Source organism: Sorex araneus, chromosome 4, assembly GCF_027595985.1.
Source record: "Sorex araneus isolate mSorAra2 chromosome 4, mSorAra2.pri, whole genome shotgun sequence".
NCBI lineage: Eukaryota > Metazoa > Chordata > Mammalia > Eulipotyphla > Soricidae > Sorex > Sorex araneus.
The window spans coordinates 6,093,848-6,162,708 of record NC_073305.1 but is presented as its reverse complement, the minus strand read 5'-3'; the positions used below and the strand labels follow the sequence as shown (position 1 = coordinate 6,162,708).

The window sequence follows — 68,861 nt, the reverse complement described above, 5'->3', positions numbered from 1 at the left end:
CCAGGCTGTCCAGGCTGTCCAGGTCTGTCCAGGTCTGTCCAGGTCTGTCCAGGCTGTCCAGGTCTGTCCAGGCTTGTCCACGCTGTCTAGGTCTGTCCATGCTGTCCAGGCTGTCCAGGCTGTCCAGGTCTGTCCACACTGTCCAGGCTGTCCAGGCTGTCCAGGTCTGTCCAGGCTGTCCAGGCTGTCCACGCTGTCCAGGTCTGTCCACACTGTCCAGGCTGTCCAGGTCTGTCCAGGCTGTCCAGGCTGTCCACGCTGCCCAGGTCTGTCCACGCTGCGGCCGGGCGAGAGTTCTCCCCTCCTCCTCCGCGTGATCCCACCCTGTGCCGTCGCAGCTGTGCTGTCCACTGTCCGCGTTTGTCACAGTCGGCCTCGCCCTCCCCACACCAGCTCCCCCTTCTCTCCCCGGAAACAACCCCAACCCACCGCCTCCAGGCAGCCTCCCCTGACTTCCCCAGAGCAGGGGGCTCTGCCAACTTCCCTCCTTGCAAACAGGAGGCGTCTCCGCAAAGTGGCCCTTCGGGGGTGTCTTCCGACCCACTGGTGCTGCTGGGGGGAGAATGGAGCCTCAGGCTTTTTCCATTCAGTGTGTCACCCCCCCCCCCCCAAGACATCCATGGCGATCACTGCACACAAACCCTGCATTGGCCTGTCCGTGCCAACCCCACCTTCCCATCCATGCAGTTACCCATCACTCGTTCATTCACTGTCTACCTGTCCATCCATCCATCATCCATCCACCCATCCACACAGCTGCTTATCCACCTACTCATCTGGTCATCTGTTCACCCATCCATCACCACCCATCAATCCAGCTGTCCACCCATCAGTCAATCAGTCAATCACTCACCCACCCGTCTCTCCAACCACCATATATCTACTGATCCATCATCCGTCCACCCATATGTCAGTATCCATCATCCATCCATCATCCATCCATACATCCATCATCTATCATCCATCATTTATTCACATACCCATCCATCAATCCACCCATCATCTACTCATCATTAATCCACATATCCATCCACCCACCCATCCATCCATCCATCCATCCATCCATCCATCCATCCATCCATCCATCATCTATCCATCCTATCATCCATCCGTGTATCCATCCATCATCCATCATCCATCTGTCATCCATTCTTCATTAATCCACATATCCATCCACCCATCAATCCATCCATCCATCCATCCATCCATCTATCCATCCATCTATACATCCATCGTCCATCCACTCACCCACCCACCCATCCATCCATCCATCCACCATCCATCTACCAACCCATCATCCATCCGTGTATTTATCCATCCATCCATCCATCCATCCATCCATCCATCCATCCATCCATCCGTCATCCATCCACTCACGGCCCACCCATCCTCCATCCATGATGCACCGCTTCCCTCCCGCGTGCTTGTTAAACACGTGGGGCGGTTGCCCTGGGGACTCCCAGCAGCCAACAATGATGGCAGAGCAGGATGCTCGGCCCGCTGGGAGGGGGTTAAAGGCAGCGGAGGAGGGACCCATGGTCCAGTCCTGACCCGGCCACTTCCCAGGCGTAGAGTGTGGGCAGGCCACGCCCCTCCCTGTGCCTCAGTTTCCGCATCTCTGGGGTGGGGCTGTGTGAGAGCCTGCCCCCTGGCCCTGCCGCAGGGCCTGCTCCGTGCCGAGACGGGACCATTCCCTGCCGAGTCCCTCAGTGTCCTCCCTGCGGGGCCCTGCGGGGCCCAGGGGAGGGGCCCTTTCTGGGGGCCCTTCCCCGCCCGGCCCTGGCGCCTCCCGCACAGAGAGCAGAGCCGGAGCGGCCCGAGCCCCCAGCCCAGGTCCTCTCGGGCCGGGGCCACACTCGGGCCCGGCTCCTCGCCCCTGCCCCGCCCTTCCCGCAGCCCGCGGCCCCCAGCAGCTGCTCAGGGCTGGGCTCTGGGGGTGGCCCGGGAGCCCCCCTGGGCCCGACCTGACCCCGTGTCCTGCTCCTGCTCCCAGCAGGGATGGGGCACCTCAGCTTGAGGCTTCTGTCGGGGATTTGCACTGACCTGCTCTCTCCTCCCTCCTTCCTCTCTCTCCCTCTCTCTCCCTCCCTCTCTCTCCCTCTCTCCCTGTCTCTCTCTCCTTCTCTCCTCTCTCCCTCCTCTCTCCCTCTCTCTCTCCCTCTCTCCCTCTCTCTCTCCCTCTCTCCCTGTCTCTCTCCCTCTCTCCTCTCTCCCTCCCTCTCTCCTCTCTCCCTCCTCTCTCTCCCTCTCTCCCTGTCTCTCTCTCCCTCTCTCTCTCCCTCTCTCCCTGTCTCTCTCCCTCTCTCCTCTCTCCCTCCTCTCTCTCCCTCTCTCCCTGTCTCTCTCCCTCTCTCCTCTCTCCCTCCTCTCTCTCCCTCTCTCCCTGTCTCTCTCTCCCTCTCTCCCTGTCTCTCTCTCCCTCTCTCCTCTCTCCCTCCTCTCTCCCTCTCTCCTCTCTCCCTCCTCTCTCCCTCTCTCTCTCTCTCCCTCTCTCCCTGTCTCTTTCTCCCTCTCTCCCTGTCTCTCTCTCCTCTCTCTCCCTCTCTTCCTTGCTCTCTCTCCCTCTCTCCCTTGCTCTCGCCCATCTCTCTCCCTCTCTCTCCCTCTCTTTCCCTCTCTCTCCCTCTCTCCCTCTCTCTTTCTCTCTCCCTTCCCCTCTCTCTCACTCTCTCTCCCATCTCTCTCCCTCTCTCTCCGTGTCTCTCTCTCTCTCTTCCTCTCTCTGCCTCTCTCCCTTCCTCTCTCTCTTCCTCTCTACCTCTCTCTCTTCCTCTCTCTTTCTCCCCCTCTCTCCCTTCCTCTCTCTCGCTCTCTCCCATCTCTATCCTCTCTCTTTCCCTCTCTCTTTCTCCCCCCTCCTCTCTCTCTTTCCTTTTCTCTTTCTCCCCCCTCTATCCTTCTCTCTCCCCCTCTCTCTTCCTCTCCCTCTCTTTCTCCCCCTCTCTCCCTTCCTCTCTCTCCCTCTCTCTCTTCCTCTCTCTCTCCCCCTCTCTCTCTTCCTCTCCCTCTCTCTTTCTCCCCCTCTCTCCCTTCCTCTCTCTCCCTCTCTCTCTTCCTCTCTCTCTCCCTCTCTCTCTTCCTCTCTCTTTCCCTCTCTCTCCCCCCTCTCCTTCTCTCTCTCTCTCTCCTTCTCTCTCTCTCTCTCTCTCTCTCTCTCTCTCTCTCTCTCCCTCTCTCTCCCCCTTTCTCTCCTCCTCTCGACTGAACACGATTATATATATATATTAAGTCAAGCCCGGAACACCTTGTGTTCAGGCGGGACGGGCTTCTGTTCAGCCGGGAAAACAGTCTCTGGAAATTCAATTTCCTCCGCTCTCGGGAGAGGCCCGGAACGCGCCCGGGGCTCAGAGGACAGCGCGGGCTGGCACGGGGGGGGGGGGGGCGGGGGGCCCGTCTCGGTCGCCCCACATCCGCCCGCAAGCCCCAGACAGAGACCTAGGGCGGGGGCTGGGCACCCCTGCCGTGACCCCCCGGAGCACTGTGGGGCTCTCGGTAGAGTCGAGGAGTCGGAGGTGATGCGTGCCGGTGGGGTGAGTGTGGCAGGTCGGGGGTCCCTGCTGCTCCCCCCACGACTCGGGAGCCCCCCAGTGTGACCCTGCGAGGGCCCTGCCCGAGAGACCCCGTTAGGAATGCGGGAGCACCGTGCCCCTGGCCAGTCTGGACACCCCCAGTTCCCACCCCTGGGAACGCGCGTGCCAGGTGGGGCCGGGCCCCCCTGGTCTCCCTGTGCCCCCCGGAGCTGGACGCGGGGGCTGAGCGAGGAGCCCGACACAGTGTCGGCCCCTGACGCGGGAGCTGCTCACTGGGCCTCACTGCCCCTCTGGGGGGTCTGTGGGCAGGGAGTCGGCTCAGACTCCTGCAGCTCCGGGCTGGCCGGGCTGCTGTCAGGGGGGCCTCACCGGGGGGGGGTCTCACCGCCCCCCTTCCCTGTGGCCCCCGTGACCACGCCCAGCCACTGTCCCTCCAAAGCAGCCTGTCATTTCCCCTGCCAGTGCTGGCCGGTTCGGTCACAGCTGACACCGCGGGGTAGGGGGGCAGGGCTGACCTGGGCAGCTGCCGCCCCCTGACGGCCCCCCAGGGCTGAGCAGAGCTGGGGGTCCTTCCTGACGTGGTCTCTCGGCCTGGTTTGGCTTTTTCATGGCCTTGGGCGGCGCCTGTGGCAAAGTATAATACGCGGAGCCACAGCCCGGTGGGGAGGGCAAGGCCAGCCCCCCGTACGGCCCCCCACCCCACCACAGCCCGGTGGGGAGGGCAAGGCCAGCCCCCCGTACGGCCCCCCACCCCACCACAGCCCAGTGGGGAAGGCAAGGACAGCGGCTCCCCCTCGTACAGCCCCCACCCCACCACAGCCCAGTGGGGAAGGCAAGGACAGCGGCCCCCCCGCCTCGTGCGGCCCCCCAGGCCCACCAGGAGTGGTCACTGGGTGCGGAGCCGGGAGCTGGCCCCGAGCACGGCAGTGTGGCCCCAGCACAGAGACACAGCTGGGGGCGGGGAGGGCCCCAGGGGTCAGCGCCGCAGCCACCCTGAGCAGGCCCGAGGGGTGGCCGGGGCTGTGGCCCTTGGCCTACTGCCCTCCTGGTGACCTCACGGACATCACCGGCCCAATGCTTGCGGGCCAGGCCGGTGGCCGGTCCCGGCTGGTCGCTCTGGGGCGTCCCTGCCTTCCTCAGGGCGTGTCCAGGGCCCAGGACAGACTCGTGCCTCGGTGCAGAAACGTGCAGGCAGAGCAGCCCAGACACAGGGGAAACCCAGGACGGCCTCCTGGCGGAGGGGGCACCTCAGAGGTGCAGGGAGCAGTTTGAGAGGCTGAGGGTGAGGGAGGAGAATGTTCTGGATGGAGGCGAGAGTGCAGGGACGACCTCTGGCCGGGACTCCAGTGTGGGGGCGGGCGGGCGTGCACGTGTCCTGAGGTTGGGGACAGCCGCCCCTCCTCCCTCTGCCCCTGGGGGCCACTGCAGGAGTCCTTGGGGGCCCGGGCTGCGGGGTCCGCAGGGAGGGGGAGGGGCAGCCCCCTGGGGCCCTGCCGAGGTCTCACTAACCATCTCTCAGGGCCCTCGGCCCCGTCCCTCCCCGCCTGCCCTGTCGGGCCCTCGGGGCACTCAGCCTGGAGCCCTCCTGGGCGGTCTGACTCAGTGACCCGCAGGCTGACCCCTGGAGGCGCCAATTGGCTCTGCAGACAAGGGGATTGCATTAGCCTGGGCCGAAGGGCCCGGCCCAGCCGGACTGCAGCCTGTCGCCCGGTGCCGGGCCCTGGGGAAGGACCCTCTCCCCTGCCCTCTCCCCCTCCCCTCCCCCACCCCTCCCCCTCCCCTCTCCCCCTCCCTCTCCCCCTCCCCCTCCCCTCTCCCCCTTCCTCCCCCCTCCTCCTCCCTCAGGGCTCCCCCTCCCTCCCCCCCTCCCCTGTCCCCTACTCCCCTCCCCCTTCCCCCCTCCTCCTCCCTCGGGGCTCCCTCTCGCCCTCCCCTCCACAGGAGAAACAAGCTCACTTTTGAGGAAAGCTGCCCAGAAGCCTGTCCCCGTCCATGGACTGATAAAGTCCCTGTAGGGAAACAGACCCACATGCCCATATCAGTGTATTCATTCATTCATTCATTCATTCATTCATTCATTCCGGGTGCGGGAGGCACCGGCTATGCACAGCCGCACACAGGCCCCGCAGGCAGCGTCTGGCCGTGGCCGCTGCCCCGTGGGCAGTGATGGGGCGGCGGGAGCCGAGCGTGGACGTGAGCGGCCTGAAGGGGCAGCGGGCAGTTGGGTCAGGCCGGCTGGCCAGGAGTGGACGTTCCAGCAGGTGGAGGCTCGGCCCGGGCCCGGGTGAGGATTTCAGGGCCGGGGCAGCTCGTCCTGGGCGGTCGCTCTCGGGAGGCCTGTCCCTGGAGCCCGCGTCCCTCCCACAGCAGCACGGCCACGCCCAGGCCTTGCTTCAGGTCTGACTCCGACGCGCGGGCTGTGTGACCCTGGGTGAGGTGCCGGCCCTCTCTGAGCCCTCACCTGGGGGCCCGGCGTGGGCTGCTGTGAGTTCTGGTGGGAAACACCGAGGAACGCTTCTCCTGTCGCCCGTGTTGGGGGCGAGGCCGTAGCACCGACCCCTAACACGCAGGAAGACTGGCCACTTGCTCGAGGGGCCCGGAGCCTGTCGTCTGCCATCCCCGCGGCCGGGCTCTGCGTCTGTCCGCCCGTTATCTGAGATGCGTGTGCGTGTGTCTGTCGCCGTATGTGCTCACCATACACCTGTCACGTCTTGGTCCAAATGTGCACGAAAGTTTTAGCCATTCACAGTGTTTGGGCACCGTCTGTGGGAGCGTCTGTGGGGGTGTCTGAGGGGGCGTCTGTGGGAGCGTCTGTGGGAGCGTCTGTGGGAGCGTCTGTGGGGGTGTCTGTGGGGGTGTCTGTGGGAGCATCTGTGGGAGCATCTGTGGGGGCGTCTGTGGGAGCATCTGTGGGAGCATCTGTGGGGGTGTCTGTGGGGGTGTCTATGGGGGCGCCTGTGTCAGCGTCTGGGGGCGTCTGTAGAGGCATCTGTGGAAGCGTCTGTGTTGGCATCTGTGCTGGCGTCTGTGGGGCATCTGTGGGGGTGTCTGTGGGGGTATCTGTGTCAGCGTCTGTGGGGGTGTCTGTGGGGCATCTGTGTTGGCGTCTGTGGGGCATCTGTGGGGGTGTCTGTGTTGGCGTCTGCAGGGACAGTGGCTTCAAGATTGGCATCAGCACTGCACGCAGAGGTCATGAGGAGGGGAAAGGAGGGTTTCGGGACTCGAGCTGCAGTGCTCCGGTCTAGGGGAGCCCAAGGTGCCAGTGTACCCGGGGCTCTCGCGATTTCAATCCCATCAGAAGGTGCTGGAGGAGGGGGAGGGGCCTGCCCGGGCTGGGTGGGGGGTGCAGGGGCGCAGAGGGGAGAGAGGGGGGATGTTGTCCCAAAGGGAGCGAGATCCCAGCTGAGTAAGGGCACCCGGGAGGCCTGAGCTGCCTCGTGCTCCACCTGGAACTGGGCGACTGGTGGGCGCGCCCTCGGGGAAGCGGTTCCCCCTGACCAGCCTGAGCCCAGGGCACCCTCCAGGGTCAGTGCCGGCTGCGGCCTCTACGGGGAGGGGTGGGCTGGGGCCCTCCCCCTCCCCCTCTCGTAGGCACCTGCGGGGTTGCTGGGGCCCCACAGAGCCCCCCCACTGCCCTGTCCCCAGGAGACGGGCAGGAAGTGACCGGTCAGCTCCCGCCATGGGCACATGAATGTGGCCCCATGGGCCCGGACGGCCCAGGGCTCAGGCGCCCGCAGAGCTGACCGGCCAAGCTGTGTCCGCCCCCGCCCATGGGGCGTGATGCCACTTCTCCAGGGGCCCACCCCGAACTGCAGGGAGCGCCGGGCGGGGGGTCTCTCCTCCCCCTCCCCGCCTGCCCCGGCCATCCCGTCCACCAGCCCTTGTGGAGATGGGGCTGAGCTCCCGTCTCACCTCACCCCTGCCCGCAGGGCCAGGCGCTGACCCCGCCCTGCAGGGTCCCCTGGGACAGCCGGAACCAGCCCCCCCAGTCAGAGGGGCCAGAACAGCCCCCGTGGGCTCTGGGTCTCCCTGACACACCCGGCCCCCTGACCCCCACCAATCTAGAGGTCCCCCGCCACACCCCTACTCGCCCCATCGCTGACCTTTGGGTTCCCCCCACCACACCCCTACTCGCCCCATCGCTGAGCTGCGGGTCCCTCCCGCCACGCCCTGACCCCCCCGACTGTCACGGAGCTGCTTGCCCTGAGCGGGACGCGGCAGCCCTAGGTCCGACCAGCTCCTGACCCTGCACCCCCGGGGGCTTCCTCGGCTGTCTCGGGTCCCACAGCCCCACAGGCCTGGGGGTCTCGGCTCTGGCGCCCCTGCCCTGTGTCCTGCAGGGGGCGGGGGTCTTGGGCTCGGCTCCCGGGGGCTCTGCTGGGTTGGGGGTCCACCGAGGGGGTGGCTGGGGCTGGGGCAGCTCCCCTGGCTGGGGATCTGGGAGGAAAGAGGGGCCCCAGGGCCATGGCTGCGCCCCTACATGCCCAAGTCTCAGGGCTGAGGGCGAGACTGGCACCTCTGCAGGGAAGCCCACAGTCCTCCCAAGGGCACCCCTGCACTGCCGAGTCCCTCCTCCCACTGCTCCTCCCGCAGTGCTCCCCGGCACTGCCCTGTCCCTCCCCCACACTGCTCATCTCACAGTGCTCCCCTGCACTGTCACGTCCCTCCTCCCCATTGCTCCTGCAACAATGCTCCTCTGAACTCCCATTTCTATCCTTCTCAGTACTCCTCCTGCAGTGCTCCCTGCACTAGATGGCCACTCTCCACATTGCCCTTCCCTCCCCTTGTCCTCTCCCTCCCAGTGTGCCTGGCGGGCACTGGGAGCCGCCCAGGATCTTGGGCAGCGACTGGCCGGCCCGGAGCCCTCAGGCCCCGTCCCTCAGCGTGGGACCCTCCGCTGAGCCCGTCCCAGGTGCGTTTCTGCCCAGGGGTCTCCGCGGGCGCCCTTGGAGGCCAGCGCAGAGCTGGGCCTTGGCGGCAGCAGCCTCACGTTCGCGGGGGCCATGGTCCTCCCGGCTGCTCGGGGGTCGAGAGGAGGTTAACTGTGAGAGGAGGGGCGGGGTGTGAGACCCCCAGAGCCCGCCAGCCCCCCTGCCCATCCCAGCCAGCGGGGTGCCAGCGCGCGGCTCTCTGTTGCCCCCTGGTGGTCAGAGGGAGATGGCGCGTCTGTGTGGGCCGTTTGCAGGGGAAGCCTAGCAGGGGGCGTTTGGGGGGGGGCAGGGCGGGCAGGGCGGGCAGGGCTGGTGGGCCACGTGCTCGGGATGACCCCTCGTGGCCCCGGCACCCGGAGATCGTGCTTGTCCAGTGTCGCTCACCAGGGTCCCCAGGCCCAAAGATTGAGTCCCCTCCCCATCCCCCCTTGCGGGAATCCAGCTGAAGGACCGGCCCCTCCCTTGCCTCCCCCTTCTCTGCCTCCACTCCCGGCTCCCTGCCCCTGAGCTGCCTCCTTGGGGTCCCAGACCTGCGGGAGTCCTCGGGGCCAGAGAGCCTGACCGACATGGCTTCTGAGGCCCGGGCTCTTGGCTGCGGGGCTGCTCCCCTGTCCGTGCTCGCTGGGGTGCCTGGGCGGGGCCCTAGCCCCCTCGGGGCAGTGAGGCCGCCTGGGAGCAGAGAACAGCAGCCAGGAGAGGGCGCTGTGCCAGGCTCGGCGGCAAGGCAGAGGGCCTTGGTGGAGATGGCCGTCGACCGAGTCTCCTCCTGGGCCAGGGCAGCGTCAGGTACGGCTGGATCCAGGCCTGCAGGGCTCCCACCCCTGCCCGCCTCCCGGCCCTCTTGCTGCCCCACCCTGCTTGGCTCTGCTCGGGGCAGCTGCCCGACGGCTCAGGAGAGAGGGTGCAGCGGGCGCGTGCCGCCCAGGCTCCCTGGGTGCCGGGTCCCCAGGAGGCAGGATCACGTCAACCCAGGTCTGACCCCCCCAGCCCAGCCCCGCTCCCCGGGGGGCGGCCGGAAGCGGGCGGCGCTGGGTCAGCTCAGTCAGCTCTGGGATGTTCTGTGCACTCTGCCACACGTGGCGCCCGAGTGGGCAGAGCTTCCCTGAGCCTGCCCCGCCTCGGCCTGCTCCTGCGGGTCTGCCCGGGGCCGGTGGGCTGCGAAGAGACGAACCGGGGCTGACCTCGGTGTTTAGGGGAGACCTGTGGTCCGGGATATGGAGAAAGTGTGTGCGCGTGTGTGCATGTATGTGTGGGTACAGATTTGAGTGTGTACACATGTGTGAGTTTGAGTGTCTGCCTGCAGGGGTGTGAATGCATGTGTGTGTGCATGTGTGTGAGTGTATGTGTGTGAGCGTGTGCACGTGTGTGAGTGCATGTGTGCCTGCAGGGGTGTGAGTGCATGTGTGTACATGTGTGTGAGTGCATGTGTGTGAGCGTGTGCATGTGTGAGTGCATGTGTGTGTGCATGTTTGTAAGTGCATGTGTGTGAGCGTGTGCACGTGTGTGAGTGCATGTGTGTCTGCAGGGGTGTGAGTGTATGTGTGTGAGTGTGTGCACGTGTGTGAGTGCATGTGTGTGTGCATGTGTGTGAGTGCATGTGTATGCATGTGTGTGAGTGCATGTGTGTGAGCGTGTGCATGTATGTGAGTGCATGTGTGTGAGCGTGTGCACGTGTGTGAGTGCATGTGTTCCTGCAGGGGTGTGCCTGCCCTCCCAGGGACCCTTCTAGAACAACAGCTCGGCCCTGGGCTGGCGTGTGGCACCCCGTCCTGTTCCTGGAACTTTCTGCGGGGACGGAGCATGGCTTTGGGGTGAATCCGCCCGGCTTCCACTTCTGCCCCTGCCGCTGCGTGGCCCTGAGCGGTCAGCCCCTCGGAGCCCCGTCCCCGATGAGAGGAGGGGGCACTGCTGATCCCACAGGGAGGGTGTGGCCGGAGGTGATGCGGGAATGAGAGGGGGGTGGGTGGGGCACCTGGGGGGGCCGGGCAGAGGGGGCTCCCGGGACGGGTGTCTGTCTCTCAGCCCTGGGCGGGCACCGCGGGCAGCTGTGCGCCCAGCCGGGTGCGGTGGCGGTGAGAGGCGGGGCCCTGTGAGCCGGGCAGTGAGCCTGCCCCCCACCCCGGCCAGCGCCTCCAGAACCCAGGGTGGACGTGCGTGGGTCATGTGGTCCGTGGCCTCTGCCCCAGCAGCGGGGCTGGACTCGGGGGCGTGGCCGGTGCACAGTGGCGCCTGGCACCGGGCCGAGAGCGTTTCTGGCGGCTGCAGCTCCGGGGAACTGAGGTCCCGGGTTCCGCCGTGAGAATCCCAAGAGAATCCTGGGCACGTTGTTCGGACTCTGGAATCCCGACTCTCAGCCTTAGCTTTCTCCGACACTGAGCTCCTCCCTCCGTGCCCCGGGCACTTCCTGCTCTACGTGCCAGGCACAGCGGGCTCAGCCCGAGGGCGAAACACCCCCTAAAAGCAGGTCCTGCCAGGAGAACCCAGAACCTTCCAGAAGCTGATGCTTCCTGCTGTGCTGGACTCTACCCACTAGGGGGCAGCAAAGCTCCACACTTGCAACTTGGGCACGGTTCTGGCCTGGTGAGTCCAGGATTCAAGGTAGAATCAGAACCCGCGGGAGCTTGGGGAAGGGGCCCGTGGTGGACAGCGGGGGGACAGAGGGACCTGAGGAGGCTGCACTCCAGATGCCTCAGCGGGCTGCCGGGGCTGGTGAGCCTAGTGGCCAGTGTGTGCAGCTTGGCCCTGTCGAGTTTGGAGCTGGGAGCACCAGCCGCGGGTGTTTCTGGCCGCCCTGAGGTCAGTCCTGAGGCTGGGCCTGTTCTCCGGCAGTGGCAGGGGCCGGTGTGGGCTGGAGCGCGGGGTCTCTGGCAGGGTGGGCTCGAGTCGCCCCCATCCTGCTCAGGCTCCAGAGATCTGGGCCCAGAGACAGCCGGACCTTCCTGGGGTAACTCAGCCGCCCGCATCTCTCCCAGATCCAGTCAACGCTGCTCTTCGTCGGTGGTCGTGACGGCGAAGGCGGTGGAGATGGTGTGGGTGGTGGTCGCGATGGCAGAGACGGTGATGGTGAAGATGATGGTGGTACGAGTGACAGGGATGACAGGGGAGTGAACTCTCAGGCGTCTGAGGGTCCATGAATGACGGGGGAGGCCTGGAGATCAGCGGAGACGCCCCACATTGAAAACACACCAACAGACTGGACTGAAACCAGCCTCCCATCATACAGGAAAGTTCCTTAGAGATGAATTACGGACCTGGTGATATCTGAAAGTCCTTGCGATAAACTGAGGCATGATATTTATTCATGATTCAAGAGTCATGATAGGGGCCTCAGAGATGTCTTTAGCCTTTTGATCCACTGACGAACAAAACAAAAACATAAACCAATGGGATCACTACAAACTGAAAAACTTCTGTATTTTTTTTTCTTTTTGGGTCACACCCAGCGATACACAGGGGTTACTCCTGGCTCTGCACTCAGGAGTTACTCCTGGCAGTGCTCGGGGGACCATGGGATGCTATCGCTGTGCTATCGCTCCAGCCCCACTGTATTTTGTTTAATGTAGGAGTGCTGCTATTTATTCAGCCATTGATTGAATTGGGCATGAACTCCACATTACTTTTTAAAATTAATTTTTAAAAATTGAATATCCATGAGATAGGCCATTACAAGCTGTTCATAATTGGGTTTCAGTCATACAATGATCCAGTACCCATCCCTCCACCCCCACCATTTCCCACCACCAATGTCCCCCATTTCCCCACCCCCATCCCCCAACACCCCACCCCCACCCCAGCCTCCCTCTATGGAGGCACTTTCCTTCTCGCTCTCTCTCTCCTTTCCCTTCTGTGCACTATGGTTTGCAATACGGGTGCTAAGAGGTGTCATGGTGTTTGTCCAGGGCAGTCGGTATTTTTATCAAGACAGTAAGGCTGGAGTCGCTTTTCAACTGCGTGGCCGCTTTGGGGTGTGGATGTGACTGCTGAGGCTTCCGGAGTACAGGGAGGTGGGGGGAGGTAGCCCATCCCGACCCCGAGAAAGGCTGGAGATTTCAGTCACAAAACCTCATACCTGAATTTGCAGCAGAATATATCTTGGTGAGGTCCGTCCTGAGACAGTGGAGTCAGGCCGGGGGTATGGTGGCAGCCGGTGGTTCTCCTTGCCCCCTTCCTACTTACCCTGGTCTGTTCAGCCATGCACGGGTCTGAGACTGACTTCGGCTTTTGATCTCTCCCGAGATTTATCTATCGCTCTCTGGAATCAGGCCAGTAAACGAGCTTGTATAGCTGAGCCGGAGGTGGCTTGTGGGCGTGGCTCCCACATACCTCACTTTCGGCCATTTGAATTCTTGGTAAACTTGGGCCCAAGTTGTAAGTTGTTGGGGTCCAGCCAAAGGCAACAGCAGCAATTTGGGGGTGTCAGGAAGTCTGAAGGCTGTCGATGCCCTCGCCCCGCAGGTACAGGTTGACGGCACCATACCCCTGGGGCTTCTGTATTATGAAAGAAAATGAAAGCTAAAATAGGAAGCCGGCCCGCTGAGTGGGCACAAGTATTTGCCGGTCCTGCATTTGACAAAGGACAAGGCCTGCAAAGATCTACCCAAGATATTTTTTATCTTTTATTTATTTATTTATTTATTTATTTATTTATTTATTTATTTATTTATGCTTTTTTTGGGTCATACCCGGCGATGCACAGGGGTCACTCCTGGCTCATGCACTCAGGAATGGTCCCTGAGCACTGCAGGAGTAATCTACCCTGAGTGCTGCGTGCAAGGCAAGTGCCCTCCCTGCTGTGCATCGCCGGGTCATGACCCCCCAAAAAAAGCATAAATAAAATAAATCTCTCAAACTCAACAATCACAAAACACAAAGAATCCCATCCAACATGACTAACGACAACTACTCTCTGGGTAGATCCCTCCTGCATGGCCTTGGCACTTCCTGTCACTAATGCAGGACCTGGCAAATACTCTGTGCACTCAGCGGGCCGGCTTCCTCTTTTAGCCTTTCAATCTTCTTTCACTCCTACAGAAGCTCTCCAGGGTATGATGACGGGAAACGGCCAGTCCTGCGGGGCTGTGGGCGAGAGTGTCCTCCCCGCTGGGGCGAGAAGGGCATTTGGTCCAGCTTCTGTGGAAAAGCGTAGAGATCTCTTAAGGAATTTAAAAATGAAACTTCCATATAACGCAAGGATTCCATTTCTCGGCCTCTGACCTTGGAGCACAGAAACATCCGCTGGAAGAGATGCCAGCACACACATGTCCCCGCAGCGCCAGGGCCTGGGGACATCTACGCGCCGGTGACAGACGGGCGGATGGAGACGCTCGACAGACGGACAGATGGAGACGCTCCACCAGGGGGAAGGAGAAAAGCTTTCCTGCCTCGACAGCTCAGAACTAGAGCGTGTCCTGTGGGGTGAAACTAGCCGGGGGTGGCAGACACTGGGTGGACAGGCTGGTGCCTCTCCTGGGGGTAAGCCAAGGCGAGGGCTGGGGAGCGTGCAGTGAAGACGGCCCTCACGGGTCCCGGAACGGAGGCCTGGAGTGGCCCCTGTGAAAGAGCCAAAGCAAAGGAAGCCTTCCCGCTGCAGGCCAGACCTGTGTTAGTGACCACAGCCTGGGCCGCCCACTCCCACTGTCCCCCGCCCTCCCGTGGCCTGACCACCTGACCCCATCTCCATGCCCTTCTGCCCCTGAGCTCAGCGGCCCCGTCCTGTCTGTCCGTGCTGGGCTGATGGGCTCAGCGCCACCTCCGTCCTCAGGGCTCCCCCGGCTACAGGTCCCTGGGCCCCTCTCGCTCCGGGGACAGACCCTCCCCCGGAAAGGGGCCGTGACGGGGGAGAGGCTCTTGGCAGAGGGAATGAAGGTCACACAAGGTCAGCTGAGTGGACCTCGGCATGTGCTGAAGGTGTCCCAGAGAGACGTGGCCGTGATCCCGGACGCTCGGGGAGGTGGCGGCCGGCACAGGGCGGGGGGGGGGCTGCCCCTTCCCTCTCGGTGTCGGGAGCACTGTGCCCCGCCCGCAGCTGGGTTTATCCTGCGGGAACAGCAGAAATTCCGAATCTGTGGATAAGGCCAGCCCGTCTGGGGTCTCTGGTCTCCGGATCCCGACGGCCTGGCCTGGCGATCCCTTCCTTAGACGGCCGAGACGATGCTCTGTGGCGCCCACAGCCCGCGCCTGGCCTCCCCGCCCGTCTCGAGGGTTCTCGGGCCTCGAGGAACGCCCGCTGGGCTGCTGTGCAAACATCTGCCCCCGTCCCTGCGTTTGATTCTCTTGGGCGGGTGCCCAGCAGAGGGCGGCTGGGGCGGGCGGCGATTTCACGCCTCCCCCCCCGGGGACACGGCCAAGACGTACCCAGGCCTTCTCGGCAGGGCTGCCTGGCCTCAGCCGCCCGGCAAAAGCATGAGGGCTCCCGTGTCTCGGCGACCTCCACGGCACGTGGCCTTCCTCTCTAGTTCACGCTGGTCCGACCAGAGGCCTAACGGGCAGCAAGGGGCTCTGTCTGCTTCCGGGGGCCCGGCCGGCCACTGCCCCCTCGGACACCACTGCAGAGGTGGCGTCTGAGGCCCCAAGAAGCACGGCCTTGGGTATGGGGGCTCGGTGGTTGCCACTTGGAAGGGGCGCCCAGCAGCGGGGTCGGGGGCAGGACCAGCAGCTTCCATAGAAACCCGCCCTCCTTCCGGCCGGGGAACGGGCACTGGGTTCTGGGGGCTGATTTCCGGGCACCGTGTGGGGCTGGGCAGGGGTGAGTGCAGAGGCAGACGCCCTCCCTTCTTTGTGGTCTCCCCGGTGTCTCTGGCTGGACGCTGGACACATGTACAGGGTGGGTAGAAATAGCTGCTGGTGAAGCCGAGACCAACAGCCCAGTGCGTGGGGGTTGACGAGGAACAGGTGGGAAAGTTTGGGGAATTATACTGATAATTATATAATATCTGTAATCATAACTGCTGTTGGAAACGCATTTGGCCAAAGGCACGCCCAGCCCTGGGCTGCCCTGGCCGGGCTCAGGTAACACACAGACTCAGAGCTGAGCAAAGACAAGAGTGTGTCTGTGTCTCTCGCTCTGAGCCCGGCCAGGGCAGCCCGGGCTGGGAGCTGCATGGCCTCGTGTCGGGTCCCGGCCAGAGCCTGGGCACCGGGACACGGGGACAGGCCAGTCCCCGGGAACACCAAGCGTGACGGGAGCCTTGGGACTTACAGCACCGCACCCCCTTTCCGTGGAGGGGCTGGGAGTGGGACCCGCCACCTTCTCTCGCCTTCAGACCAAGCCCCCGCCAGCCCCGCCTCCCAGTCACAGGCTTTGAGAGAGCAGGGGTGAGGGGTGGAGAGCTCTGTGGGGCAGAAGCTCCTGCACTGTCACCCCAGGACACTCTCCTGGGGCCTCTTCCTCAGGGCGCTTGTCCATGGCCTCTCCCTCCCGCTCCCTCTTCCTCTCTCTGGTTTTGGGCTGACACCCAGCAGTGCTCAGGGCTTACTCCTGGCTCTGTGCTCAAGGATCCATCACTCCCGGCAGGCTTAGGGGACCGTGTGGGGTGCTGGGGACCTAGCTCAGGCTGGCCGCGTGCAAGGTTGAGCCCCCCCCCCCCCCACGCTGTACTGACCTCCGGACCTCCTTGAGAACAAACCGAGGAGGCCGTCTCCCCAAGTCTTTTGAGCCGTTCTAGACCAGCCAGGGCCCCGGTTCGTCTGTTGGGTGGGCCGGAGGCACAGCGGACAGCTGGGACGTGTCACTAGTGTGTAAAGTGGGGCCAGTCCCGCAGGTTGAGGGTCCCTGGCCAGTGGCCAGGCACAGGCTGGGGGTCTGTGTCGGTCTGGCATGAAGTGGGGTATGGACCATGCAGCTTCCTGCCCCTGCCCCCCGCCCGAGGCCCCTGGCCTCCCCTGGTGCTCCCGAGGTGTGTGTTTGGGGGGGGTGGGGGGCTGCGGGGGCCGGGGGAGCGGGAGGGTGAATTCGGCCACTCACAAATCGCACAAGGCTTTTTCCCAGCCGAGAACACGCCAGTGAGTGGCCGGGAGCTGGCGCCAAGGCACACACACAGCAGTGAGAACATGCCCGGCACCCCCCCCCCCGACTGCCAACACCGCAGCCTGGGACACAGACACCCCCCCCCCCAGTCCTCAGCGTGCCCCAGTAGGGCGGAGACCCCGGCCCTGGGTGCCACTGGGCGTGGCTGGGAATGACGATTAGCGGCAGGCAGAGGCCTTCGGAGCTGCGGCATGGACTCCGACCCAGCAGGGGCCAGGAGGCCCGAGGCCGCCCACTTGCGGGTGGCCAGGGGGCCTCTTGGGCGGGAGGGGCAGCGGGTGGCTGCTGGACCGCAGGCATGTTTGGAGGCACCCTGCAGGGTCACGCCCGACCGTTCCTCTGGTGGACGGTAAGTGCTTAGGGTGGAACCACGAGTCGACCCTGACTCACTGCCAAGCCCGCACAGTGCTCAGGGGCAGTGCGGGGGGGCCTGAGTCCACGTCCAGGGAACCACTGGGGTGGACCTCAGGGCAGCCTGCTCAGGGCCCATCCCCTCCCAGGAGCTTGAGACAGCACTTGTCGAGAAATCAGGGGGCCTTCCTGGAGGAGAGGGATCAGAGGAGGGGGGTGCCGGGAAGAGGAGTCCATGCCGAGTGCTCAGTGTTTGCTGCTCGTGTCCAAGCCGTCACCGGCACCTCCCGCGGACGGGACCACACAGCGCGGGCAGCACTGGCCAGGGGCTCGGGCTGGAGCGCTGTCTCCCGCCCAGCCCTGGCACTGGCGGGCCCCGGCGTCCGTCTGGGAGGCGCCCGGCTGCCCTGCGCCCGCGCCCCTTATCAGCGGGGGTGGGCCGGGCGCCCCTGCCAGCTTGCACAGGCCTTTCCCTTGTAGGGCCAAGCCCGGTGCGTCGAGGCAACAATATTTCACGATTTATGCGTCTGATGAGGGAGCAGAGCAGGGGCCAGCGCCCGCCTGGCCTGGAGCGTCGGGGTCAGGGGCGACGGGCTGCTCATCCCACCGGCTATTTTAGAACTTCCCGGAGCCGGGGGCACGCACCACACGTCTCCACACGCCTGTCCTGGCATCTCTCAGCGGATTAGAGAGGAGCCGGTCAGGCTCCCGGCGCTGTAGGAAGCAGCCCTCGCCCGCGGTCTGGGCACAAAGGCACCCGGGGGGGGCGGGGGGGTGACCCTGCCAGATATGCCTGGTGCTCTGCCTCGGCTCCTGGGCCGGCCGGTTCCTGCCCCTCGCCCCGCCCGGTCCCCGACGGGACCCCCAGACCCCAGACCAGCTCCTCGCTGGGCCGCAGGACCTGAGCCCTCCCATGTTCTCCCGTGGCTCCTTCTCGGCTCTGCCCTGTCCCTGCCAGCTAGTCCGCTGCCCCTCCAGTGCCACCTCTCGGGCCCCCCGCAGTGGCGCATCTGCTCCCCGGGACCTGGGTGTGTCCTGCTCATGACCGTCTCCCACCTACTCGGGGTGCTCCCGTCCAGTCCCGTAACTCCAGGGACCAGCATTATGTCTCCAATCCTTTTTTTTTTTTCCTTTTTGGGTCACACCCAGCGATGCTCAGGGGTTACTCCCGGCTCTGCACTCAGGAATTACTCCTGGCGGTGCTCAGGGGGGCATATGGGATGCTGGGAATCGAACCCGGGTTGGCTGCGTGCAAGGCAAACGCCCTACCCGCTGTGCTATCGCTCCAGCCCCATGTTTCCAATTCTTGGTCCCCTGTGTGTGTGTGTGTGTGTGTGTGTGTGTGTGTGTGTGAGAGAGAGAGAGAGAGAGAGAGAGAGAGAGAGAGAGAAAGAGACAGACAGAGACAGAGACAGAGAGAGACAGACAGAGGGAGAGACAGAGAGACAGAGACAGAGAGAGACAGACAGAGGGAGAGACAGAGAGACAGAGACAGAGAGAGACATAGAGAGAGAGAGCGCCAAGAGATGAGCGGGAGAGACAGGAGGAGACAGGGCAGCGTGAGACTAGAGCGGGAGCTTAGTGAGCCTGGAACAGGCGCGTGGGGAGAATGGAATAAGCGGTAACTGGTCACCAACCAGCCTGGCCCTCGTTTCCGCCTTCATCCGCCCATGGCATTGGCCATCCCTGGTGGGGACGCGGCGTGAGGCCACCCAATGCAGGTGGTGACAGAGAGCCGCCAGGATTTCCCTAGTCGCACGGTGAATCCACACAGCACCCGACCCTTCACCAGTGCACAGCACCCGCCAGCAGTGTCCCAGTCTCCCTCTGCCTCTCTCCTCACCTGCCCCCACCTCTGCCCAGCCTGCCGCTATGGCAAGCATCTCCCCCCGTCTTTCTCTCCCCCCACCATCTCTCCCCTCCCCTCCCCACCCCACCCCACTGCATCATGGCCTGCAGTGCAGGCACTGAGAGGTCATCATGTCCATCCCTTTATCTGCCTCCAGCACTCGGTTCCTGTCCAGTGTGACCATTCCCCACGATCACTGTCTCGCTGGCCCCTTCTCTATCCCAGCTGCCCTACCCTCACCCACCCCCCTGCCCCCCTGTGACAAGCCTCCAACGATGGACCAGTCCTCCTGGCCCTTGTTTTTACTGTCGGTGGGTATTAGTCTCATTATGCTCTTTTCTATCCCGCAGATGAGTGCAAAAGTTCCATGTCTCTCTCTCTCCGTATTCCATTGTGAAGATGTACTTTTTTTTTTTTTTTACCGGTCATCTGTTCTCGGGCACTTGGGTTGTTCCCACATTGGTCCCGAGCTTTGGTCAGGAGTGACCACACCATGGTGGCCAGTTTCTCCTGAAGATGCTTCTCCTTGAACTTCTGCTTAGAGTCAGATTTTAGAATGCAACATATTTTTATTTAAACACCATGAACTACAAACTTGTTCATGATACATTTGTCACAGGCTTTTGATGTTCCAGCACGACCTCACCCCCTGAGTGACCCCGCCCTCCACCCTGTCCCCATTTTCCCAACCACCCCCCAGCCTGCCCCATTAGCAGGCGCAAACAATCTGTTTCCTAGTGCAAGTATATATATGCATATACTTTTGTGTATATGCATGTATTTGTATATTTGCATATATGCACATATATACATATACATCTACCTCAAACCACAGGATAGTAAATGCACGCATACATTATGGGTCTTTGCCATGGTATATTTTTCCAAAGAATGAAATTTTTTTTAACATGACCAGAGTAGTTATAAATTATCAGCAGCAGGAAGTTAAAAATTATATAGTACCTTTATAAATTCATCTCCTGTATCTCCAGTTTTCTCATTATCTCTAGTATTGCCATTTATGGAATGCTTCTCATTAGGCTCAGAATTCAGTCTAGGATCATATATCAAGTCATAATATTTTCTGCTTCCTTTTTTCTGAATCTTTTCTATTATACAAGATCATTCTCCCCCCGCCCATTTTTACTCGTAGACACCTTCTCTGCTTTTGTTTAATAGAAATGCCCTCATTCGGGTTTGTATGGTATTTTCTTTGTGGTTTAATTTATGTTGTGCACTTCTGCTGAATAGTACGTATGTATGTAGGAATGCAAATATCATTTTTTATGGGTCTGAGCTTAGAGCGCAGTGGGTAGGGTGTTTTGCAAGCGGCCAACCCGGGTTCGATTCCTCCGTCCCTCTCGGAGAGCCCGGCAAGCTACCGAGAGAATCCCGCCCGCACGGCAGAGCCTGGCAAGTTCCCTGTGGCATATTCGAGATGCCAAAAACGGTAACAAGAAGTCTCACAGTGAAGACATTACTGGTGCCCGCTCGAGCGAATCGGTGAGCAACAGGACGACAGTGCTAAGGACAGGGCTTGTTACAACCAAATGGCAGAAGGAATGACCAAAAATACTTCAGTAAAAGAAAATTTGTGAAAATTGTTAACCATCAACCACGGGGTTATCCCTTCTTTGAGGATTTACTGAGCCGTGTGTGGCTAACGGAGCCTCTGCGCTGTGTGTTTTGTTTGTGAGTTTAGTGGCGTCTGTGCCTCTTTCCCACCTAATTTGGCGCACTCCTCCCAGGCCGTCGGTGTTCTGTCCCGGGAAGGGAGTTTCGCTCGCACACTGACCAGACCGGACGCGAGGACGCAAGTGCGAGGCCCCTTTATCGCTAGCTCGAGCTAGGGTCCGAGTCTCATCCAGCACACTGGAGTCTTGATAAGGCCCCGACTCTGAATTCTGAGCAGCTTACATAGGGTTTGGGTGCACAACAGCATTTTTCTTAGGAACTGACAAAAAATGTTTCCAATTCTGGCCCCTGTCTGGTCCCATGACTGCTGGGACCCACATTATGTTTCCAATTCTGGTCCCTGTGCGTCCAGTGACTCCACTCCCTCGGCCCTCTCTGCTCGGCTGGGCGCCACCACCCAGGCCCTACTCTGATTGGCTGTTGCCACGGGGTGGTTTGTCTGCCCAGGGTGACGTTGTTCTCTGAGAAGTCGGGACTTTCTGATGGGGGAAACTGAGCCTTAGACCTACTGAGTTTTTTTTTTTTTTCTTTTTGGGTCACACCCGGCGATGCTCAGGGGTCACTCCCGGCTCTGCACTCAGGAATTACCCCTGCGGTGCTCAGGGGACCATATGGAGTGCTGGGAATTGAACCCGGGGCGGCCACATGCAAGGCAAACGCCTTCCCCGCTGTGCTATTGCTCCAGCCCCAAGGCCTACTGAGTTTTGGTCTTAAAGTAGATCCTTTATGGCTCCGTTTTGGCCTCACATCAGGATTGTGGGATTCCCCGTGACCGTGTAGTCCAGAGACCTGAGGGTCTGTGGACCATGACTGCAGATGCTCAGTGGAGCCCTGGAGACAGGCAGGGGGTGTGGTGTGGCGACAGCAGTGTGTGTGTGTGTGTGTGTGTGTGTGTGTGTAGGTGTGTGTGTGTGTGGTGTGTGTGTGTGTGTGTGTATGTGTGTGTGTGTGTGTGTGTGTGTGTGTGTGGGTGTGTGTGTGGGTGTGTGTGGGTGTGTATGTGTGTGTGTGGGTGTGGGAGTGTGTGTGTGTGTGTGTAGGGGTGTGTGTGTGTGTAGGTGTGTGTGTGTGTGGGGGGGGGGAGTGTGTGTGTGGGTGTGTGTGGCTGCTGGGGCTTCAGCAGGGCGGGGCCTTGGCCCACCCCTCTCGAGGGTGCCCCAGAGCCTTCAGCCAGGCGGGCATGGAGGGGGCGGGGAAGCCTGCGTGTCCGTGAATCCCAGCTGCCCAGCTTGCATCTCCTTGGGCCTTGGTCCGTGAGTCTGCAGAGCAGGTGGGTGAGTTGGAGCTTGGGAGGGGGCCTGGTACATTCTTTTTTTTTTTTGCTTTTTGGGTCACACCCAGTGATACTCAGGGGTTACTCCTGGCGGTGCTCAGGGGGCCCTATGGGATGCTGGGAATCTAACCCGGCGCTGTGCTATCCCTCCAGTCCCCTGGTACATTCTTCACGATGGGAAAAACCAACAGCTAGCTTGGAGTTGGGCTTGCCTGTGCTGCCCGGAGAGGCCCAGAGTCCGGCCTGCCGTCCGGGTCCTTCCTCTTGCTCCAGAAGCAGTGCCCACACTGCACTGTGGCCGGACGCTGTGTCCACCCCCCCCCACCCAGGAGCAGGAGCGTCAGGTCGAGCAGCCCGGGCACCGGGGCAGAGTGAACGCACACGGGGCTGCGGGAAGGGAGTCACACACAGCTTCCTTCTGGGTCGGAGGTGGTAGGGGCGGCTGCACCCCCACTGAGCCCCCTCGCTCCCCCCGCCATCACTCTCCTGTGGGAAGCCAGAACCCCAGAGCCCAGCGGCCACCTCCCAGTCCCTCTGTCCCTGCCCTGCGGATGGGACCCGCGTGCGAGTGAGCTGGGAGCTGTGACGGCTTCAGAAATGTGGATTTGCCCAGAGTCGGACAGACGCATCTCGGACAGACGCACGGCTCAGGGCGACGGTGACCCAGATCCGCACGGTTTGGGATGTGTCCTGGCATATAAGGGGCCCCCAGGGGTGAAGGGTGACATTGCTTCGGGTGACTACAAGCCTGGAGGCCAGCTCACGGCCAGATGAAGTGGCGAGTGACCCAGCACTGTTGGACTCTACCCATGCGGTCATCCTTGACGAGTCTTGGCCGCCTTGCTTGGTCCACGTGTCTCGATGGAACCAGGGCCTTCAATGTTCCCAGTCTAGAACAGAGCCCCCCGCCCCAGCCCCTCATCACCAAGAAGTGATTGATCCCAAAAAGAGTTAGGGGAAGCACAAGATGAGCCAGGAACTCTGGAACGTTCCAGAATGTCCAGGTGTGTCGAAGAATAACCAGAAGTGTGCAAGGGACAGAGCAGTCAGCTAGCTAGAACTTTTCTTTGGCCACCACTGGGACAATTTGGGCACCAAATAATGGTACTTAAAGATTATAAATATTTTTCGTAAGATACACATGCATAACTTAGTATCTTAACTTTAATGGCTTTCTAAATCCATAGCTTAATCCATTGACATAAATCAATGAATGAAGGAATAGAGAGAATGCTAGATATAAACATCGAAGGACTGATTAAATCACAAGATCAGCACTTGGCAACGCTCACGGTAATGATTCAGTCAAGAAACCTCAGTGGGCGAGTGGGTGGAATTTTGATGAGGGGAAGAATAGTAACAGCCTCAAAGTACCTCATTAAGTACAAAGGGGAAAAGTAACAATGGAAGAAAACTTGGCACGGATTAGCTGAACCAAGTGTTCAAAATAAATGTCAACACTCACATAACAAATAAAAATCTGGAAACATTTGATCAGATGCAAAATAAAAAAAGAAAAAGAAACGAAAACAATGATCCTTGGGGCCGGAGCGATAGCACAGTGGGTAGGGTGTTTGCCTTGCACGTGGCCGACCCGGGTTCAATCCCCGGCATCCCATATGGTCCCCCAAGCACCGCCAAGGAGTAATTCCTGAGTGCAAGGCCAGGAGTAACCCCTGAGCATCGCTGGGTGTGACCCAAAAAAAGCAAAACAAAAACAAAAAAACAATGATCCTTGCCTGGTCTTTTCTTTCTGAAAAATCCAAAGCCCATATCATGGGATCATAATCACGGATAGAGTCAGCTGGGGGGAGGGGGGGGCGCCCCCTTTGCAACACGCCTGGTAGTGCTCAGGGGTCTCTCCTGGATGTGCATGGGCTCAAACCCAGGCTTCTACGTGCGGAGCCTGTCCCCAGCCTTTGAGCTAGATTTCCCGATCTTTCATCTAAGATGCAGAGCCCTCAATGTCCTGTTTCTGTTTGGGGGTCACGCCCTGTGGTGCTCAGGGCTTACTCCTGGCTCTGTGCACAGGGATCACTGCTGGTGGGGCTTGTCGGGGGGGTGCCGCACGGGATGCCAGGGATGAGATCTGGATCAGGCACAAGGCACGCACCTCACCTGCAGTACCGCCTCTCTGCCTGGAGGCCGGAAGTATTCCATAGAGATGGAAAAAGCCTCGCCGTGTGCGGGACTCGTAGCCAAGTGGAAGGCGGACCCCCAGGTCTCTTGTCAGAAGCGAGGTTACTGGGTCAGGCGCTAGAACTCGAATTTCAACTAGGAGCAGAGGCGGGGAGTCACTCCTGAGATTGTGTGGTTTGTGTATTTTGGGGGGGGGGGGCAGACCCAGCCGTACTTGGGAGTCACTCCCGGCTCGGTGCTCACGTGATAGTCGCTGCCCAGGGGACCACAGAGAGCTGAGGCCCGAGCCCCGACCCCTCACGAGTTAGGCAAGTGCTCTGCCCCCGGGCCACCTGCCTGGGGAAGTCCCCGAGTCCCACCGTGGCTTTGCATCGGCAGGAGAAAGTCGCGTTTGGAGGGTGAGGTGCTGGGGGGGGGGTGTGTCTTCAGCAAACGCCCGGCTGCCCAGACGCCTCGAGAAGAAACGCGCTGTTCCCTCTGGTCACTGTGACGCTGGGTCAGCAGGGACCGACAAAGGAAACAGAAGCAGAGTCCTTTGCTCCCTGTTTCCCCCCTGGAAGCCCCCCCAGCCCCCCCGGAGCTCCGTGAATGACCCGCTGCAGAGGATGCCGGGGAAGTGGGTTGATGGGCTGTCGGGAAGCAGAGGGTGGAGACCAGACCCTGGTCCCTGGGGCACGCTGCGAGTTGGTCCGAGCCTGCGAGGAGCAGGGGTCCTTGCTAGCCACCACCGACCCCCAGCTTCCTCCCCTGCTCCTAAGATGAAGCCCTCAAGGCGGATGTTGTGTGTGTGTCTCAGTGCCTAGTCGACTGCCCTAGTGACTGTGACTGTCCTCAGAGCCATGGCAGAGCTTTTGGCCCAGATCCCAGTCAATAGGTGTCCAGACTCAGTGGCTGCCCTGCCGCAGGGCCTTTGCACAAGCCTCCTCACTCTGCTCTGGGGCTTTTGCATGTGCTTCCTGGCCCCATCTTTGCTGCTGCTCTTTTCCACTTTGTCCCCCAGAACCCGGTCACTCTTTTCCTCTCCCTTTATGCCTCTCCTCTCCCGGAATCCCTTGTCTGCATCATAAATCCCCTTCTTGGTTTTGGGAAAGTCCCCCCATTCCCAGCACCTTCACTCAGCCCCAGTCCCGTGGCCCGTCCCTGGGCCCAGCTAGAATGGGGGACATGAGTGAGTGGGTGCAGGCACAAAGGGCCGTGGGTGCTGCACCAGAGAAATCCTGGGGAGGGAAGAGGCCTGGGGTGTCAGATCTGGCAGGATCTCGGGCGGGGGTGGGGCAAAGGGCTTGCTCTGGGCATTTCCAAAGGGCCCAAGACACGAGAGTGGACGCCAGGGAGAGCGCGAGGCCGGAGGGTCGGGTGAGCTGTGCGGGGGTCTCGAGGTCTGAGGGTGGACTTGGGCTCCGAGGCCAGGGGAGCCGTGGCGGGTGTTTGGGGGCGGCAGGACTCAGGTCTGTGCCATCCCGGGACCCCCAGGAGCAGAGAGACCCTCTTGTCAGGAGCCGGGAGGAGCCAGTCCTGGGGGCCGCTCAGAGCCAGCTGGCGGCACTTCTGTTTGGACTCACGGAATGTTCACTCGTGGGCCGGAGAGATAGTGCAGTGGTTAGGGTGCGAATCGACTGGCCACCTGCCCCAGCTTCTGTCCCTGGTGCCTTGCGGGCCCCCAGCCCCGGCCAGGCAGGGCAGGGCTCAGAACAGAGTGGCCGAGGCCTGGGTGGTGGCTCAGAATTACTGGGGGGACCCTGGGGCCTCTTGAGGGCAAAAAAAAAAAAGCCATTTTTTTTTCACCCAAACTTCCCATTTCTCCCCATCTGCTTCCGGGTCACCAGGCCCCGGGGGCACCTGTGGGTGGAGGCTGGAAGGTCCCCTGTGGCTGCCCCCGTGTTTCCCTGGCGGGTCAGCTGTCGCCTGGAGGGGTGGGCTCAGCTGAGTGGGCTCAAAGGCTTCAGTGTGGGGGTCAGGGCGTGTGTTTTAGGGGGACCTGGGCCGGGGGAGCCTGCGGCCCCTCAGGCTGGCCCTCCCAGGAGTCTGATGAGACGCGGCAGCTGGGGGGGAGGGGGTCCGGCCGGTCCCAGCCAGGCCCTGGGCTCCACCCACCGGCCCCCGCTCCTGGGGCCTGGCCCCCCCTTTCAGAGGACTCCCCAGAACATTCCAGCGCCCGTCTCCCGGGACGGGAGGAGGGACTCTGGCTGCTGGGAACCGGCAGGGCGGGGCACAGGGACAGGAGACCAGGGGCCGGGACTCCCGGTGGCCTTTATTGCTGCCTCATGGGCACAGACGCTTCCTTCGGACATTCTGGTCTCACCCCGGAGGCTGGGGCGGGGGTCCGGGTCGGTGGGGGTGGGCGCGCCACCCAGGCACAGGGGACGGCAGGGCCACCCGGGGGCACTCGAACCCGGATGCAGAAACTTGGCCTTGAGTCCCGAAGCCTCCGCTGCTGCCGCCGCCGGCCGTGGGCTGGCGTCCCGCGGCCCCTGACCCTCGAGGCGGCTGGCGGGGCCGCGCGGGTCCCTCAGGAGCGCGGGGACTTGCTGCAGGTGGGACACAGGAGCCGCCCGTGGGAGACTATGTAGGCCCGGCCGCCCAGGGGCTGCTCGCACGCCTCGCACAGGAAGTGCTCCCGGTGCCAGGCCAGGTCCTCCACGCGCTGGAAATCCTCCGAGAAGATGATCTGGGGGCAGAGGAGGCGCGTGAGGCCCGGGAGAGGCCCGGGCCTCGGTTTCCCCGAGTCGCCCCCGCCCCCGCCCCCTTACCTCGTCGCAGCCCGAGCAGCGCGGCCGCAGGCTCTGGCAGTAGTGCCGGCCGCACCAGGGCGCCCCGTCCTTCCAGAAGTAGATGAGGTCCACCAGCGGCTCGGAGCACTGCACGCACACGAAGCAGGCGGGGTGCCACTGCTTGCCGTAGCCCGCCCGGTCCGCGTACACCACGGGGCTGTCGGCGGGTGCCGCCCCCTTGCACAGCTCGCAGATCTGGGGAGGGGCCGACACAGAGGCTCAGACCGGAGACCCCCGAAGCCTTGTCCGACCCCGCCTGCATAAGGTGGGGGGAGGCCGAGAGCCGGGCCGGCTGATGGTGTGCTGAGCACTGGAGGAAGAGCATGCAAGCCGGGTCCTTCGTGAGGACTGTGCGGTCATGGGGAAGTGGCTACTGACCAGTCCTCCTCACTGTGTTAAGTCCGTGGAGATGTCGCAAGAGCCAACGGCCGCGGGGGGTAAGGAACGCCAGCGTTTATTAGTGAACGTAGAGCCGTGCGGGGCGGGGGCAGGGCCGTCGTCCAGGGGTCAGGGCACTGGCTTTGCGTGGGGCCAACCAAGGTTTGATCCCCGGCGCCCCATACTGTCCTCCAGCCCCCCGGGAGTGAGCCCCGAGCACCGCTGGGCGTGGACCCCCAACCCAGTTAAATCACGAGATAAATACGAGTAGAGCTGCTTCCCCCAACACACTCTATGGCAGAGGATGGGGGCTCTGGGGTGCACCCTCCACTCCTTTTTGTGCCCCCAACCCACCACCCACCTTTGCTCGCCTAGTTTGCTTGCAGGGGAGCCGGCCCTGCAGAGCTGAGGAGGCAGGAGGAGGGGCGTTGAGCAGCCCTGCGGGACCCCCAGGTGCCGCCCACCCGGCCCTTCTCTCCTGGAGGGGCAACTCGGAGCCTGTCAGCCCAGCCCAGGCGGGCACGGGGCAAACATGCAACAATGTATTTATAAACAGCGCAAACATGCAACAATGTATTTATAAACAGTCTCCCTTGCCCTCTTATGGCCAGGAGGCGCGTCTGGGGGAGGGGGCTCCTGACCTCCGTCCTTCCCTTCCCTTTGGCCCCTTCCCTCCTGTCCACCCTGCCCGGCCCCGGGGCCGCCGAGGCCAGGAGTGGACCTCGCCCTGCTGTGGCCAGTGGGTGCCCAGCCACTCCAGCAAACGCAGGGCCATGGGGCAGCACGGAAAAGTATTTATGGAACCCGAAGCGGGGTAAAGGGAATTTTCTACGGAAAGAAAAAAGAAAAACAACCTCCTCATGTAGTTAACCGGCTCGGCCTTGGAGAGAGGCAGTAACCATGGCGACCGGGGCCAGTGCGGGCTGTCTGTCCTCACACTGGCTCGGTCTCTGCCTCTCCTCTCCTCCTCCAGCTCAGAGGGGCTCCCCGGCGGGGGCTGGGGGGGGTTCTTGCATCTCCATTGGTGCTGAAACTGCCACCTGGGGGCACACGTGCCAGATGAGGCCCGGTGCCCACGGAGGTGCCACCAGCTGCCTCAGGGAGGGGGGGGCACGGCTCCAAGTTTCCACGCAACAGGCGGCTCCAGCCCTCCGTGGCCTGGGAGGACGGGCCCCACGCTGTGGTCTGGGGCCTCCCCCCTCCTGCCCCCTGCAGGCCCTTATGAGCTGGGAAGCGGGTGGGTGATGGGGTCCGCACAGGCGAGTCCCCTCCCTCCCTTCCCCTCCAGGTCTGGGGTGCGGGGTCGGGGGACTCCTGGGCAGGAGAGAGAGACTCTGCCTCTGCCTCTCCGTGCACAGGAGGCGGGGAGTGGGGAGAGGCCTGTTTGGTCCCCGGCACTTGGCCACCTTCCCGGACCAATGCTGGGCACTGCGGGGCCTCCTCCAGCAGGGGGCGCTGTGCACAGACTCCTGCCTAGGGCCCTGAGAAGGGGCGTCCCTGCAAGGGCGCTGAGTCCTGAGCATCTTCATCTGCCCCCAGGGCCTCCTGACGCTGCCCTCACCCCCACCCCATCTAGGTACCTCAGGGGATGGCCAAGTGCTCCCAGACCAGTGCTCGGGGCTCACCAGGGAGCCCAGCACAGGCTTCCTTCCTGGCTGCAGCCCCAGGGCACCCCCGTGTCGCTCGGGGCGGGACCCTGGGGCTCAGGGGTCCGGAGGCTGCGTCAGGCCTGGGGCTCCTCGCTGTCCACCCCAAGTAGAGGCCAGAGCCAGGCCGGCCGCGGACACCCCAGGATAGCTCTGAGCCCTGCACGCAGGACGGGTAGGATCCGGGGATCCCCCTGAAGCGACTCGCACAGAAGCCTCTGACCACCCGGGCTGTGCCCCTCTGTGAGGCTCAGCCTTGTTCCCACATTCATTCATTCATTCATTCATTCATTCATTCATTCATTCACTCATTCACCAGCCTCAAAAGTCTTGGCCTCCTCCATTTGTCTGTATCACCAGAAGGACAAGCAAGAGAGTGACCCCACCGACTGGGCACCTGCGTGGACTCGGGGCAGGGGGTATCACGGGGGTGCTCTTCCCCGGCACCCGCTTTCTGGGCCCCTCCCCGAGCTCCCCCACGAGCCACCGCCGCCGCCTTTGACCCACTTCCGGCGGTCCAGCTATGCGGGCTGAGTCGGGACACAGCTCTGCACCCCGTCCGCGTCCCCGGGGGACCGGCCCTGCTGCCTGGTCACTCGGCTCCCGGCGGCTGCCTCCCCGGCTCGGCATGACTGGCATCCGGAGCCGGGGCAGGGGGGCGGGGAGACGGGCCCCTGGGCCCTTTCACCCGGTCACCGTCCAGCCAGGCCGGGGAGCCAGAAGCCCCACGGCCCAGCCCTGAAGCGGACGGGGACACCCCAAGGGGCCGTGGGGACGGGGGCAGGGCCAGGCCGCGTGGACGGAGGACCACGGCAGTGCTCAGAGGGGGCTGTGCTGGGGACACCCACTATGCCAGGAGCCGAGGGGTGGGACGACCGTCTCAGAGTGTCCCCTGGAAGCAGCGGCTGGTGGGACGGGGTGGGGCAGCGCAGGGCACCCCCGTGGCCCCGGCTCCCGCTGGCCCCTTCCTTCCCGTGCAGCCAAGGGGCGGCCAGCGCCCGTTTTCTCTCTGCGTTTCCCCCAGCAGTGCCGGGAGCCCCCCAGCACGTCACCCACGGGCCCCGGGAGGAACCTCAGAGCTGGGTCACCCCAGAGCCTCCAGGACCGAGTCCTGAGTGTCACCCTCGGGTGGGGCCGAGCCTTGCCTGTTTGGCTACCTCAGGCTATCGGGGCCTGAGGGCTATCGGATGGGGGGGGTGTGGACGCCCCAGGACGCTGCCCCCTGACCACACAGCACGCCGGCTTCCTGGGCCTCGGGGCTGGTTCCCACATGCTCAGTCTGTGGCCCACAGGCCTGCCCTCGAGGCCGCACGCGAGTCCCTGTCCCCGGGCCCAGTCTGTGACCCTGCACCGGGCAGGGGCCTTCAGGGGAAGTAGCTGGTGCTTCTCTAAGGAACAGTGTCGGGTGGGAGGAAATGACGGCCACCTGGGGCAACGTCAGGGAGGCGGGGGCAGGTGTGCGTGGGGCCGTGTGTGCGGGAATGAGGCAGGGGTGCACGCGGGCACACAGCAGAGGGCAGGAGGGGTGCAGTCGGCTGCATGCGGGAGCGAGCGCAGGTGTGCAGGGAGACACACAGGGGGCCGTGCAGGGGCCCGGGGGGAGGGAAGGGGTGTGTGTGTGTGTGTGTGTGTGTGTGTGTGTGTGTGTGTGTGTGTGTGTGTGTGTGAGTCAGGGATGCCCACAGGTGTCTGTGCAGCTGAGGTATGGGTGCAGGTGTGCCTGCAGGTGTGTGTCTAGTGGAGGGACGCCCACAGGTGTGTGTCTAGCGGAGGGACACCCACAGGTGTGTGTCTAGCAGAGGCACGCCCGCAGGTGTCTGTGCAGCTGTGGTATGGACGCAGGTGTGCCTGCAGGTGTGTGTCTAGCGGAGGCACACCCACAGGCATCTGTGGTAAGGACGCAGGTGCCTGCAGCGTGTCTCAGCAAAGGGGGTACTCAGCCTCCCCAGGGGCCGTGCGGCCGTGCGGTGACTTACATACTCCACTTCCTTGGCCGGGTCCCCGATGCTGCCGTTGGTGGTGGGGGCCTCGGCCTCGGTGGCCTCCGGCTTGCCACCCTGCGCCTTCCCGTCGTCCTTGGGCAGGCCGCCCTGGCCGGGCAGGGCCACCTCGCCCACGCCGAGGGCCTCGCTCTTGTACTGCTGGACGAATTCTTCCATCAGCTTCCGCTCGCCCTCGGCGAGTCCCAGGCAGCGCGCGGGGCTCTGGTCGTAGACGGGCAGCTGGTGCAGGAGCTGGCGGCGGCGGTAACAGGCCCCCTCGGTGCCTGTCACTGGCTGCCTCTCCTTCGGGATGAGCTCCATGTACTGCAGGCCCTGGAGGGGGCGGGCGCCGTGATCCCGGGGCCCGAGAGGCCCCAGAGAGCCCCTCACCTCACCCCTGCGGCTTCGCAGAACCCACAATCCTCAAGGCGGGGGGGGGGACCTCTGGCTGGACCCCGAGTCAGCCGGTCGCCCCAGCTGCAGCCCCCGCGGGCTGGAGGATGAGGGTCCCTTCGTTTCCGTCCAGGGGACCGTCTGTGCTCGGATTCTCCTTGTAAGAAAATGTCCCTGTAGCTCTGACCTAGTGGGTCTTTTGTGTTTGCTCTTTGGGTCCCGCCCGCCACTGGTGCTCAGGGCTGACTCCTGGCCCTGCACTCGGGAATCACTCCTGGAGGTGCCGGGGGACCCTACGGGGTGTCGGGGATTGAACTCAGGGTGGCGGTGTGCACGGCAGACGCCCTCCCCGCGGTGCTGTCGCTCCAGCCCCCTAGTTGGTCTTACAGTTGTGTAATGTCTCCATGGGCCTCGGGTGTTTCCCGGTTTATTAACGTGAGTCATGAAAGGCTTCATGGGACCAGCCGGGCAGGGTCATCCCCTCAGCTACTGGCCCACCAGCAGGACCCTCGCCCGGAGGGGGGGGGCCTGGGGGACACAGTGGCTCTGTCTGCCTGTGGCAGCTGAGTGGCGATCCCCAAGGCATGGTCCTGAGTCCTCTTGGAGGTGCCTGGTTGGAAGAGGGGGGTTGGGGGGGACCAGTGGGAGCTCGGCATCCCCACACTGCACCAGGATCTGGACAAGAATCTTCCGGAACAGGGATGGGCAGCTCAGTCCTGGACTGGGGGCCACAGGCGGAAAGGTGGACTTTGGACACTCGGCACGTCCACGCCCCCCCCCACCCCTCCTCGCCACAGGAGACGGTCTGGGAGTGGGCACTCTGGAGGGGGCGGGTTTCTGGGGTCCTAGCTCCGCCTCCCCGGCCTCTGTATAAGACCCAGGCGTGCCAACCCTGTGGGCCTCAGTTTCCTTCTCTGCCAAGCCTCGGGTGGGCTGTGGGCTTCCTGCACCACGGCCTCGTGAAGCTTGCGGGTGGGGGCAGGCTGTGGGACGCTCAGGGAAGGTTTCTCCTGCCGCTGTCCCCCCGTACCCACTGGGGCAGTGTGCCATCGGGGTGGGGGGTCTGGATGCCTCGCTTCACCCACCTGGGCACTGACCAGCCCCCTGGGTCCATCTGAGGCTCCAGAGCAAGGTCCAGTGAGTCCCAAAAGGGATGTCCTCTCCTGTCCCCCTGGCCAGCCCTCGGGGAGGAGGCCGGCCCCGGGCCCCGGCCCTGCTGTGGGAACCAGCCGGGGAGCAGGGGGGGTCACCTCTCTGCGCCCCGGTTTCTCTACTGAGGAGGGTCAGGAGAGAAACTCCCTGGGGCAGAGGGGAAGTTGGTGAGCGCCCCCTGCCCGCCCCGCCTGGCACCCGGGTGTAGCTGATGAGCTGACACCCTCGGCTGAGGCGACACTCGTCCCAGTTCGACAGGAAGCTCGGTGCGATCTCGGGGCCGGCAAGGCGGGAGAGGCTGTGCCCGGGGGTTGGGGCAGCCCGAGCGCCCTGCCGGGGTCTGGCCGGAGCGCGGGGGTCCACAGCCGGAGCTGCTCTTCTACCAGCCGCCCGCTTTCACCCACGTCTCCGACACTCACCTGACTGCTCGCCCGGACCCACAGCCCTGCCCGGACCCTCCCCCTGTGTGCCCGGCCTGCTGCTGCGGGCGCCCTCGCTGGGGCTGGCGTCTGCCCCTCCCTCTGGCGAAGGGCACCGAGCCCGCCTCTGACTCTGTGCACGGGGCAGTCCTGGCGGACACGCTCCGCTTTAGGACCAGAGCTCAGCAGGCCCAAGGGTCAGTTTCCCCCATCAGAAGGTCCCGACTTCTCAGAGAGCAACATCGCCCTGGGCAGACAAACCGCCCTGTGGCACCAGCCAATCGGAGTAGGGGGTCTGGGCGGCGGTGCCCGGCCGAGCAGAGAGGGCCGAGGGAGTGGAGTCCCTGGACGGACAGGGACCAGAGTTGGAAACACAGTGTCAGTTCCTAGAAAAATGCTGTGACGTCACCAAACCTTATATAAGCTGCTCAGAATTCAGAGTCGGGGGCCTTGTCAAGACTCCACTGCGTTGGACGACACTCGGACCCTATCTAGCTCGCGCTAGCAATAAAGGGGCCTTGCATTTACATCCTCGCGTCTGGTCTGGTCTGTGTGAGTGAACACAGGACTCAACAGCAGTGAGTGGGTCCTGGGCCGAGCGGGCGAGGCGTTTGCTCCACACCAGTTGGACCCGGTTTGCTCCCTGGCCCCCGAGAGGGTCTCCCGAGCACCCCAGGAGGGGTCCCCCAGCACTGCCAGGCGTGTGTCTCCCTGAAGCACAAACAACCCCCCCAGTGGACACCCCGAAGGCGCTCTAGGCTGGCAGAAGGGCGCTCACCAGCTTCTGGGTGACGCCGGGCGGGGCCCACTCGTAGGTGATGGTGTTGAACGTGGGGTCCTTGCCGGTGGCGATGGGGTTGGTCATGATCATGCGGTTCCTCTTGTAGATGCGGAGCCCGTCTCCGCCCTTCACCCGCGCCGTGAGCGACGCGTACTTGGAGCCGGCCAGCAGGCCGCCGATCTTGCAGTCGTCCTCCAGGTCGGAGGTGAGGCAGTGCTCCTCCTGGCTGCACTTACAGGACCTGCACATCTTCCTGGGGCGGGGGGAGGGGGAGTGAGGGCGTCTGTCTGCAGGTCTGGGCCGGACTCGGGCACTCGGGGCGGGGTCCGAGCAGCCTCGGGAGACCCCTCGGGTTTTCCCCTCAGTGCCCGGCCTCTGGCCCCAGGAAAGAGTGTCCAGTCCCCGTCCACCCCCGCCCCCGCCCCTGCTCCCCAGGCTCTGGCTCCTGAAGTGCTGGAGCAGTGGTTTAACAGCCGCCCTGGGCCGTCCCCTGCCCCTGTGTCTCTGGACTCATCAGAACGTGCTCATGGCCCTGCAAACACCAACATTTGCCACCGACACCCAGGCTGCCCTCCCCACAGCGTCAGCCATGACTAAACAGGTTTGCGGCCCCGTGTGAGTTAGGAACAGCGTTTCCCTGGGTCAGGCCTGTGGGTCCTGGCCAGAGAGAGTGACCGCTGGGGAGGTCTTGTCCTCTGGCTGCGGGCGGGGGGGATGCCCTGCTCTGGCCGGGCACATATGCTCTCGGCCACTCTGGTGCTGGTGGGTGCGGCTTAGAAACCCAGAATGCCTGAGAATGGATGAGTTGTTAAAGAAACGCTGGTATATCTACACAATGGAATACTATGCAGCTGTTAGAAAAGATGCAATAATAAAATTTGCTTGCGAGTGGATAGACATGGAGAGTATCATGCTAAATGCAATGAGTCAGAGAGAGAGGGACAGACATAGAATGGCCGCACTCATCTGTGGAGTATACAGTAACCTAATAGGAGACTAACACCTAAGGAGAGTAGAGGTGAGGGTCAGGAGGAAGTCAGTCTCGTGTGCTGGGGGAGAAGGCAGCTGGGACAGAGGAGAAACCACTAAATCCATGCTGCCTGGAGGCTTGCTCGGGGTGGGAGATGCTGAAAGTAGACTATGGGCCACACATGATGGCTGCTTGGTACCTGTATTGCAAGCCATAGCACCCAGAAGGAGAGAGAGAGTGAGGGAGTGTGCCTGCCACAGAGGCAGCAGGTGGGCAGGGGTGGGGGGGGTGGGAGGGAAACTGGAAACAGTGGTGGTGGAGAATGGGCACTGGTGGAGGGATGGGTGCTCGATCACTGTGTGGCTGAAACATAGTCTGTGTAAGTCTGTGACTGTACCTCATGCTGATTCACTAAGAAAAAGAGAAAGAGAGAAAGAAAGAAAGAAAGAAAGAAAGAAAGAAAGAAAGAAAGAAAGAAAGAAAGAAAGAAAGAAATAACAAAAGAAAGAAAGAAAGGAAGGAAGAAAGAAAGAAAGAAAGAGAAAGAAAGAAAGGAAGGAAGAGAAAAAGAAAGAAAGAGAGAAAGAAAGAAAGAAAGGAAAGAAAGAGAAAGAGAGAAAGAAAGAGAAAGAAGAAAAGAAAGAGAGAAAGAAAGAAAGAAGGAAAGAGAGAAAGAGAGAAAGAGAGAAAGAAAGAAAGGAAGGAAGAAAGAAAGAAAGAAAGAAAGAGAGAGAGAGAGAAATCCTGAAACTGGCGGTGCTGAGCCTGTGGCCTGCGGCGGGCGGCTGGGGCAGGAGGGCGGCCTGTGGCCTTAACGGAAGCAAGGCCCATGGGACCCCCCTCGGTGTCCATGGCCACAGGTCTGGGTCCGAGCTGGGCGCCGGCCCCTCAGGGCAGCTGGACTCTCCACTGGGGGTGGACACGCTTCGTCCCTTACCGCTGCGGCTGTCTGCAAGCTCGGAGGGGCTCGCCCGGGGGGGGGGGGTCAGCCGGGGTCTCCCCGGGCAGGGGGCTGTGGAGGTGGGTGCGGCTGGCAGGAGGGGAGAGGCCGGGGATGCCACACGTGCCCCGAAGCCCCGTGACTTTTCTGAAACAAGTTTCTTTATGATGGTTTACGATCCAGCAAACGTCCGATTTGAGCGCCCGTGTCCTGTGTCTGTCTGCTCGGGGTGGGGGGGGGGGGCATAAACAGCAGGGGAGGGGGTGTGCAGGGAGAGCTGAGCCCGTCTTGCCACGGAGAGGACGTGGGTGCGTGGGCGGCCAGCGCTGTGTGCAGCCCTGGGTTCGAATCCTGCGTGTTTCCCTGCTAGGAGCGCGGGCTCCCAGCACCCCGTGTGGGGTTGCTTCCACACTGACCCTGCACAGGGACAGCTCAGCGTGGGGCTCCCCGAGGGGGTGACACTGCCTGCGGGGGTGCTGGGGTGGACAGGGGGGCGCAGCGGAACCCCGGGGCACCAGCGGGGGTGTTCTCTGGTGGTTAGCGGGGTGTGAGTGATCTTTCCTTTCTGGAAGTGGGGATGAACCGGGGCAGACTGGGGGCCCGTGAGAACTCCCGGGTGCTGGGGTGAGGGGTCCCGCGGCTGGTGGGGGTCTCTGCGCTCTCACCCTGGGGCATGCTGAGCTCGGAGCCCACGGGCGTCGGGGCCCGGGGCAGCCACGGCGTGTCCATGCGAGCGAGCCTGCAGCCCCCCCCCCATCCCCCCCCCCCCCCCGTCAGCCCTGGCGGCTGCCCAGCAGGGGCCCGGGAAGGTCAGCCAAGACACCCGGCAGGGCGGCGGCGGCGGCCTCGGCTGCCAGTTACCTCCAGGAGTGCGGCTCGAAGCCCAGGCACGTCCCCCTGCACCTCAGGCAGGGCGCTCCTCTCGCCGGCGGCTGCTGGCCCAGGGACATCTGGAAGGGACACAGAGAAGAGGCGTTTCCCTCCGCAACACTTGGACGGGGCCTGGGGCGCTCGGAGGCTCGGCCCGGGGCAGCGGGACCCAGGCCGAGGGGTGGAGGAAGCCCCTTGGCGTGCATCGGGAAGGGGGACTGCCGGGCGCGGGGACCGCGGTGATGGGGGGCACGGGGACGCACACACACAGCCCCTCTGGTCCTGGGCTCGCCACCCGCAGCCACTGTTGCCCTTGTCACCCGTGCCTGAGGCTGGCTGGGGTCACGCTGCCAGACCTTAGTGTCGTGGCCTCGCTCTGGGCGGCTTTCCGGAAGGTGCTAACAGCGGCGCAATGTTTACGAGCCAGAAGCTTCTGTTTCGTCCTATGGTACTTCTCAGTGAGTTTGTTTAAATAAATTCAACAAGTCACAGTCACTGTCACTGTCACTGTCATCCCATTGCTCGTCGATTTTGCTCGAGCGGGCACCAGTAACGTCTCCATGGTGAGGCTTGTTGTGACTGTTTCTGGCATATCGAATATGCCACGGGGAGCTTGCCAGGCTCTGCCGTGCGGGTGGGATACTCTCGGTAGCTTGCTGGGCTCTCCAAGAGGAACGGAGGAATCGAACCTGGGTCGACTGTGTGCAAGGCGAACACCCTACCCGCAGTGCTATTGCTCCAGCCCAAATTCGACAAATGTGAAAAAAAAATAAATAAAAAAGAATGTTCACATTCCTTCACTCGGTCTCCCTAAAACCAGCAGTTTCTCCCCAGACTCTTCCTGGTCACCAGCTCCCACCCGTGGGGGCCAGCCTCTGCCCTCCACACACCCCCGCCTTGGTGGCGGTCACCAGCCTCTGCCCTCCACACACCCCCGCCTTGGTGGCGGTCACCAGCGCCCAGGCGGGTCCGACCTTGATGCTTCCCAAGGTGGGTACCCCAGCAGCACAGGGGCCCGACCCCCCTGGCTCTCCGTGTGCAGACCCCCTTGCCTGCCCCCGGCCTCCCAGGGATGGGTGGACCCCTCGAGTCTGAGGAGCACGGCCGCACCCCGTCTGCTGGAGTGGCATGCGGGGAAGTCAGCAGAGGGTGAGGCTGGAAGCTCAGGGAAAGCGGATCCACTCGGGGCCGTGAGAGCAGGAACTGGGACCCAGCCAGGGCGCCTGACCCCCAGAAGGCCCTTCGAGTGGTCTCTGCACCCCCTGCTCCAGACGCTTGCCCAAGCGTGGGCTTACGGCGTGCTGCCATGGGTGGAGGTGGAGGGCGGGCAGCCGTCTCCAGCCTGCGGGACCCCCACCCCCCCGCCTCCCAGAGTTGGTGCTCATGGCGCAGAGTACACGGCGGGTGGGGCCTGTCCTCGGTTCCAACTCTCCTGTATGTCACCGTCACCTGCGGGTCCCTGCGGCAGACACACGGCAGATGCTCCCGGCTCCCCCCGGCTCAGCTGAGCCCCCAGCCCCCCGCCTCCGAACCACGCTCGGCCAGGTGAGTCTGCCCTGCCAGAGGGATGTGTCAGCCACTTCTGCCCCTCTGCCCGGCCTCTCATGCCCAGGACAGTGACCACTGGCCCTCCAGAAGGCCCTTCCACCCCCCCATCCCCCCCTCCCGCTAACCATTGTTCTCACCGGCCTCCAACCCTGCACAGACTCTGCTAGGCCTCAGGTCAGGTGGTCTTCCCCAGGGCCCAGGTGAGGGCTGAGGGGTCCTGCTGGACTCCCCCCCCCCCGCCCCCAGGCCCCACTGTCGGTGCATGCCACGGGAAACTCTGGTTTCCTTCCTGTGTGATGCTCTGTGGGGCGGGCTTCTGGTTCCTGCCCGGAAACACCGTCCCTCTCCCCCACCTTCCCGGCTTAGAAGCTGGTGGCTGGGGGCCCGGGAGGTCCAGAGCCGCCTGCTGGAGAGGAGGAGGGGGAGGAGGAGGAGGAGGAGGAGGAGAAGGAGGAGGAGGAGGAGGGGGAGGAGGAGGAGGAGGAGGAGGAGGAGGAGGAGGAGGAGGAGGAGGAGGAGGAGGAGCAGCAGCAGCAGCAGCAGCAGCGCCCCCTGCTGCTTCCAGGGACAGGGAGGGCCGGGTCGGCCCCTCAGAGCCCAGCCCCTGGGCTCCCCTCCCCTCCTCCCTGTTGGAGAATGTCTCCCTTTGCTTTTTGAGGCTGTCCAGCCCCGAACTGACAAAGAGGGGTGAGACCCATTGCCTGCGTTCCCCAGGGCCCGGCCACAGGGGTGCAGGCGTCCCCCTGAGGTGTCCTGCTTGGCACCGCTGGGGGCCCTTGGGGGCAGGCGGCAGGTTCCAAACATGCACTGAAGATCTCTCCCCTCCCCGCTCCTGCCCCCTGCCCCCGCCAAGGGGCCGGGGCTGCTTGGAAAGAGGGTCATGAGACCAGACAGTGGGGGTCCGTGTGGGCTGGGGGTGGAGCTGGCGGGGGCAAGGGGGCAGCCAGCCTGCGGGGCCCTTGGCCAAGCCGGCCAGGGACTCTGGGTACAGCCCATTCCCCGCTGACCAGCCCCTGTGGCCTGCGCACAGACCCGGCTCAGAGGCGGCCCAAGTGTCCAGAGAAACTGGCTCTTTGGGGGCCTGGCAGCTGGAATAAAGAAGACGGTGGTGGGCGGAGGGTCCTCCTGATGCTTCCCCGCCTCTGGGGTCCCCCGAGCTGGGCACTGTGCAAGCGCATCTAAAGCACGGCCCTGTCCTGTTTGTTGTGCCAGAGGTTTGGGGGGTGCTTGCCAGAGTTGTTCTCTCTCTCTCTCTCTCTCTCTCTCTCTCTCTCTCTCTCTCTCTCTCTCTCTCTCTCTCTCCCTCCCTCCCTCTCTCCCTCCCTCTCCCCCTCTCCCTGCCTCTCTCTCCCTCTCCTTCCCTCTCCCCCTTCCCTACCTCCCCTCCCCCTCCGTCCCCACCCCTCCCCCTCCCCCTTTCTGCGGAAGGAGCATCAAGGCCAGAAGTTTGAGTCAGAAGTTACCCAAGCGCAGAATCTTGCCGGGCTCTTTACTGAGCCTGGGGGAGGAGGCTGAGCACCTAGGCCCTGGCCCCGCCTCTGAGCGAGAGCAAACTGCGGGTGTGTCCAGGCTGGGGGCCTCAGGCTCACCCCAGCCCCCTTCACACTCCGCGTTCTTGGTTCTTTGCTTCTGCGGCAGTGCAGAGCTGTCCCCCGCGGGCGGGCTGACGGCACCAGGCCGCGGGCACCCCGGATTCTGAGCGCTCCCCTGCTTTCTGCAGCCGTCCTGCAACTTGGGGTGTGTGTGGGGGGCATGGGGTTGGGGGGTACCTGGGTTTCCCCTGCAGCTCTGCTGATCTCCACAGACAGAGGCCCTTTTCTGGGGCGGACTGGGGAAGGGGAGTGAGCTCGCCTGTGGACCGGGAGTTTTCCATCCTGCCTCTCCGCATCTTAACCACCGAGCAGCTGAGCACTGCAGAGGCGAGGCTGGGAGAGCGTGAAAGCGTTCCTTATGCCAGGGGCTCCCCTGGGAACCTCAGGCCTGGGCCCCAGGTGAAGCTGTAGGGAAACACACACACACACACACACACACACACACACACACACACACACACACACACACCCTTCAGTCAACACTGCTGTGGGCTGGCTGGTAAGAAAGCCCTGTGTTCTGTCTGCCGCGCTGCTCTGAGCCGCGGCTCTCTGACTGGAGACAAGCCTCCTTCTCACACACACTCTCATTCCTCTGCTTCCTCAGGCTCCTAAAACCAACATCAAACAGACCTTCAACTCCTTCCCTGCTCCCGCCTTCCCCTCCCTGGTGTGCTGGCTGTACATAAGGCGGGGTGGGATTCTGCACCTAGGGGACTGGACCCGAGGGAATGAGGGTTGTTAGAAGGAAAGGCCACGGGGCAGAGGGTGCGGTGAGCAGGGCACTAGCTAACCTGGGCTCCATCCCGGCACCCCACAGGGTCTCTGAGCACAGATCCAGGATTAAGCCCTGAGCCCTGCTGGGTGCGGCCCCCAAACAACCACAACCACAACCACCACCACCACCACAACAGCAACAACAACAACAACAACAACAAGAAAGAAAGGCCCTCGAGGAGTATTCGGGTCAGGCTACGTCCAGGCCCAGCTGTGGGAAGGGTCGGCAGCGCATGGCCATTCGCTTAGGCAACAAGCCGCTCCAAGCCCCACGCCCGACTTCCTCTGCCACTGGACGCAGTGTGAAGTCAGAGCTACGGGGGCAGAGTCACCTCCCGGGAAGGGGTGGCTGAGGACGTTAGAGTGATCCCGGAAGAGGCTCCAGGACAGGGATGCGGTTCTGGGCACCTCCGGGCTGGGCCCTGTGCTTAGACCACTGCTCGCTCCCTCGCCTCAACAAACTCCTATGGGTCCTTCAGGAACCCGTCCTAGAAAACCCCGTTTCTTGGGCCTCTTGTAGCACATTCCCAGACTATGTGTCTCTAGTTGTGTCTGTAACTCACGGTCAGTCTTTCCTGCCTCACAGGAGTCCTGTGTCTGGGAAGGGCTCCGGGAGCCAGAGGGTGCGGAAATTGGGGACAGTCGGAGATGGGGCACTGGGGACCCCCCAGGGTCCTGCTCCCCGCGGCCTTGTCCTCGAAACCATCTCCCGCTCCCTCTGCTTGGTGTCCCCGCATGCACCCGGCTGCTTCTCTCCCACACTGTCGAGTGTGAGGGACCCTCTGCCTTGAGGCGGCCCTTGGTGAGAGCCGGGAGCCTGAGACTTGGGCCTCGGCCGGGCGCCTTCCGGGGGGCTCCGCCCTGCTGCCAGGGCAGGGGTCCGTGAGGGTGACAGCACCGAGCCTCCGGCGGCCACATTCCCCCTGACATGCACGGTGGGGGAAAGGCCCGGGGACACGGCTCAGACCGCTGAGGCTGAAAGGGACCAGCACACGGTCCTGGAGCAACTGAACTAGCAGGTGGCCTGCGAGTGTGGACCTGGGGGGTCCCTGGTCCCCGGGTGTTAGGTCACAGGACACAGATGGGGGCTGCTTGAAGAATCCCCTCTCCCCAGTCCGGCTCTCATCCGTGGCCACCCGCTTTACCTGCAGCCCCTGGGCAGCTCTGCCTGTCTACACCCGCAGGGGGCCTTGGTGGGGGACGAGGACAAAACCACGCAGGCGCTCTGGCGCTGGGGTTCTGCGGGGCTAAAGGGACGCAGAAGGTCACGCCCACCCAGCGGCCACACCCGCACAGACCACGCCCACACGGAGGCCACACCCACAGTGCTCAACCACAGGCCACGCCCATCTCGCAGATATGCCCACACAAGGCCACACCCTACACAGAGACCACGCCCACTCCCAGCCCCTCCACAGGCCGCATCCATAGACCACGCCCCCTCAAGCCACGCCCACAACCACCCAGAGGGACCCACAGGCGCGACAGCAGGTGAGCGGGTTCGTGGGCGCAGATGGAGTTGCCAGCTGCTGGTTTGGGGACAGGACACGATTCAGGCTTGGCCCATACGCTGCCCTACCGTGACCCGCTCTCAAGTTTAAAGGAGGGTCAGGAAACGGGACCGGACCCCCAGACTCGCCTCTCCCGCGCCTCACCTTTTTGTTTCCGACCTCACATCCTTCCCAAAGGATGCCAACCGGGCTCCACTCCCCCGGGACAGATTTGATCTTGGTCCCCGACAGGGGTTCAGTGGAGGGTGTCAGCAGAGGCAAAACTTCTCACTTCCTCTTCCACGTCTGTCTGGTACCGGCCCCACTCCTGCCCTCTCTCCCAGTCTTTTGGCCACACCCGGAGGTGCTCAGGGCTTAGTGCTGGCTCTTTGCTCGGACATCACTCCTGGCAGTGGTGCTGGGGATCAGACCAAAGTCAGCTGCAGGCAAGCCCTACCCAAATGCCCTACCCACTGTGCCATCTCTCTGGCCCTCTCCTCCTCTTTGTCTCTTCCATTTTCTATCGGTGCTGGAAGGTGAAGTTTGCACACGGCAAAAACTCCCCTATCTCAGAATCCACTCGGTTCTGTGTGACTAGCACAGGGCACCCAGACAGTTCAGAGCAGGTCCCTTGCCCCAGAAAGGTCCCCAGGCTCCTCCCCAGTCACTGACACCCTGTTCTGGAGTGGACACGGAGGCTCTGCCTCTGAGTAGCCCATCAAGGTGACGACCTGGCCAGCATGTTCATAAGCTGCCGATCAATGTTGTATACATCAGCAGACATTGTTCCTGCCAAGTGCTTTCCTGCTGTAGGATTATGTTTATTCTCTTAAGGATGCAGATCTGAATTACTTCCAGCTTGATGATTATTTCTTTTTAAAAGGCTCCAAGGGGGCAGGAGCTACAGCCAGTGGGTTAAGCACGTTCCTTGCACGTGGCTGACCTGGGTTTGATCCCCGACACCCCTTCTGGTCCTCAGAGCACCAGCGGGACTGATTCCTGAGAGCAGAGCCAGGAGTAACCCCTGAGCATTGCCAGGTGTGGCTCCAAAACAAACAAGAAAAGCCTCCAAAGATTCCTGTCCAAGAGCTTCGGGGTCCGGTATGCTCTTTTCTCGCAGCCGACCGACTGGGGGTCACAGAAGGAGGCCGTGGGTCAATACATTTGTTCTTACGGGCGGCTCGAGTTTCCCGGTTTGGTCCAACTCCCAACGCTCCCCGTGGCACTCCAGGGCAAATCTCATCCCTCCGAGACCCTGTACTGTGGGATTTAATCCTCTCTGTGCCAGTGCCCGCCCCTGCCCGAGTGCGCTTCCACTGGGCATTTCTCAGAGCGGCAGTGCCCGGAACTCCCTCCCCGAGCCTCTCAGATATCCCTTGCCGTGTTCCCGCTCACGCCTGGACTCGGGTGAAACGAGCCGGCTGTTCAAACGCGGCTTCTCCTCGCTTTCACTTTCTTCCATGGAACTGAAAGCGAGTTGACCCGGTGGCCGGCTTTCCCACCGCCCTCGATGCATTCCCTCTAGATGGGCAAGGAGCCAGGCCCCGGGCCGAGAGATCCTCTTACCGAATCCCACGTCCCAGTGAGCTCGGCGACTTGGCAAAGAGATTTGTCTCTGAACTAGCAGAACAGTGTTTCAAGGGCTGGAGGGAGAGCACCGTGGGTAGGGTGACGGCCTTGCCTGTGGCCGACCCCGATCTGATCCCTGGTACTGCACACGGGCCCCCGAGCCCCACCGGGAGTGAGCCCTCGGCACAGAGTCGGGAGTCAGCCCTGAGCACGGCCAGATGTGGTCCGACTCCCCCCACCTCCCCCTTCCCCACCGACGCAATCTCTCTCTCACTGTTTCCCTTCCCTCCTGGGCTGTCGGAGCCCACGCCCCGCACCGTCTCACAGGCTCGACCCCGTGTCTGGGGCAAAACGGGCCTTCGACACAGGCTGGGAGCCTTTTGTGCTTTCCTGCTGCCAGCATCCTTCTCCCTCGACATGCCTTGCCAGACTCTCCCGCGAATCACGGTCGTGTCAGAGAGAGGAGGCCTTGTCCGCCGGGAGGGTGGAGGCGGGGTGTGCCTGCGCGTGTCTCGTGGTGGAAGCCACAGGACGGGGTTGGCCTGGCGGCGGCAATCCAGGGAAGAGTTGCCAGCCTGTCTACACCCGCAGAGGGGCTTAGGGAGCCAGACTGGGTCCCCGGCACCGGGACACCATGGGCATGGTGCTCTGTGGGGGTGCAGGGGCGTCTCGATGGAGGTGCCACCCTCCACCTGCTCGCTCTTACCTGCGGCCAACCCAGGTTCGGTCCCCGGCACCCCACATGGTCCCTTGAGCACTGTCAAGACTGATCCCCGAGTTCAGAGCCAGGAGTAAACCCTGACCCCTGCCTGCCGGTGTGGACTCCAAAACCAAACCCAAACACCGTAAGTCCCGGCCTGCAGGCAGTGAGCATGCTGGCGCTCGATGCTGTGCCACCAGGTGCCTGCAGGGGGCACGGCCACGGCCACGTGTGTCTCTCCGCCCTGCTCTGCCGGCCCATGGGTTTTGGCGGAGAGCCTGAAGACGTTCTCGGATGAGGATGTGCAAATGCGCCTGAGGCAGGCGTGGACTTCTGTCTAGCTCAATGGTAAGCCCCAGAGTAGACGTCAAGGAGGGTGGAGGCCGGACAGCGGGCTTGGACGGGCCGGCCTGTGACCAGCTTCTAGCAGCGCCTTTATCACTCAGGAGTCAGCGACTCAGCACCCAGCACCTGCCCAGCAGGGCTCAGCACTTCCTCTTTGCTGCCCCCTGCCTGGGGCCCAGGACTCCTGCTGACCCCTTGCTGGCTACACTGGTTTTTCCTTCTCTGGCATCACCAGCCACTGGATTCTTTCTTCTGTTCGGTTTTGGGCCACGTCTCGTGCGCAGCCCAGGGCTGACTCCTGGCTCTGTGCTCAGGGATCACTCCCGGTGCTCTGATGCGCTGTCAGGATGAACTAGAGCCGGCAGCATGCGAGGCCAGCGCTTTCACCCCCACGCTCCCTCTCCAGCAGCCTCTGGACTATCGCTGCTTCCCCGCTTCCCAGTTCAGTCCCTGCCGTGCCAGAGCCGCAAAACATCCACTTTTGTACAAAACAACCTCACGGCCAGACGACGTTCCTTATTACTTGTTGCCACACCCAGCGGTGCTCAGGGCGGACTCCTGGCTCTGTGCTCAGGGATCACTCCGGGCAGGCATCGGGAGATCACATGTGGTGCTGGGGATCGAACTCAGCAAGACCAGGGCCGTCCCCGCTGTCCTGTCTCTCTCCCAGGGCACCGTGGTTTTAGCCTTCACTGACCTGCTCTCTGCACGGCGAGGGCTCAGTCAGGTCTGACCTTCCCTGCTCGCCAACCACGGGGCTCAGGGCCAGCAGGTGAATGCGTGAGGCTCATTTTGTGACTTGTTGGAGGTCGTAAGAGCTGGATGTCACAACTGGGAGTTGTGTCCCCTGTGTCTGCTCAGGTCTCAATCCCCACCCCCCCAGGGATGCCTGTGTGTGTCTCCATGCACCTTTATGTGCAAATGTGTTTATTTCTACTTGCATGTGAGAATGGTCATGTATGTTAATGCCCAGGCAACAGTCTCCAATCATAAGGGGAGAAACTGAGGATTTCACTCAGGACCTCAGGACGGGGGTCCACCTGGGCCGGACGCTTGTTCACCCCCCCTCTGCCCCACCCTCCCAGCCCAGGTCAGTCACCTTGGTGGTCAGACTCATGAATCAGTCCCTGGAAATGCCACTGACTCATGCAGCCCAAATAGATGCTCTCGGCTGAAGGACGAGCCTCTTTTGGGGGCCTGAGTCAGCCCGGCCCCTCTCCCCGAGCTCCTGCCCTTTGGTGACCCTGACATCAACACCACCTGAGACTTGGGCCGCCTCCGAGGACAGGGACTGAGAACAGACAACTGGTCTACCGCCACGTCTGCCACTGGTCACAACAAGCCGGGATCCGAGAGCTGCCTGTCCCCACCCCCACCCCACCCCACCCCACCCCAGCTGCCTTCCACAAATTCCCTGGCCTCGATTCTCTTCACCCAGTGCCTGGGAAACGGGCAGCAGGTGGATGAGGACGTTCGTGCTCACTGCCCAGCTGTGACCTGCCTGGGCTGTGCAGAGGGACTCACAGAGAGGCAAAGAGAAGTGTGTGTGTGTGTGTGTGTGTGTGTGTGTGTGTGTGTGAGCATGCGTGTCTGTGTGCCTGTGTGCCTGTGTGCAAGGGGTCATGCACAAGGAGCCCCCCAAAGTTATTGCTTGACCTCTCCCCCGCATTCACGAGACACAGACCCCAGCAGACTCGATGACGAGGGGCGGTGGGGGAGCCCCCACTTGCTCAGGCCTCAGCTTGCATTTGGCTGTGTGATTCCTGGCACGGAGCAGAGGCTAGACAAACATTTGCTAAGCAGCAGTGAGTGACTCCTCCCTTGTCCCACAAGCAAGATGTCTGAGGCTTTTCTGGAACTGTCTGTATGCCCCGCACAGCTATGGCCAGTGACCATGTTGGGGTCCGGACGGGGTTCCCTTCTCAAACCATAACTATCCCTGCCTGCCCCCTGCAAGGTCCATTGCTGGAGGCTCTACAAATGCTGCAACAGAAGCAGTGAGGCCTGCGGGCGGTGACAGACGCGGGACGTAAACACGCGGGATACCACTCCGCTACGCCAAAGATGAAGTCCTCCGTCTACCGCTCGGCACTCCGCAGTGACAAGGGGCAAGACAAGGGCCGTGTGGCTCCACCCACGCGGCAGCCTCAGGATGGGACACTGATGGCAGGAGAATACAGTCACCCAGCGGACGGGTTTGGCAGAATCAAGGTGACCCCAGGGGAAGGGCGGGTCCGGGAGATGAAGTGGCTGAGGAATGTAAAACAGAGAAGTGGGTTTGCTTCTCAGAAGGTGAAAGGAAAACGGAAGCGCGGGCTCCGGAGGCGACCCCCATCCTTGCGGCCAGGGAGTGCTGAGGACAAGGTCCGAGTTCACCAACCAAGAGCTGGACCCTCAGGCTGGGCTCTGGAATCTACCTGCCCTGAGTGGCCCCTGCCTGCCTGTGCATTTTCGTGCAGGCAGCGGAGCCGGGGCCCACGGAGGGGCAGGGAGAGGGACCCTTGCCTGGGCACTGCTGGCTTGTTCTGGCCCCCCTGATGCTTCACACGTCAAATCTCAGCGGACTCGCTTTCTCGGCAGAGAGGATCAGCAGGAGCAGAGCCGCAGCTGTGGCACGCGGGGACCCATGCGACCCAGCTGGACGGCGCCCCTGGCCATGGCTGCGTGCTGCGTCCTTCGAACGGCTCCAGACCTCAAGCCCAATGCCAAGGTCACTGCCACACACTTGGCCTCTGGGGTCTGACGGGCAGGGGGCTGGCACGGCACCTGGGTGGCATGGCCATGGGGTCTGGGGACAGGATGGAGAAGTCCCTTTTCTCTGTTCTTTGGAGGTGCCTAGGTTTGTCATGTGACACAGGAGCGCACCCACCAACATGCACCGTGTCCTTCAAAAGTGACCCGCAGCCGACCCGGGGTTTCACTTCCCTGCTGTGTGTGTTCCTGGCCCGACTTCCTGTGTTACGGCAGCTCTGGGTCGGGCTGACCAGGTGCCACCAGAGTCTGTAAGCTACGAAACAAGAGAACCTGGAAGAAATGGATGAGTTCCAGGATGCCTGTAACCTCCCGTGGCTGAACCAAGGTGACTTAGGGTACCTCAACAGACCTATCCCCATGGAGGAAATGGAAACAATAATCAAGAGTCCTCCCCCAAACAAAAGCCCAGGTCCAGATGGATTCACTGGTGAATTCTTCCAAACCTTTAAAGAACACCTATGTTGCTTCTAATGAAAGTGAAAACATGTATTTTGGAAGCTGAGAAACCTGATTTTGCTTTTGTAAACTGTCCTCAGGTATTTCCGTCTGAAACCTCCACTGGTCTGACCATAGTGTAAATTGACCCAGGTGCGAACTGACCATGGTGTGAATTGACCCAGATGCGAACTGACCATCGTGTGAATTGACCCAGGTGCGAACTGACCATCGTATGAATTGACCCAGGTGCGAACTGACCATCGTGTGAATTGACCCAGGTGCGAACTGACCATCGTGTGAATTGATCCAGGTGTGAACTGACCATGGTGTGGATATATCCGGCTGTGAACTGACTCAAGTGTGGATTGATCCAGGTGTGAACTGACTCAGGTGTGAGGCAGGTACACCTCCCTGAAGTGTCAGGAGGTGAGGGGTGAGAATAATGCCAAGTGCCCCTTGCTCAGGAAATGGCTTTCCTGCTTCTCGCATCCCTTCCTCCTTCCTCCCCACGCCCCGGGTGCTGACAGAGGGGCCTTCCTGCAAGATCTGTGGGGGGAAGATCGCAACACGATCGATGCAAAACCAAACGTGCCCTTTCTGGGAAAAAGGGGGAAAGGTTTGCCGCTGGCAGGAGAGCACAGAGTGGGGTGCTGGCGTGGGGCGTCCCTGGGCTCTGGTGTGATGGGGAAAGGACGGCGATGTTTCCACGCCGGATACTCAGGCTGTGCTACCAGCAGTGGCTCTGCTCCTCACAGTGGGGCGGGGGACAGGGAGACCCCGCTTCTGTGACCCCTTCCTGGAAAAGCTTCATGGAGACCCTCCCAGGGGTCTGCCAGTCCTGGCCAAAGGCAGGAGCCCCAAGGAAGCCTGTGGCGAGTGTGGGCAAGTCTCAACGTCCAGGGACCCCGCTGGGAGTGGTGGGTGGCTGCCAGCCCCCCTGTCCGGCTAGGAATGCCGGGGGGAGAGGTCCCCTGAGGACCTCTGACAGTGACAGCTGTCTCTCCCTCTGGAGGACCAGCAAGGCTGGTGCTCTCTGGTGCTTCGGGCAGAAGAGGGGGTGAGGCGTCACTGCTCCCCAAAGCCTGCGGGTGGGGAAGGTCAGTGTGCGCAGAGGGAAGCCTGCTCTCACCCACGTGGTGAAGGGGCTGGTCCAGGGTCCCCCTGGCCCCGCTGACCCCTGCCATATCCCCTTCCTTCCATCCCTCCATCATGCCGCCCCCGAGAGTGGCGTGGTGGGGGTGTAGGATTCTGAGGTCTCAGGCTCAGCGGGCAGATTCGGACCCCACAGTCACACTCCTGGAAGGGGTGGGTAGGAGACCGTGGTCAGAGCCTCTCCTGGGGCCGTCGCTGCCCCCTCACGCCTTCTCCTTCCCTCCCCGTTGCCTGGGCCCGGCTGTGCCTCGCCTACTGGTCCCTTTCTCCCCGGACACCTTTGCTCAGCGAGTGTAGACAGACGTGGAGCCACAGGCTGTGCGGAGGGAACCGCCCCCTCACTGTCCAAACCAGCCCTGGGGCCAGGGGCTCTGATGGGGTCGCCTGTGCCCGCACTGGCACCCACCCTCCACAGGCCCCCAAGAATGGCTCCCACTGCTTTTATGGTGGGTGTCGGGGGTTTGGGGTGTGTGTGCTGCTCCTTTTGAGAACCAGGCTCCTGGGCCACGCTGCCCACACACCTGTGGGCGTGTCTTGGCCATGAGGTCCGGAAGTGACAGCTCAGTAATAGCGTTGGGAGGCCCAGGCGGCCAGCGCCAGGGCTCAGGACCTGTGTTGATGTTGGCTCGGGGGCCTGGGCCTCCTGCCAGCAGCTTTCCTCGTGCTACAGGAATTGGAGGTGAAAGCAGGAAGGGCCAAGGACCGGGGGGAGGTCGGCCCCGAGGGCTGATGGGGGCCGCGAGAAGGGAGACTCGGCAGGCGCGGGGCAGAGAGAGGACGGCGCGGACCAAGAATAACAACAGGAGTGCCACGGGACAGGGACACACAGACGCCCTGCCTCGCCTCCACACAGCACACACAGGCACACACACGCACAAATACACAGACACACACACAAACACACAGACACAAACACACAGACACACACACATGCGCAAGCGCACACACAGACACAAACACACAGACACAGACACAGACACACACACATATGCATACACAGATACAGACACAAACATAGACATACAAAGACACATAGACAAATACACAGACACAGACTCACACAGACACACATAGACACACATGCACAAGCGCACACAAACACAGACACAAACACACAGACACAAACACACAGACACAGACACACAGACACAGACTCACACATACGCACATATACACACAGACACACATGCACACACACAGACAGACACACACAGACATATACACAGAAACACACAGACACACATCAGCACAGTCACACATATACACACATGCACACATAGACACAGACATACATAGACATATAGACACACAGACACATAGACACACACACACAGACAGACATACACACACAGACACACAGACACTCAGCAGTGACCACACTCTTGCATCTCTCTTCCCATCTGAGTTCCTTACAAACGGCTCCCTGACCGCTGGGCGTCCAGTCTCCACTCCAGCTGGCCAGTCCCTTGGGAAGTGCCCCAGACCGAAGCCCACAAAGCCTGTCCCTTCATGCCCGGAGGGGCCCCGGGCTCTGGGCGGGCAGATGTGCCTCTCCTGGGCCAGCCTGATGGGGAATTGGAGCATGTCCAGGCCGAGCACTGCCCTGGGTCCAACCGGCCTTCAGCTGGGAGAGTCCCGGACACACGTCCCTCTGAAAGCCTCTGACAGTCCCCGCAGTCACACCCCCGCTCCAGGGACCAGTGTCCACACGGGCTGCTCATCAGTGGCCGCCCCGCAGCGGGGAGCCGTGTGCTCACTGCGGCTCTCACCGGCGGCACAGACGCCTGGGAAGGGCCGGTGAGTGTCTCCCCGCTCTGAAACGGGGGCACGGACCCGAAAGTTAACACACACAGCCACGAGCGGGTCGTGCTAGACTCTGGACCTGGATGTGAGGCCGGGCCCGTCCCAACACTCGCCTCCGTTCCTCGCCCTCGGCCTGCAGAGGCCACACTGGGGAAGGAGTGTCCGTTCACGACACCCGAGTCAGTGAGAGAAACGGCATTCGGTCTCCCAGGCCCTTTCCCCAAGGAATGTTGGTTTGGTTTCATCATTCTCAGGGAACTCTCTGTGCTAGGAAACCCTTCCCAGGGAGAAAAACAGGCGAAGCCAACCAGCGACCACAGGGGCCCGGCTAGGCACCGACAGCCCCCCGCCAGCTCTTCGTGGGACCCGCTGGGTGCGTCTCCATCTGTCTGCCATGGGCGAGCTGCCCTCCCTGACCCAGCTTGGGGATGTGACAGTCTCTCTTGAAAATCAGCTCTGAGGGGTCCCACACACCCACCGTTGGGGAAAGGGTTGGGGACACAGCGGGCAGGCCCTTCAGAAACAGTCCTCCCTTTGCAAAGTCCCTGACAGCCCAAAGATTCTGTGAAATGGTTTCAAAATGCCTAAGTGTGATGGTGCGTCCCAGAGCCAAAAGTTATAAATCCCTCACCGGTGCAGACTTACAAAGTAAATACGCAATAAAAAGCTTTTCAGCGCCGCTGCTGAGCGGGGAGCCTCCTCCCACCCTTCCCACCCTCCACTTTCTGAGATTCTTTGAGTCGGAGACTTGGTTGGGCTACAGAGTGCTGCTCTTCCTCCTGACCGTTCCAAGAGCTTCAAAAATACGAGCCGTTTCATCTCGACCCACCGCATTCTTTCTCTGAGCCGGTAATTGGATCTTAATGGGGGAAAAAATAAAACACCCTCTGCAGGCCAAGGAAGTTGGCACGAGTGGGTGACAGGGAGACCGTGTTCTGCCTCTAATCCAGATGATCGCACTCCCGTGCTGTGCAAGATGGGGGGAGAATTCCGGCCCCAACTTCCACCCCTCATCAATTACTCATTAGCCATCAACCCACTTGAAAGAAGTCCACCCAAAGGCACCTGACGTCCCCCAGGGTATAGGACTGAACCCTGTCCCACCAGCCTCTGACGACAACAGTCACTCTCACTGAATTTGGGGGAGGCAGCTCCGGGCATATGAATCTTTCAGGGCAACCAGTTAAAAACAGCAGGGCACACCATGTACAGAACGGGAAGGCCAGAGGAGCGGGCAGGGGAATGGTCAGCACGCAGGGAATGCGTGCGTGATGCTCAGAGGAAGCCGTGCTCTGTCCCAACAGAGATGGGCAGGACGGGCCTGGCCGCAGGAGTTCAGCGGGCCGTGGGGAGACGCCGGGGGTGGGGGGTGGAGGAGGCGCCCTGGGGCCTCCCTCCCAGGCAGGGCAGAAGTGAATCGGGATCTCACACCCGTCCTAAGTGCTCTGGGAATTCCATAGAAGGCGAGAGGGCTTGACTCTGCGAGGCTGGTGAATGCCTGGAGATGGGGAACATTCCAGAGAGATGTCTTGGGGAGCCTGACGGGCCACATTCAGAGGGGACCTCGGGACTGGGTGTGGGAGTCTGGGCCAGGCTGTCAACCAGACGCGTGTGGATGGCGTGTGCGCCCCCCAGGGGCTGGCGTGTGTCTGTGTTTGGATTCCGACAGTGACTTTCACTTGCTTCTGCCTCTTCCACGCCGCAGAATCAGACAAGCAGAGGTGAAAGGGTTTGACCCTGCAGGCCTGGTTCTTCGGTAAACAGAGTTTACAAGGGACGGTTCTGGGAGGTGACTGCCCAGTGGACCAGCTCTATGACCGCTGCTACGATGGAGATGGGGTGAGCCTCTCCCCCACCTGGGACCCAAGGAAGTTGAGGCTCAGAAAGAGCCCGGGACAAGGCCTTGAATGCCCCTGGCTGCCCTTCCATGCTTGCAGTTGCCTGCTGGAACCCACTCTCCGTGCACCGGGGCCTCAATTTCCCTGCGTGCTCTGCCGTCTCTGCTCTCTACCTGCTCACGTGTCCCCTGAGCCGCGGCCAGGAACCCTGTCCTCACTGCAGGCAGGTAAGTAAACAGTGGCGTGGGTGCAGCTGGAGCGGCCTCAGAAGTTCCACCATGACCTTCTGGGCGCTGGGCCAGCCCTTCTTGAAGGGGAAATGCAGACCCCAGGGGCAAAAGCCAGCTCAGCGTGCAGGACCTGCCAGGCTAACGAAAGAAACTCTCTCTCTGTCTTGCTCTGTGTGTGTGTGTGTGTGTGTGTGTGTGTGTGTGTAAACAGCGAAAGGGGAGACTCGAAGTTCACACTTCATGCTCCCCCACCTTCCCTTCGGTGAAGGAGGCAGGAACGGCGGGGTTTCCCCAACCCCCAGGATGCCAATAGACAGGAGTGGTACCCTAATTCCCTAATTCGGTTGTAGTTAGCATCGCCTAATTAGATTGTCATGCGCATCACCAAAGAAGAACTTCACACCGGGGCTCTGCAAAGCGGACGGACGCGGCTGCTGGGGGCCGGTGTGTGTGTGTGTGTGTGTGTGTGTGTGTGTGTGTGTGTGTGTGTGTGTGTGTGTGTGTGTGTGTGTGCCTGCCAGCTCCAGCACGGAGTCCCCACGCTTTTCTGTGCGGTCACGATTGCCCCTCATCGCTTCTACACACACACGCTTGTGCCGACGCCTGGGACAGGGAGCGGGGAAAGACAGTCTGGGCGCAGCAACGCGCAGCGCGGGGCTCACCTTTTGGATTCCCGGGTTGAGGTCCTTGGCCACCTTTGCCATCCTCTTTGCTGCTGGAGACACAGCGCCTGGCTTCTCTGGCAGAGGCCCGCGGGCGTGCAGGGGGGACCTCGGCGGCGGCGGCGGCGGCGGGGCAGGGGCGCTCAATGGGCAGGTTCGAGCCAGCCCGCGGTGCGCTCTGGGCTGCGGGCGCCCGCGCTGCCTCTTTAATTGGAGAGCCGGGCTCCCTCGAAAAGCCCGCCAGCCAATGGGCGCCGGCGCTCGCCGCGGGCCAGCCAATGGGCGCGCTCGGCGCCCGGCGGCCCCGCCCACGGCCCGGCGGCGGCGGCCCCGGGAGCGCGGCCCTGACGTCAGTGCGGTCCCCGCTGGCCGGCCGGCCGGGCGCTCACATCTGTCCCCACGCCCTTCTCCTTTAAAGGACAACGCGCCCAGGGTGGGGCGGGCAGGCGGCGCGATCCATTCAGGTCAAAAGGGAGAGGGATCAAACAGGAAGGCCGGGGTATTTTTAGGGAGCTGGGTCCAAAAATAAACGGTGAGCCGCGCTCCCCTGCCCACCCGCGCCGGCCAGCCGGAGGAGGGGACGGCCGCGGCCCAGCTGACTGTCCCCGTCCCCCGGGGCCCGAGCCCCGCTGGGATAGGGCTGCTCGCAAAGGATCGGGCTGCTGGTGGCTGGCACAGCCCTCTCCCGACCCGACCCGGCGGGTGCCAGGGCAGCCCGTCTGCGCGTCGGCACCGGCTCCTCTATTCCTCCTTCCTTGCGGCCTCCCGGTGAACTCAGTATTCCCAGGCGGGTGATGACCCGAGTGGGGATCGCTCCCCTTGGAGGGGAGGAAATAGGTCCAGCAGAGAGACACAGGGGCTGGAGCGATATAGCACAGCGGGTAGGGCGCTTGCCTTGCACACAGCCACCCTGGGTTCGATTCTTCCGTCCCTCTCGGAGAGCCTGGCAAGCTACCAAGAGTATCCCGCCCGCTCGGCAGAGCCTGGCAAGCTCCCCGTGGCGTATTCGATATGCCAAAAGCAGTAACAAGAAGTCTCACCATGGAGACGTTACTGGTGCCCGCTCGAGCAAATCTCAGAGCACGGGGATGATAGTGACAGTGACAGTGACAGAGAGACACAGAGTGGCCCCAAGCCAGGCTTTGACCCTCCACCGAGAGCACACCCTGGGCAGGTGGGGGGGTGATTGGAGAAGACCCCCTGGTGGTCTCAGTGAGGCTTGTATCATTCCTCCAACCCAGCCTGCCGCCCCCAGCGCGTGGCAGCTGGTTAGGGAGCCAAAACAGCCCCTCGGTGCGAGTCCGGGCTCCCGGCGCCCTCATCACCGCCCTGCCTACATTTCTCGCTCCCTTGCAGTCCCGGAAAGGGCTTTCTGGTGTGTGGCCCCAAAGGACGGGGGGAGGGGGGGACAGGCCCTCCACCCGGCTCCCCGCCGTGTTAGGCTTCTTCTGGTAGGGGCGTTCACCAGCACGCCCGCCCCCACCCCCCGTCCCGTGCTGGGTTTCTGCTGGTGGATCTTGGGCGTCGATGCTCAGGACTCCGGGGGCTCGCTGGGGTGTGTTTTCCGGACTTTGACTCTGGCCTGCATGCAGGGCGGGGCCGGGGGGGCCTGAGCGGGGCTGCGCCTGGTCCTCCCGGAGCGAGCTCCGAGCTGGGCTTCCGTGTGATCCAGGCCGCAGCCAGCCCGCAGGAGCCGGGCCGCCCCTGGCTTCCATGTGAATGGCCCTTTCAGTAGCAGGTCCTGGCCAGACAGGCCGAGCGAGCGGGGCTGGCAGGCTGGCAGCGGGTCCTGGTGGAGCGGAGGCCAGGGCGAGAACAAAGGCAGGCTTTATCCCCACAGCCCAGCCGTTCCCTCCTGTGCAGGGCACCCCGCGTTGTTCCCGGGAGCCGTTCTCGGTTTACTCACACGCGTGCCCCCCCCCCAGACCCTCTCCCCTCTCTACGCACCCCCCCCCCCCCCCCGCCCCAGTCCCCGGGGGCAGAAGGAGGTGGGAGCTGCGGCTGTTTGTTGTCCGGAGTGGGTGCTCCCCCGTGCCCACTCCGGCTCGCTCTCGCCGATAAGGTGGCGCCTGTGCGGCCACTTCTGAGGCCACCGCGCAGCTGGCTGTTCTCGGGGACTGTCCTGGCTGGCCCTGGGGGGGTAGGGGGGCGGGGGGTGGCTGGGCTCCTTCTTGCTCCTACTGGAATGAAAGGGCAGTGTCTTTCCCACACTGGAACCCAAGAGAGATGAGACTTCCTGCAGGGCCCTCGTGGGGCGTCACCCACCTGTGGTGCACTGGGAGGCACCAGCCTTGGGTTCCCGGGAGTCCCAGGTCACCGAGCGGCAGGGCCTCCTGGAGGGCTCCTGGGTTAGGCGTCACGGGCTCCCGGAGTGGCCCCAGGCACATTGCACTTGAACTGCCAGACAACCACCGTGGGAAAATGGAATTTGGGGCCCAGCAGGGATCTGCCCAGGGTTCCGTAGCCCTTAAGTGGCAGAGCTGAAATTCTAACTCAGCCTTCTAGCCCCAGGGCCACTCAGGCTGGCTCCGAGGTGGCCCTGGGGAGAGCGAGCACAGAGTGAGGCAGGGGCCACCCTCCCTGCCACTGAGGTGTTTGTCTCTGAGTCCGTGACCTTGGGACTGTGCACTTGCTCATTCATTCACCCACACACCCGTCCGTCTAGCTACCCGTCCACCCATCACTCTCCCACCTGCCCATCTTAAATCTTCTCACCTGTCCGTCTGTCTGTCACCCATTCTCCCACCCTGTCTATCTGGTCACACATATACCGACCCAACTGTTCACCCATTTATCCATCCATTTGTCCATCTACCCACCTGTATGTATATCCATCTGTCCATTTCATTCATCCATCCATTCGCCTGCCCATTCCACCCATCCACCCATTCATCCATCCATAGAATCTTCCTTCTGCCCATATGTCCACCCATCCAACTGACCATGCACCTGTTCATTCATTCATCCACCCTCCACACATCCATCCATCATTAACTGTAGTGGGCTAGGTCCTGTGCTGAGATGCCACAGATAGGGCTAAGTCAGGTGAGGTTCCTGCCTTCTCTCAGCCTGTGTGTGTATGTGTGTGTGTGTGTGTGTGTGTGTGTGTGTGCGCGTGCGTGAGAGAGAGAGAGAGAGAGAGAGAGAGAAAGAGAGAGAGAGAGAGAGAGAGAGAGTAGGGGTGGGGGAGGTATGGTAAATGGATCATCACGTAAGGAAACCAGGGATGAGGGTGATCCTATAAATGGATGACAGTTTCCTTACACATGTGACCCCAAAGGCCAAACAGGAGGTGACATCATGTGTGAACTAAGACTTGAAGGGGAATGAATCATCTTTAGTAGAACATTCCAGGTGTACGGAGTCAGAGGCACAAAGCCCCCATGTGGGCACAGGGTCCTGGGGTCCATCAGCCACTGGCTGGAGAGTGATGGGGACCTGAGTGGGGCTGGGACTGGAGCTCGGAGCAGTGCTGGGGAATGAAGTCTTCCGGGAGGCTAGGGGGAAGTTATGGGGACGCCGTAAACTAGCACTTTCCATTGGAGACGCATGTAAGAATTTCTGGTAGACACACGAGAAAGGGGGAGAAATAGGAGGCAAATGTTTCATAGCATCTACTAATCTAACAGAATATATTAAAAGAGTGACTTGTTATTCCATCCAGGTCAGTATTGAAAGGTTTCGCATTCTTTTTGTTTTGGTTTTCTGGACCAAGCCTAGAAGTGCTCAAGGCTTACTCCTGGCTCTCCTGCTCACGGATCACCCCCGGTGGTCCTTAGGAGACCAGAAGTGGTACTGGGGATCGAACAGGGATGGATGCAGGCAAGGCAAGTGCCCTCTGCTCTCCGGCCCTGAGTGTGTGGGAGATCCTTAAGGACCATCTCAAGCAGTACTCGGGGTGCCCTGGGTGGGTGGGGGGACTCTCTGGGTCATGCTTGGCCAGACTGAGCCAGACAGGCCAATTCTCTGACTAATGGTGCCCGGCTGCTCAGATGCTGTGATGCCGGGGCCCCCTGGGGCCACCCCAGGAGGGCTCAGGGGCCCCAGGAGCAGTGCCTTGTTGTGCCAGGTCAATCTCCATCCCCGAGCACACAAACACTCACCCTGGGGTCCTGAACTGTCCCTGAGCCCTTATGTGATGTTTTCATTGTAGCACTGTAGTACTGTCGTCCCATTGTTCATCAGTGTGCTTGAGCGGGCACCAGTAACGTCTCCACTGTGAGACTTGTTGTTACTGTTTTTGGCACATTGAATACGCCACGGGCTGGAGTGGGCGTTCGCCTTTCACGTGGCTGACCCGTGTTCGATTCCTCTGTCCCTCTCGGAGAGCCCATCAAGCTACCGAGAGTATCGCGCCCACACGGCAGAGCCTGGCAAGCTCCCCGTGGCGTATTGGATATGCCAAAAACAGTAACAAATAAGTCTCACAGTGAGAGACGTTACTGGTGCCCGCTCAAACAAATCGATGAGCAACGGGATGACAGTGACAGTGACAGTGAATACGCCACAGGTAGCTTTCCAGGCTCTGCTGTGGTTTTCATTGTTAAAGACAGCAAACAGGTAGTTTTCCCACACAGGTGTGAGTGATGGCCTCTAGCTATTATCCTTTAATAGCCATGTTCTATTAGCAGCTCCATCTAAAACACCCCGGGGCCGTGTTGTGTATTTGAATGTATATTCACGGAAAGAACTCACAAGCTACAGAGGCTAAATTCATTAGTTTCTACCAGGAGCGTCATTTGTACCACATATATGTGAGTTGTTCACAAGTTCCAGTTTGGGCTTTCTCTCCTGCCAGGCTTCCAGTAAATCTCATGTTAGCATCACTGTTTAATCCTCCCCAGACCTTTGGGTGCCTCCTAGCAAGCGTTGCCCAAAAGGCCCAGCAGGGCAGTAACAAGACACAGCGGTTGTCCCAAGTGCTCTGATGCCTTCCATTGGGGCCTGTGGAGACCCCTGGAGATGTGCCCTTGGTGAGGGAGCACTGGGTTAGGAGCCCCTCCTGCCCTGTACTTTGGTGATGGCACAGAAACACATCATTACCAACTGGGGCGCTGGCCAGAATGCACGTGTCCGCCCATGCCGGGCCCATGGCGAGTCAAGAAAGTTCAGAGTTTATTTGAGTTCATTGATTTTTTTTTTGTTTGTGGGCCACACCTGGTGGTGTGTGATCAGGCATCGCTCAGAGCTGTGCTTGGGCACCCACCCCTGAGACCACACTCAGGGGTGCTGGGGATTGCACTCAGGGCAGACACACGCGATGCAACTGCCCTCCCTGTTATACTCCTTCCAGCGCTGAAGACTCGGAACATCGGAGTGTGTGCGTTTGGCTCCATCCTGGTGGGCCAGGGGGTTGGGTGGCGAGGCCAGTGACGGGGGTGGTGTAGACACGCCGTCCTGGGAAACGAGTCCTGAGTCTCCATCCTGAGCGTCACGGAGTGCGTACACACACCCGCCCCAGACCCTTCGGGGGCAGAATTCCAACATGCCCCCAGCGGCCCTTGGAGAGGGCTGGAGAGGGCGTCCTGTTCCTGGCCCTGGGCGGTGCCCGTCACCTCAGGGGGCCAGTGGAGCATGACCCAGGGGGTCGGAGGTCACTGCTGGGCTTATTGCTGCCTGCTGGGCCAAGTGGAAGGACTTTGCAGGTGTAATCCAGGCCCCCAGGGAGGGTCGAGACAAAGGAGGTGAGGTCGGGAGAGCCCCTGGCTGCTTTAGAGAGAAGAAACACATTCTGTCCTTCTGTCCTTCTGTCCTGGCTCGGAGAGGGCCAAGGCGTCCCCTGCCCCGAGGCCCCACGAAGGCCCTCACCGCCCCCCCCCCCACACACACACACTCTGTGTGTTCTTCCCGCTGGGGTGGCTGCAGGGCTGGGGGACTCTGGTGAGTGTCTTCCCGGCCCCCTCCTCCAGGCTGGCTCCGTGGCACTCTCTCTCTAACCAGGGCTGTGGACCCAGAACGGCCACGTGGACTTGTTTGCATTTGAGATGTGTGAGAGTTTATTTTCTGATTTCACCCCCTGCCCCCATCCTGCCCACCACAGGGAATCAACCTCATCCACCCTAGTTCCCTCCCCACCCTGTAACCTCAGAGCTGTGTTTCGGGCCCAAGGGTTGGTTCTCATTCAGCCCTGGCCACTCCCAGGCTTCCTTAGAGAACACGCAAGGGAGAGCCCCAGATGTTTTCTTCCCCCTCAGACTTCCTTTCCCTAACCCGACACCGCCAGGTTCGTCCCAGTGGGCAGCAGAAGTCAAGATTCCGGCTCTTCTTCCTTGAGGGGTGCCCCGACGAGTCTAGGGAGCATCTTGTGTCCACCCATCCGTGCCTGGCCCCTTGGGCGCTCTCCAGATTTCCCCGTGAGACTCGGTACGGCGGTGAGCATTGGTCTGTGTTGATCCTGTAGGATTGGCGTGTTGCGGTTTTGGGGGGCAGGTGCTGAGAGGTGGGGTCTGTTTTCGAGAGGGATTCTGTTCGCAAATGCTGACAAGTCTCTGAGCTTCTTTTTTTTTTTTTCTTTTTGGGTCACACCTGGCGATGCACAGGGGTCACTCCTGGCTCTGCACTCAGGAATCACTCCTGGCAGTGCTCAGGGGACCATATGGGATGCTGGGAATCGAACCCGGATTGGCCACGTGCAAGGCAAACGCCCTACCCGCTGTGCTGTTGCTCCAGCCCCCCCCCCCCCCCCCCCGAGCTGCTTTTCATAGCACACGGCATAGGGCCTGGACCCACCAGCGGTGAAGGAGGCTCCCTCTTCTCTCTGTCCCCGCCAGCCCTGGTTCTGCTTCCTCCGCCCTGGGTCCTTCTCACGGGGTGAGGTTGCATCCTACGGGCACTTGCGTGTCCCTGGTGCGGGAAGGGTGCTTTCCTGTGTGTCTGTCTTTGAGGGGACGCCTGTCCGGCTCTCCTCACCACGGTTGGCTTTGCTTTCCACCCGCTTCATAGATCTCAGAGGCCCCTGCCCCCGCGGGCTCTCTGGGCCCTGGTGTGGAGGGGGCGGGCCTGAGTTTGGACCACACTCTGCCTCCAGGTCTTGGCGCTGTGGCTGAGGCCGCCTCTTGCATCGTTTGTCCCGGCTGGGAAGTGTCCGTGAGGGCCCGAGGTGGCAGCAACAGGGCCACTGCAGTGGCCACTATCAGCGTCCTCGTCTCCCATTCTCTGATGCCCCCAGCAGTGCCCCCACTTCCCAGGCCACGTGCCAGTCCCTTGTCAGCGTCTGTGCGTCCTACCTTGGTTTCGACGTGGCCTGTCGCGGGGCAGGAGTCCTGGCTGTGAGTCAGAGAAACTGGGCTCAAGTCTCTGCTTGGGACCTGCAGGGAACCTCAGTTTTCCTGTCTGTAAAACGGGGGTGCTCACAGCACCCGCCCAGACAGCACTGCTTGGTCCCACGCAGGCGAGGCCAGACCCCTAGCCAGCAGGACGCATGTCTGTGGCCTCCGGACAGGTGTCCAGCATGGGCCCTCCTGGAGAGGCTGCTGTGCCCACCTTGCCGTCATCCCTCCAAATGGCCTCGTGCTCGGCACTCCCGAGTCTGTGGGTGGGGGTGGGTGGGGCTGGTCCCAATCCCGCCTCAGGTGACCAGCGCGTGCTGGCCGGGGGCAGGTTCTGATGTACAGCCCGGGCGTGGGTCCTCTCTGGCCCAGCACGGCGCCCTGGGAGGCCCAGGGAAGCCGGGGGACGTCCCGAGTCCCCGGGCAGGGAGCCAGCCGCGCGCCGAGTGTGTCCTTGCCGAGGACGAGGCATGGAGACACCAAATCCCCTGGCTCGCGGCTGAGCAGCCTTTCTGGAAAGACCGGATGAGCTCACCCGGGAACACGCCGCGGGGGCCGGGGGCACGTTTCAGGAAAGATTCTGAGTTATCAGCCGTCGGGCGGGAGAGAGCAGCGCCTCCCCGCTGGGCCCGGCTGTTTACATGGCCCGTGACGCATGGTTTGGTTTGGCCGCGAGGGCGTCTGACAGCGCCGGGCCCTCCATGTGGGACCGTCAGGCAGACTCGGGTCCTGGGGTCGGGGCGGGGGGGTTGTCACTGGACACAGAAGATGCTCTCCCGGAGCCCGGGGCTCCCCAGACCCTCACCAGCGGGGGGAGGCCGGCACAAAGCAGTAAATTCTCCGGCCCCATTAGTCTCTGTCCTCACACCCCCGTTTCCAGACGCACCGTCTGTGCCCCCCTTCCCTGTCCTCGACAAGAGGGACAGACTTTCCAGGACTTGCAGCCCGGTGTCGCGGGTTGGTTCTCGCTAAGCTCAGTGTCACCCTGTTTGCCCCAGGCCGGTGAGTCCAGGGTTCAACAGAGGACTCGAGGCACCTAGGAGAGCCGTGCCGGGGGGCGGGGGTGGGGCGAGGCAGTGAGGGGAGACCCTGGGGGTCTGCTGTCCAGGGAGACAGACACCAAGTGGGCATCAGGACAGGTGGGCACGGGGGAGAGAGGTGGGTGAGTCTCTAGCCCCTCATGCCCAGCTCCAGGGTTTATTTTTATCTATTTTTGACTCGGGGGCCACACCCGGTGGTGTTCAGGGCTTTGCTCCGGGCTCTGCACCCAGGGGTCACTCCTGGCAGGCTCAGGGCAGCATAAGGGATGCTGGGGCTCGAACTCAGGTCGGCTGTGTGCCAGGCAGGCGCCCTCCCTGCTGTGCCATCTCTGCAGCCTGGTCTGCGAGGGTTTAAAGTGACCCGTTGAAAACTGCGGGGGTCATCAAGTGAGTCCAGTGGGTGGGTACATGCTGGGCAGGTGGCAGAAATTGAGTTTGAGCCGTGGGACCATACGGCCCCCTAAGCGCCGGCACCCTGGTGACCCCAAGTACTATAGGACATGAGCCTTACCACATCTTAAGGCCCGTGAAACTGCCCCCCCCACCCCAGGTGTGTGACTGAGTCTCCCCGGGTGTTGCCTTGAGGCCCTCTGAGCAATGTCCCGGCGCAGACAGCCCAGACTCGATCCTCTCCTCCCTCCCAGGCAGGACTGGTACCCGGGGAGGTCTACCAGGCTCAGCCAAGGCTCCCACCCTGGCTCACACTGGCACCGGGACCCCAAGTACCTCCGATTCACAGCTGAGGGGACAGCAGGAAGGGGAACCCTCGCCTGTGTGACATGGAGTGACTCCTGGTCAGTCTTATTCCTGAATTCACGGTCCTAACCCTAAGGGCTTGTCCCCATGTGCCCAGGAGCTGGCCAGCCCAGGGCGAGAGACACGGAGAATTCAGAGCACTGAGCCCTGCTGGGGTCTCCTCCGAGCTCCCCAGGAGCGCGGAGCTGTGTAGAGAGGCTCGCAGCCAGCCCCTGGAACAAGAGCAGGAGCGTGGGGTGACCAGGGCAGAGGGCGCCTTGGTGAGAGCTCGCTTCCTGCAGCCGCAGGCTTTGCGGAAAGTGGTGTGTCACAGTGATCTTAGGCAAGGTTCGAGGCAGGGATGAACCCCGCTGCTCACATGTGCCTTTGAACGGAGCTGGAATCACAGACACGGAATTAGAATGCCTGACGGGCTGTCGCTCAGCGTCTTTATTTGGCTGTAAAACAATCCGTGGTCCACACTCTCCTTCTCAATGACGGAGCCAATCAAGTGAGTCAGGCATTGTTACAAAAATAGGCCCCGTGTTTCAAAAGCAAACCGTTCCTTTTTTCTTAGAGAACGCGGCCTTCTGTCTGGGTGCCCCTCTCGCCTCTTGGTCTTCTCCGAAGCCGTGATATGTATCTCCCGTCTAGCGGGGAGATTATTTTGAGCTAATTTGGAAATCTTCCGGCTTAATTTAGAAATGATTCATCTACCCGTGGAGTAGTACCTAAGTTTGTTCGCGGCGCTGGTGATTCAGGCTGGCTCGTGAGGGAGCGTCTTCTCTCACTCGGGCTGGAACGGGGCTGCAGGGATGAGTCAGCCGGGTCTGGGCAGCGGGGAGCCGTGGTGGCTGCGTGGCTGGGGAGGATTCTGTGTTCAGAGGCCCCCCCCCCCCGCGTTTGGGGCATGCGCCCCGTGTGAGTCACAGCCCCATGTCCCTCCCTGGCAGCTGTCTGGGGTTCATCATAGAGAGCAGTCGAGTCACCATCGTCTTCCTCGAAGGGACTCTTCAATCTGCAGCGGTTAGCACCGCGGCATTCCTTCCACCCTGAACTCAGTAAGCGTGCCTGGACCGCTCTTACTGCAACGGGAGTGTCTCTCCTTGACAACAGCTTGTGGCACTGTGTTAGTGCAGTGGGGACCTGCCATCCCCAGTGTCATTCCACCATCACCACCCGCAACACCTCAGCACCATCATCCCTGCCCTGCCAGCTTCACTCCCACTGCTATCAACACCACCACCACCACCATCCCTACCCTACCGCCATCACCTCCACTGCTACCAACGTCACCGCCACCACCCACCATGCCTATCCGACCAGCTTCACCACCACCACCACTCAGCATCACCAACACCACCCACCGTACCTACCCTACCAGCACCTCTGTGCCTAACCTAGCCAGCACCGCCACCATTATGGCCAGCATCAGCACCACCCTATCTACCTCACTCCCACATCAGCATCACCCCTGTCACTGTCCCTGCCTACACCACCGTCGTCACCACCCCTGTTACCATCGACACCATCACTCCGCTACCACGGTCATCACACCACCATCCACAGCACCCGCAGCATCAGACCCACCCGAGCCCCATGACCGTCACCACCGTCACGACCCTACCGTCGCCGCCCCCTCTGTCAACCATCACCACGAACTCTACCACCGTCACTGCCGCATCTCCACCACCACCACCACCGTCAGCCTCCCTCACCGACCACCACCATCTCCATCACCGTAGCCACCCTCCGCAGCGTCATTAGCAGGACTCCCGCCACCCCTTCTCCCAAGGCCACCGTGATTACAACCGTCACTACCATCACCCCCACCGCCATCACTTCTCCTCCTCCCAGGAAGTGAGACTTGGGAATATTTGCAACATCCAGGACACCCTGCTTGCTATCTCTGTGCATCCTGTCTCCGGGAATCCTCGTGCCAATCCCGTGTCTGCTGATCGAAAACTGCCATTTGGGGGCTGGAGCCATAGCACAGTGGGTAGCGCATTTGCCTTGCACGCGGCCAACCCGGGTTCAAGTCCCAGCATCCCATAGGGTCCCCTGAGCACCGCCAGGAATAATTCCTGAGTGCAGAGCCAGGAGATAACCCCTGTGCATTGCCGGGAGTGACCCAAAAAGCAAAATAAATAAATAAATAAATAAATAAATAATCTGCTATTTGGATCCTGATCTTGCCTAGGGAGAAAAAAAAAAGACTCAACTATACAAAATAACTCACTGAGGGCCTCGCTCTCCAGAGCTACTGTGTCACGCCCTTCTCACTGCTGCACGGGGCTCTCTGCCGCCCCCACTTGCTCACCACGTCCGCCTCATGGCGTTTCTTCCCTGAAGCCTGGGCCTGGCACTCCTCGTTCTGTGTGAGCGCCAACTAGGCCTGTGTCCCTGCAAAGCGGCGGGCAGCCTGGCCCCAGCCTGTGCTGCCACCCCAGGGGGCCCGTGGCGGGAAGCAGAGCTCTGGGAGGCCGCAGGGTGGAGGCACGAGCTGGCGCGGGCGAGGGTCTCGAGGCGGTGGCAAACGCTTTCCTCGTCAGTGTCTGGGCCGGGCGCCCCACCCCCCGCTCCCTGTGCCCCTGCTCCAGTCATCGTGCGGGTCCTGCTGCTGGGTCTCGTCTCCGGCGAGGCTCTAAAGGACTTGGACAGGTCCTGTGCGAAACTGATCTCTCTGGGCGGCACAGCTCGTCCCCTCTGGCCAGGAGGACCCGGACATTCGTCTGGAAACGGGAAATTGTCTCTTGGTTTCCGTGAGATCGCAGCGTTGGCCAACTGGCCACCCACTCCTTCCGGGCCAGGTGCTGGGGTGCTTGGACCTCAGTTCTCTGCTCCGAAGGCCCTGATCTCGCTTCCAAGCTAGAGCAGGTCTCTTCCTCGGGGTCCTTCTCTGCCGAGTCAGGCCGGCAGTTTCCCCTTGGGCGTGAGGGGAAACCAGGAAGTGGCTGTTGTGGCACGTAGACAGCACGGAGTCTCCACACCCCGGTGAGCCGAGGGGAGTCCCGGCACTTGGGGTTTCACTGGCCCTGCAGGCAGTTGGCAGGTGACTGTCACGGAAGGAGGAGAAGATGTGCTAATTAGTTTGACATTCCAAAGTCATCAATTGAGGGGCTGGAGTGATAGCACAGCGGGGAGGGCGTTTGCCTTGCACGCGGCCGACCCAGGTTCAAATCCCAGCATCCCATATGGTCCCCTGAGCACTTCCAGGAGTAATTCCTGAGTGCAGAGCCAGGAGTGACCCCTATGCATCGCCGGGTGTGACCCAAAAAGCAAAACAACAACAACAACAAAAACAAAAACAAAGTCATCAATTGTTTAACCAAAAAGTAATTTTCTGGGGGACTGACTCAAAGCTGCTTGACAGACCACACGTTTTAGGGGTACGGCTGGTTCTACACCTCGTCAGATGTGTGGGACCCCCCACTCCCACCTCCCAAGCACCCGTCTCTCCGCCACTCCTCTCGCCGGAGCCCCTCCTTCTCCCCTCCGCTCCCTGCAGTTCTGTGGGCCGTGGCCAGGGTTTGTTTTTGCTCGTCTGTCCCCTGCTTTGCTTCTCCGGAGCCCGCGTCCGAATGAGCTCATCTGGAAACTGCCTGTCTCCTTCTGACTTATTAGAACATGTTTTGGTTGAGTCGGGTGTTTGCCTGAGTGATCGTTTCTGTCCGTTCAGATGCATGTGCTGTGGGCCCCCACTTGCCCTGGGTCAGGAGAGGCCTGTTGGCTCCGCCGAACGAAGACCAAGGTGTTTCCTCGGGATTTAGGTACCGATGGAGAAAATGCCAGGCCAGCTGGAGCGAGGTGAGGGGTCACCCACTGTCCCCCGTAGAGCGGCTGCTGTGATTCCGTACGACTGCCCAGTGCCAGCTCCTTTCTGGGGCAAGGAAGAATCTCTGTTTACATTTGCTTCATAATTACACACCCGAGCTTCTATTTAATGGCAGATCCAGCCCCAGAGCCAGGAGATAATTAAGGGTCACTTAGCCACGAGCATAACCTCTGGTCTCTGGGACAGGATGCGGTCATTAGTAGGGGCCTTTGTCGGATCCCACGAATACCCACAAACATGCATTGAAATGATTTTCCCTTCCTCGGTCTCTCTCGTTAGCCCCGGGAGCAGGGAGACTGGAGCTGGCTCCATCCGTGGCCAGTCCTGACATGGGCCCCAGGCGTGCACGAGCTCCTGGGGGCCACTGAGCACCGGGGGGCGGGTCTTTCGAAGTATCTGGTAATGGGAAGCAGCAGGTGGGAGCGTCGTGCACTGATAGCACAGTGATGAGCGTGAGAAGTGGGAGTGGTCAGCGCCGGTCCTTCTGCCGTCCAGCTCCTGGGCAGGGGCAGGAATCTCCCCATCCGGCCGTTCCTCTGATGGCCTAGAGGAGTGTCTTCTTAGCAAAAGGAGCCACCGGGCAGAGGCTGCGGGGTGCTGAGGTCTCAGAGCGGACTTCGTGGCGTGGGACGGGAGGGCGGGAAGGCAGAGCCCCGGAGGCGGGTGGGGCGGGAAGGGCCAAGCCACGCTGGGCCCCAGACACCCGCAGCAAGGACCGGGTCTCGCCTCCTGCCCCAGGGAGACAGCTCAGAGGCCGGTCCCCACAGCTGGCCCCTGGGGCCTGTGCGTCATCTGACGCAGTAGAACCCGGCTCTGCAGACGTGACCGGGAGAAGGCAGCGGGGTCCCGCTGTCCCGGCGTGTGCTCGGCACGTCCCCCCGAGAGGGGCCCGTGGGCCGTACACAGGAGGCAGTGAGCAGAGCGCCAGGTCCCGCCGGCACCTTCTAGAAGAGGCGAGGAACCGGCTCTTCCCGCAGCCTCAGCCCGAGGACACCTGGCCGGGGCTGGGGCTTCTGGGTTTTGGGACTGTGACACGGTTGGCTTTTGTCATAAACGCGCTTCAGGGGACAACGAGTGACAAGTGTCCCTTCCAGCGGGCAGAGGATGAGCGGGTCTGTGGAACCCCAGTTATGGGGCCCACAGGGGCCCCGCGGCTGGGCCGTGGGCTGTCTCCTGCCCGCCAGCCAGCACAGGAGCCCCTGCGGATGGACACACGGGGGCACACAGCTGTCCTGGCGGCTCTGAGAGGGATGTCGGGGTGACACTCCCGGGGCTTCCTGGGCTCGTTCTCCGCCTTCACCCCCACGGTCTGTGTCTCCTGCGCAGCTCCCGGGCTGCCCTTCAGAGCTGGACCCTGGTATGTGCCATGGAGCAGCTGGACGCTAGCAGGGGGGACACCGTGTCCCGGGCACCGGAAGCAGAGGTGCCCGCCCCGTCTGGGGTCACAGACCTCGTCCTCTCCCGTTCTTCTCCGGGGCTCTCCTGCACAGCAGCCCTGAAGGCCTTTAGCCACGCCCAGGCTGGCCGGAAGGGGTCTCTAGGCCGGACCTTTTGGGGTGCCCTGGGCGGGTGCCCCAGGACTGCTGTTGCTCCCAGCTCCAGGCTGGGCGCCTTCTCTCTTCACACTGCCCAGGCCCTGTGGGCCTGGCTGCAGGAAAAAGGAGCAGGAACTGCAGAGAGGCCGGAAACCTGACCTCAGTCTTCTCCTCCAGAGAATGGGGCAGTAAAGCCCAGGCCCTGTGCTGCCGCACGTCCGTTCCTGCGTCCGCCCTGGACTCCCTCTCGCAGCATCTCGGGGTCCTCCGGGGCCTCCCTGCGGGGCGGCCACCACCTCCACAGTCCTCCAGGGTCAGCCCTGCCCAACCCTGGATGGGCCACGCTGGGAGCCGCCCACTCCGTTATCAGCAGCACTTTAAAAGGAAATGAATGGGAATGTGCCTGATTCCGGCCATTCGGCCAAACTTGGAGCAAACAGGAATCTCCAGGGCCAAACATTTCCCCTGTAAAGCTCTGTTTACCTTGGAGACCGGCACCAACACAATGGCCTTTCAGTGTCAACAACACCAGAAGGTTCAAAGTCAAGGGCGGGTGGGCTGGGAGGGGGTGGGGGAAGCCCTTTATGTCCGGGCCACGGTTAGCACCGGCCGCGGAGGCCCCGGAGGACGACGCATCTCCACGTGGCCCCACGGAGGACGCTGATGGAAGATTCTGGAACTCCAGGGGTGGCTCTTTGCCTCTGGACACAGAAGGGTCAAAGGAGGGGCCGCGGGGGTGGGGGTGTGTGCGGGACACCAGAGGGCCGGAGGCTTCGTCCACCTGCTTGAACCTGTACTTCCCCGGGTCGGGCAGGTGCCCCCTGCGTGCAGCTGCAGAGAGATGGCAGGGGGGGGGTCATGGGGATCCCAGAGCGCCCCTCCTGTGAGGCCCACACAGTTACCCCCACCCTCACTCACCCCATCCTGGAATCAGAGACCCTGGGGCGGGGGTCTGCTGGGAGGGCCCCCCAGAGAGCTCAGCTGGTCGCCCGCTCCTTTGGGACCCGCTGGAGTTGCCCAGGATTTCATTAGCCCCCCATATCCCTGCTGCCCGCCAGACCCCTAGCCGGAGCCTCATCTGGCCTTGCTTGCCCTCTGCAGGACACCCCTCGGCGTCCCACCAGGAGGGGCTCCCCAAGGAACGGGGTGCTGCCCCTCTGACGCTGACCTCCGGGAGTCCTGGCCCACAGCCCCCCCCAGTCCCCGCCCTGAAGCCCCCGCTGGGCAGCACACCTGTTTGGGGGCACAACAGACGCTTTTCTGGGCGGGAGAATAGGGTGCTTGCTCCTGATGACACCCCCTGAGTTTGGGGGCGCTGCCGGGCCTCAGGGAGCTCCCCGCTGTGTCTCTTCCCACGTGCTCGGCGGAGACCCCCTGCCTCAGGCACCCCCCAGCCTCGGCCCCTGTCCCACTCCCTCTGTTTGCCTTCTTATCTGGAAATAGGAGCGATCTGCAAG

At 62.0% G+C, this 68,861-nt stretch overlaps 1 protein-coding gene across 1 annotated transcript; it reads right to left on the bottom strand.

Moving 5' to 3' along the window:
• Positions 1 to 26,025: 26,025 nt before the first annotated feature.
• LMCD1 (LIM and cysteine rich domains 1) lies at positions 26,026 to 53,178 on the bottom strand. Its single transcript, XM_055135905.1, has 6 exons — positions 52,992 to 53,178; positions 36,088 to 36,176; positions 33,314 to 33,569; positions 30,566 to 30,904; positions 26,545 to 26,760; positions 26,026 to 26,462 (listed from the first exon to the last, which is right to left on the bottom strand). The coding sequence occupies exons 1-6, from the start codon at positions 53,031 to 53,033 to the stop codon at positions 26,304 to 26,306; spliced, it is 1,101 nt and encodes a 366-aa protein (XP_054991880.1). The 5' UTR covers positions 53,034 to 53,178; the 3' UTR covers positions 26,026 to 26,303.
• Positions 53,179 to 68,861: the final 15,683 nt, after the last annotated feature.

Excerpts from the sequence above, each read along its gene's own strand:
- LMCD1 (XM_055135905.1), bottom strand. The coding sequence starts at position 53,033 with ATGGCAAAGGTGGCCAAGGACCTCAACCCGGGAATCCAAAAG. Across the intron at positions 30,905-33,313 it reads CCGGCGTCACCCAGAAGCTG|GGCCTGCAGTACATGGAGCT; the intron begins GTGAGCGCCCTT and ends CGCCCCCTCCAG. Across the intron at positions 26,463-26,544 it reads GCTGCTCGGGCTGCGACGAG|ATCATCTTCTCGGAGGATTT; the intron begins GTAAGGGGGCGG and ends CTCTGCCCCCAG.